The sequence below is a fragment of the Bufo gargarizans genome, chromosome 1 (assembly GCF_014858855.1).
Source record: "Bufo gargarizans isolate SCDJY-AF-19 chromosome 1, ASM1485885v1, whole genome shotgun sequence".
Lineage (NCBI taxonomy): Eukaryota > Metazoa > Chordata > Amphibia > Anura > Bufonidae > Bufo > Bufo gargarizans.
This window is the reverse complement of record NC_058080.1, coordinates 646,317,667-646,389,755: the sequence shown is the minus strand read 5'-3', so window position 1 is coordinate 646,389,755 and position 72,089 is coordinate 646,317,667.

Below are 72,089 nucleotides of genomic sequence, written 5' to 3'. Positions count from 1 at the left end.
TGATTAGAAAGTGAAATCCTATACGGAGATCACTGTCTGGCCTTTGCAATCAGTCGTCAGACTCATGAGGGTCTGATTGCAGGGCTTGGCTTATTTGCATTGATGAGGATGAGGCAGCTGCTGAAGCATGCAGACCTGCACCTGACACAATCACCAATCTCTGGATTAGCACAGGGAATCCGGAGGACTCTGTGCTGTGTAGCAGGAAGTTCATCCATTTATTAGGCTCACTCATGCAAAATGACCCAAATTTCCTATCAACTCAATTATATATGCAAAGATGCGCGTTGATTAAAATAAGATTCACCGTTTTCCATATGAATGATGCATCAAGCTCTGTATATATTAGTCAATATGTGCTTACTGCTTATTGCTTACTTGCATTATTTGAGTGCCTAATATTTAATGTTTTATGGGTTGACATTACAATGGTGTTTTGCATTTGTGGTTCTACAGTGTTTTGAGAAACTATAAGTCTCAGCATGCCACGATAATCTACAGCTGAAGAGTAAGCTTGTGGACCACTGATGTAAATGTACTGCATATGCATTCCCATTTATGGTATTTTGCATTGGTACCCATGTGAGGATACTTTCACACAGTTAATGTTTGGTTAGTGATTTCCATCAGTGATTGTGAGCCAAAACCAAGTGCAGAATAGTAAAAAAAAGGAAAAAACAGAACAGGTGCAGATCTTTCCATTATACATTTTTTCTGTGTAGCCCCACTCCTGGTTTTGGCTCACAATCACTGATGGAAATCACTGATCAAACACTGACCAAATACATGGTTTAGCAGGTAGGATAGCAAATGTAAATGAATACCATAGATATACAATTTTCTACAATATATAAATATACTAAACTTAATAGAATAGACAAGACATAACCCCACCCTTTCCATTACCCTGCCCATCATGACTAATAAGCTGCTCCAATGGTATACTGGTGTCCATTATGAGATGATCACCAAAGGCAACCTATCTATAAGGACCATGAAAGAAGGATCACATGTACCTCTGGTATATATGGAGATCAAATGTACAGGAGGCGAGCCAGACAGAACGAAAACTGTAAGTTTTCTTTAGTTGTTACTGGTTAACACTGTGATTGTATTGAAAATAAATCATAGGGAAATGGAAATTCATCATTACGAGTATATCATATCAAAAAGAAAAGTCTTTGTACCCTATTGAATGACCATGTGAATGAGTGCTAAATGGGAATGTTTAGTACATGTTTCTACTGTAGGTTGGCCAAAAGGGACTACTTTACTTCAAAGGTCCAGTAAAGTAACAATTTGTATTTTCTACCTGTTAATAGCCTTAAGATTTGTTAGTTGGTGGCCTGTTAGTGCCCCTTAGATTTCTATACGCAGACTAAAGACTGCCATAAACACACAGTTGATTTGCTGAAGATGCTGAATGTATTTCATGTTTCCTAAGTTGCACTGATAAAAGGAAATAAAAAGTGGAAATCCCCTTTAATTTACTGTGATTTATTGTGACCAATTATGGAATGACCAGTTTTCCCATCTTACCAAGATAAGACATATCATCATGATATGCCATCCTTGCATTCCCTTCACTGTTTTTCTCAGCAAAATGGTGCCCAGGCCACCCGCTGTGCAACCAACATTTAAGTGATTGGGGTATCCTGCCGTCTCTGCACAGCCAGTGGCCAGGAGTTCCACAGTTCATGGGAAAACTATGTGGGCCCTTGATTCTTTGGGGATCCCAGATGTCAGACACACACCAGTCATAAAGTGATGACATCATAGCAATATGCCATCACGTTATAAGATAGGAATACCCTGAGAACTCACTGCAAAGGACTTATGCAATATCTCATGAATTTAAATGCTTGTGGGACTAGAATATTACAGCTATATCTATCGATCCTCATACAAGCCTAGGAAGGATCTTAGCTTTCAAATGATACCAGGCTCAACATCCAATATTTGGGACATGGCATGATTGGTTTTTCCAGGAAGAAAGATCATAGCCTGTTACTGTCATCCCTCATCTTGTATAGCCTTCCAGTGTCCACAGGGCAGCAGCACATTTTCTTCATGTTATCACCCCATTTACCAGCCAGGCAGTATATGAGCTTGGTCTCTGGACTGTGGAGATTTTTGGTCTCTTCAGTTCTGGCGGCTATGTGAAAAACGATATGTGCATATAGAGACATGCATGGACACGTATAAAATATTACCATTTGATACCAAATTACATGATGGTGCCATTATTTGTAAAGTGCTGGGTGGCCTTTTCACAATATGCCAGGTGCCTACTTATAGAAAGTATATGGGTATGGAAGTATAATATGATTTTCTTTTGGGGCCATTATATATAATAATTATACAGGGGGGGGGGCATAATATATTATACATAGGGGCCATTATATATTATAATTATACTGGGGGACCATTATTATTGGGCCCTCTGTATAATTATGATATATAATGGCCCCTCTGTATAATATATAGTGGCCACCCTGTATAGTTATTATATATAATGGTCCCCCTGTATATTTATAATATATAATGGCTCCTCTTTATAATATATAATGGTCCCTCTGTATAATATATATTGGCCCCTCTGTATAATATATATTGTCCCCTCTGTATAATATATTATGGTCCCTATTCATAATATATATTGGCCCCTCTGTATAATATGTAATGGCCCCCATTCTTTCCCCCAACTCCATAGTGCCCCCAGTATGGCCCCTAGTACTTACATAATTTTTTTTTTTAAATACTCACCTCTAGTCATCGCCTCTTGTAGCCTTTGTTCGGCATCCCGGCGCAGGCCGTCAGGAGCACATCACCGTGCCCCCCTGCACCACATCATAACGTTATCTCGTGACAGCTGGCGCAGGAGGTCATGGTTATGTCATCGCGATCTCCTGCACTATTCTACAGCTTCATAGGCTTCAGGTCTGGCCTGAAGCTTATGAGGCAGAACGGAGGGGATGGGAGCCATAGGCTTTCATCACCCTCATTATACTGCCTGCAGCCTGACAGCTCCTACAATTTGGCGCCCGGGGCAACGGTCCCCCTGGCCACCCCCCACACTATGCCAGTGGCTGGGGCTGTACTTACTGTCCATTTTTTGGGGCAGATACAAGAGCGTGATAGAATCTGCTTTTGTGATTTCTAAAAAAAAGTGGACAGTGACATTATTTTTTTAACCTTGAAGTGTATCCAAACAGATGTTCCTCCATTGGTATCCATTTGTTTGTTTTTAGCAAATCTGCAAAACAAATCTGCCAAGCAGATGACAGAACATGATGTGAACATACCCTTAGCTGCAGTCTCACATCACTTGCGTTGAGCTCTATGCTGGAATGTCACTCGTGATTTGTGGCTCAAAAGTAGTGGATGAACAGCACTCCTTAGATGTAACAGAGTTGGGTGCACGTCTCACTTGGGATTGGTAAGCTCCCCTCAATAATATAACAAAGCAAAGAAAATAAAAGAGTGGAGATAGCATGTCCAAGCTGGAAGTTTAATCCAGATGCAACGTTTCTGCTTGACAAAGGCTTCACTAGCCGAAACGTTGCATCTGGATTAAACTTCCACCTTGGACATGCTGTCTCCACTTTTTTATTTTCTTTGCTTTGATTTGTGATCTGTGTCCAGAAATACAGCAGGTTTGGATTTGTCATGACTGTCGCGTTGATGTCACGTCACATCATTACTTGCAATCATGACATCAATGCAACCATGCAACCTTGGTGTTGTGCATCCAAATACTCTATGAAGCCCTATTTTCTGTTTCATTTTTTCAACAGCGTTGCTCAAGTTTGGGCGATAATGATGGGACCCAAATTGTAGTCTAAACAATGCTCTGGTGTGGTCCTTGTTAATTAACAACTGGTAATGGTGAGTCATGATGGGTTATTGTTATGACCGTTAGTTTCTATATGTATATTTTATATACCAAGAGCAATATGAAGATGAGTTCTGTATGTGGGATGAAGACACTCTTGCCATTGTGCCTTTAAGTTGACACAAGAGGTTTCTCAGGGAGCTTCTGAAGGTACATAAGCCTCTCACTGATTAATAGTGACCATGAATATTCATAGCCTCTCAGGAGATGAATAACTGCAGGTACATATGTAAAGGGAAGAACATGGAAGAAGAAATATGTTTATGCATTATTCAGATATGTGCCTAATGTGCAGTTTTGTTCAGATTACACATTTAAAAATGACAAATTTCATTTACTTCTTTCTTTCCACACTATGTCACCCAAGAATGTAACAACTATGGAAGATCAGATCACACCATTGCAGTCCAGTTGAGCAATTTTTACAATGTTCTGTTATTCTACGTCCAATAACTGTCTACCTGACAGGTGCTGCTAAAATATTATACTTCGCATTGTATTGCACTAATACTAATGAGACAAAGGGCTCTTCCACTCTTGTCCCTATCATTAAAAAAAAAACTTCACCTAATACTTGTGATTGCTTTTGCCCCTTCGATTTCAGGATTTTGGCCATTAGAACATCTAAATTTATGGAAATTCAATATAGTGACTATATTTTGGATTATAGTGATGTGGACTACAGATGTTTTGTTGTAATAATGCTTTTATTGTGGAAATACCTTCAAGCCGTGCACTAACACCAATGTAATGTTTTAGCCATGTAATATAATTTAATAGGCATCTGTTTATCTGATCATTAAACGGCTTGAATCTCTGTTAATCTTCATCTAAAAAAAATAAGAATTCTCACAACAGATTATTACCAGGAATTAATCTGATAGCTGGCATGCTGATAGACACAGACCGAACACAGAGGTGGAATTCTTTAGAATAAGTACTGTATGCAGGACCTGGACCATACTTAAATTATGACTAGAAGAAGTAGTTGATTTCTGGTAGTCCACCAAATTTGAAAATTTTCTTCCAGACGTTGTGTGCTTAGAACTTCAAAAAGACATCTACATCTTGTCCGACAATCAGAGAAGCTTAGGGGATGGGTGTTAAATCTTGTGAGTTCTTGATAGCTCTTAAGGCATCAAAGCTCTTGTAGGCATCTTAATTTCCCCAGGTGAACACAGATCCTATAACTTCTAATTTCTAAGATATATGTAGAAAATGGCCTCCAACTAGCATATAACTTCTGACCTCCTAAGGTGCTTCTTAGGTAGAGACCATAGTGTCCCTAAACTTTGCTGAAGTAACTTTTATTTGTAAATGATTCATATTGTTGAAAGTTTTTCAAAATAAACATAGCACCTCCCATTTTTCTTAGGTTTTCCCGCACTATTTCTATCAGTTTATATTTACGCAGTGCTTTCCTTTTATGCCCAAACTGTACACAATGCTACCAAATAGTGAACCTGTGACGCAAAAATAAATAACAGCAAGCGCATGTGTCTGCTTATAAGGCATGAAACCGAGTTTAACCCTAGCTGCAATCTCATCCTTCCAATCTCCTTTTAATTGTTATTCCGCTGGCATTAAAGACAAATAAATTGCAGAGCGTATGATTATTTGTGGACGTGTAAGCTTCTAGTTATAGGAAGGGAAAATACATATTTTTGCGAAGGTGCAGAGATAATTTGTACTAAAAGAATGCATATCCAGCCAGAACCCTCCCATTGGAGAAGGGAAAATTTAATGAGCTTTTAATGGAATGCAATGCTTGGAGTGGTAAATTATTTGTTAGTTCACGATGCAATCAGCATGCTGATTAAGGCTGCTTGGTGTTTTTTTTAACTAAACATTAACTGAATGAAGGCAGTTAGTCCTTGTACTTCTGCTTGGGGGGCTTTGGGGAAACAAATGGACTTCAGAATCCAGATTGTCAATAAAGGTGAGTGCACTTCAAATGTCATTAAAATACTTCTGATAAATATTTAAAATCATATTTATATTTGCTTAGTGCTGTTCTTAAACCACGTTCAAAGGAACAGCCCTCCCTGAAAGGCCTTCGGATAATACATGTCATTTTATCTCTCTCCTCTCAGCCCTCTTATTGTGAGTTACAGCAGTTGCTTACCTATAGAATACAATTTTACTTCATTACACCGATATTTGTTTGAGCCTCTGAATCTTACGTTTTACTCCCATTAAGACAATCATGGGCAACCTGCTGAAAAGTAGTCGGCTATTAAATTTTTTTTTTTTTCCTTTTTTACGGTTGGAAAAATAAATGGCGAATGAGTACGATTAAATAAGGAAAATGCTTCGTTTTGCATTGCCAGATTGTATATTAAATCCTTTTAAAAACACTCGGCAGAAAAAGTTGCATTAACATTAGAAAGGGAATGAGAATCTGCAGGCAGCTTTATTGTTCACTCCTGTCTGTTGACTGTAAATAGCAAATCTTTACACGTTGCTTATTGTTACTGTGAAGTACAAAAGCTTGTAGCCTAATAAAGGGGTATTGTTGCTTTAAGATCTGTCATTGTTTGGTGTATTCCTCCCTGTGTTTAAACCAACATACACATATTTTTTCAAGATGTGGGAATGCTGGTGATCACTGGTGATTACTGTGCAGTAGTTAGTAAGGACAGTAAATAGGCACCCTTTAAAACCCAATGAATAACTTGCTTTCTTTAGACTACGTGTTCCTGTTTATGACCCAGGAGGTTAAAAGCCGCTGACTGGCATTTGACTTCTGACCTCCTATAAATGTTATGTTATCAGTTCCTGCTTGTTAACTTGTATTCACCGCATCTCCCCGATGGCTGTCAGATAAAGAATTTTATTATATTTCCTAATGGAGCTCCTTAGTCTTTTGCCTTTGTTTTAGGGTGTGCTGTGTCATCTCGCACGTTAAACTCAAATCTTTTTTTTTTCCCCTCTTTTGGAATAGATAATGAATTTAAATATTACCATAGCTTCTTTAAATATAGTATACATTTTTTCTTTTTTTTTCTTTATATATATATATATATATACATTAGACCAAAATCTGACATTCAAAGTAAGGGAATAGCTATGTCCTTAGCTCTGTAAAGTGAGGCGTTGCATTATTGTATTACTATACTAAGCTACATGATGACATGTAAATATAAAATTAAAAGCTATTAGGTCCCTTATAAATTGTGGTAAACAATTTTATTATATATTTTTTCTGATTAAATAAAAGTCGATCCTAATTTTAGCGACGGTGTACATAGGGCACTTCTTCATGTGCAGATTTGTAATATTGTACTACAGGGATAAGTTCACTTGTTTGAATTATATAAAGCATAAAGACTGGACCTGTAATTTAGATAGTGCCATGGCGATGCAAGTTTTGTATGGGCGAGAATTTCTGTTAATAATAACTATTATCTGTTATAAAAAACTAACTTTATGGTATTATTTATGTAAAAAACATTTGGCTTCCTCCTGTAACAAAGAATAAACTGAACAACGGAATTAAAAATATTTTGTTCTGCTTTGTGTCCTGCTTAAAAAAATTAGAAATGTTTTATTGTTTTCATCTCCTGTAACGGATTATGATTTATCTCACCAACAATTTCCAGCAAATTAGCCAAAAACATTAATAGGGAAATTGTGTAGGCAACGATTAACAAAATGATTAGAAATTGCATTGTGCCTATTGTTTTATTCCTGCACAGAACGGTATAATTTATGTTACTTCTGTTGATGCACATTTATAACATTAAATACATTTCTACATAGATGTGGGATCCATCTTTCTTGTAGGCTTGTGGTCTTTGTTTCAATTAAATGGTTCATTCTTATGCTGAATTCTGAAAGTAATTAAACAGTGTCAAACAAGCAGTAATTCAGTAAGAATGAAGGATTTCAATGTCTTAATGTTCATTCCTTGTGCTTTTGGATCCTGTTACATTCGTTCATTTACTCTTGTGTTTTAAAGTGTGTTTTGCTGTAATGGGAATACTAATGTTAGAAACTTGCTGTTTCAAAGTATTCAGTGTATTAAAATCTATAAATACATTTATTAATATGGCACTTTATGTTGTGTAAAAATATAAATTATATATATATATATATATATATTATTATTATTATTATGGTTATTATTATAGTAGTCTTCCTCTTCTTCACTGCTGAAATAGCATGCACATTATTGTTATTTCTCTCTGATGTCAGTGTCGGGGATTAATTAGTATGCTTCATCCTTTCATCTTTTCTTTTACTTACCCAGAACAGCACTTTCTAATAGAGCAATTTATTTCTAGAAGTGTCTTTATCTCATTCCTATCTGTTCTCTCTCTTTCTATGCATTCATTGCCTCCTAAGATTTCATCTCATTTCTGCTCATCACAGCCCTAAAGAAAATACACGCGTTGACTAATATTCTCGTAGGATTGCACAGTTACATTTATTATGTTGTGATTTATATTAATACTTTTTTAGGTATACATTTTGAGGATAATTCTGTTTGGCTTTCAAAAGTTTTGGCCATCTTTTCTTCAATATGCAAATGTTGTAAACCAAAGGCATGGGAAAAAATAGAGTCTAGACCTAGACGGGGGTGCCGTCTAGAATGCGACTGACATTTTATGACCTCTCTTCCTCACAGGAGGGGCACAATGTCTCATCTAAAACAAGAGATTCTCCCCTTCTCTAAATTATACCTCATTCCTTTATTTATTTATTTCTATATATTTTTTATAAAAAACCTGACTTTGTGGGAGTTTGGCTGGTAAGCATTTTTCTTGAAATTGCTTTTGGAAGCTGTGATTTAATCAGTAGACTCCCAATGATGATAAAACAGGGTGTGCAATAAATGATCAGACTGTCCTGGTATTTGGAGAGGAAAAGTGACAACTTATTGGAAGTTCTCAAGGAATCATTTATATTTTACACTCCACTTGGCAGCTGATTTGAGATTGTCTGTTAGCATAACAAAGGCTCCGAGCATGTGAACTTCAGAAACCTTTTGACCTCTTTGCTGCTAGCATGAATAGCTCCCAGTCTTGCCTATACAGATTTCCCAAAGCTCCCTGTTCGTGGCTAAATTGTTAATCAGGGTAATTTAATATAGTTTTCAATATGCCTCATCTCTTATTGGGAACGGTATTCAGAGCTTCTCTCCCTCCCCCCCAAAAAACAGTCCCACTCTCCCTATTCAAATTGTAAGAGGGGCAGCTGCAGACAAACCCCCATGAACTGTATATGAAGACAGGGCAGGAGAGGAAATTCTCACAACTAACACTTTTTGTCCTTGTACTTCAATGTAAACTGTGGATCCCAGACTATTTACTATAGCACAAAACCACGAAAACTGCATCTCAGTGTCAACTAACACATACAATGGGCCAGGCTTCCACAGACACTACATGCACTACAACAGTATCTCCTCCCATGCTTTACACAACACACACACACTCTCCTTCCAGACATACGGACATCTTATTGTAATTTATCACACACAAAAACAACTTTGTATCAATTCAAATGCACATTAGTTGGTTGAAAAGAAACCTTTTGCAAATATATTCATTTTAATCCAGTTAATACCTAAAAGCCCTCATAGGGAGACATTCAGCACGTTGAAAACATCTATAAGGTCCCAATTTGAAGAAAAAACTGATTGATGACAAAGACAAATACGTATCTTCATTTCTTTTTTGAATTGTGATATAAAGACGAGTGCAGGCAGCTGTTCTCCGAGATGTAGATCTTTAAGAAATGGATTTTTGGGATAAATCAAGTTTACTCTTAATACGATCAATTTAGAGAGACCATTTTAGAAAACAAAATTTCGAAATGGCTGTTTGCATTGTATAAAACGTGGTAATCCAGGCTCCCGCCTGTGTTGATGATCTGGAAATGAAAGAGTATTCATAATGTTTGTTCACTTAGATGTTTTGGATGTAAGAGAGTTTACGTGCCTATTTTTATACCTTTCTTCTTTTTAGCTGTGCAGCTTCCCATTTTGTCCCTTTGGATTCATTTAAAAGCAGCTTCTAGTTCCACTGGGTTGCATTAAAAATTGTACATTTTAAGTTTGTTTTCTTTGATATCTTACCATGTATAATAATTCTTGAGATTTGCCTAAGAAGGGAGAGATCTTAAAAGCTTAGGCAGCATATTGACATATTATTTTTTATGTTTGGCCTAACTTGAAATAGTTTTAATTCCTTCAGGACTAACAAAATGACTACAAAATTTCCCTCTGGAGAAATATGTTGCTAGAATTTTATTTCTGTATGGTTATAATCAACAGCTTTGATGCATGACCAGCCAGAAACACAAATAGTTTCTCGGAAAGTTACTACATATATTAAAATTACTATTAGCATATTTATTTGGATCCAACATTTTGAATATCCTTGTACATAGCTAAGGAAATATTTATGGGTTTTGATATGAAGATTTGGCCTACTTACTAGTTTTAACTAGTTTTAAGGAATGGCCATTACTCAAAGTGTCTGCTATTCTGTTGATCATTACGCCATTAGGATTATACAGAACCCTACATAAAACACTGCAGTACCGAACCGTTAATAATCTTACACCGCCTATAAAAGTTCCATGAGAATTCGACTATAATAATTGGGAACTGTACACAAAGAATATATATATATATATATATATATGCAGCGCTGGGATCCTGGGTTTGAATCTGACCAAGGACAACATCTGCATGAGGTTTGTATGTTCTTCCCATGTTTGCATGGGTTTCCTCTGGGTTACTCCGGTTTCCTCCAATACTCTAAATCCATACTGAGAGGGAACTAAGATGATTAGCCCCGTTGGAGCACAGCGTGATGATGATGTCTGTAAAGCGCTGCGGAACAGGGTAGCACTATATAAGTGCATAAAATAAATACATATATATGGAAAATAGAAGATATCTATGGAAATTATTCTTAAACATTTTAAAAAAGGATTTAAAATATTGGTTGCATATGGTAGATCTATTTTATAGATGTATTTCCTCCTCAATACTGTATGAACTAATGAAAAGATCATTACCATTAAAGCAGTGTTGTGCAATAAGTTAAATAAGGAGACAGGGCCCTGCTTACATGTTTTTTTTTTTGTTTTGTTTTTTAAAGAAAAGGGGGTGATACATTAGTGACAAGTGTATTTGCTGCCCTTCTAATGCAACCATCATCAGCAAACAAAAACTAATTTAATATCATTCCAAACATAACACTTAGTTTAGTGGACCAACCACCCAGTGTAGTTCATTGTGATCAGGAATGATTTGGTTGGAGATACCATAAAGGTATTATGATAGTATTCCTTCAAGAAGTGGGTTTTTAGTGCCCTCTTTGAGTTCTTTAGGCTGGTGATCAGTCTTATGGAATGACAGGGAGCATTACAAAGAAGTTGAGCAACATGGTAAAAGTCTTGGACACAGGCGTTTCAGGTGGTTACCACAGATGAAGATAGTAGTTGGTCTTTAGCAGAGTAGAGTGTCCAACTAGGCACATAAAATAAGAGAAGACAACACAAAATAATTACCAGACCACATATAACATTATTTTTATATAATTTGCATACAAGCGTGTGCTTGTATTTCACCTATAGGTGGTTTACATAATTGTATGAACATATGTTGTATAAGTGGACAATAGTAAAATAATAGTAATAAAAGTTTTTGTGCTTGGTTTGCTTGTATAAGCCCTTTCTAAAGCATCTAAAACAAGTTGCCTGAGACCCACAAGAAGTGAGAGGGTCTGTTTTCAGAATTCCTTAAAAAGTACTCTCATAGTTTAACAGTTTTAGCTCACTGGATTTTGTCCCCACTGCTTCCGGTCAACACTGGACCAGATGTGAAGATGTTCCATATACACTGCCTTTTGCAATGTTCTGTACATACTGCCATTCATGTATATGTCACCACTGAGGTCATGGGATTGTATACGGAACATCACCACTTCGGCCCCAATGGTAACAGAAAGCCAGGGGTGGCAGGAGCAATTGCGCTGGGACTGCGGGGCTGTCAGAAGGTGGTTGCTAATATTTTATTGGCCTTAGACAAACCTTTTAATCTTTTACCGCTGGTGTTTTTTAATAATATTTGCATGGTTGTCTATGTACTGCACACATGAACAGATTCTATTGCAGTTTATGATTTAACATATTAGCACATTGTTTTTTGTATGCATTGTTGTCATTTTGTATATATATATATATATATATATATATATATATATATATGTATAAAACTTGCTTTGCTTTGCATAGCTTTACTTACTGTATGTCATAATCTCTCCAAGATCTTTAAGAACACCAAGTACACATTTTGGGTTGGGCCAAGCATATTCAAATAAAGGGATGTATATTTAAAATACCATTTGTTAAGGAGAATGAGCACAGACACCAGAACAATTATATCATCATTCCTTTGGGACTGCCAGCACCAAATTTAACCAGACTGAGCGAGCACTGTCTAGACACTCTCTTTTGTGTATCAGCTGTGTCTTTCTTTTTTTATTGTCCCGTCTGAATGTTATAGTTCAAACTGCATATGGATCCCAAGCATCCCTATCCTCGAAACCATATTTTATTACAAACCTGAAAAACAAAAGTTGTCAAGGTGATAATTAAAAGCTGTCACTTTCAGTGTAATTTATTATACTATTATTATAGGAAGATCCCAGTAAGAAAAGCCATTGGGTCCTTTTTGTTGATAATTACTGGACAGAGGGGCTACTTCTGAGGTTGTTTTGCATAATGTATGAACTAAAAAATTAACCTGTATTGTATCAAACATAAAGTGAAGATGTATTTTATAACATTAAAAAATTCTGTGATAATTACTTCCATATTATTTTTTTTCATTTGCTATTGTTAGTTTTTTTTGTTAATTTACGTTCATAACATCAATGTTAATGTAAAATTGCATATATCTGAAAGTGCAGCCTCTTTCATATTTTTGTCATCATAAATCTTCACCTTGTATGACAGATTTTACATACTACAGAATATACCATGTATTGCTTTGTCAGTACAGTAAAACTTCTTTAAGGTGACCAACAGAAATTATAGTGAAAACTCTTCTAGAAGGGTGGTCTTCTCAAAGTAGAGGGCCAGTATACACAGGATATTAAGGTGTGATCACATGCTGCAGATTGTTGACTGTTCTGGAATGGGGTTTTCACATATACATGCACAACTCCATTCTGATGAATAGAACAGGTTTGTAGAAATGTCTACATTAAATCTGCCATGTGTGTACCTAACCTAGGGGCATTGAGAAGTCTGGACAATATTAGGGTGGTCTCTTGGAGTGATTTCCCTGTATTAATGTGCCAAATAGAAAAAAGGGAACTCATAAAGATTAAAATATGTGGGCCTTGACCACCTCTATGTAAAGGCAGCAACTGTGACAGTCCAGTCTGAAGAAGTCAGGGTTGTGGTCCTTCTTTCTACAAAGCCTTTGGAATTTAGCAATTCTCCCATTAGTTGGTGTCTCAGCAAATCCATACTTCAGATGGCCTGGCTCTAAGAGAAGTCAGGAAGAATCTATATGCTTTATCCAGTCATGGTATAGAGCAGGAGGAGCTGAGCCAATTGATATATACTAAGTAAAACTTGTAAAAAGTAACCCTCTGTTCTTTCCATGCTTAGGACCCTAAGTTAGGCCTCATTCACATTTCCGTTTTTCACTGACGTGTGCTGTCTGCATTCTCTGCGGACAGCACACGTACCCATTGATTTAAATGTGTCTGTTTACATTTCAGTATTTTTTTTACTGACCGTGGGTCAGTAAAAAAAATCACGGGGACATGCACTACTTTGATCTGTGATGCGGATCAAGCGCGTTTATTGAGGTCTATGGGTCTGTGAAAATCACTGACACAACGCGGATGGCATCTGTGTTGTGTCCATGTCGGGTCTGTTTTTCACTGAAGACTAATAAGAGATTCTTTAGAAATGTATTTTCAGCTGTGCAACTTCCCTGAAGTACGGATGACACACGGATGGTAAAAATGGACACAAGGACCGACCATGGATATCTTTACAGATGAAACACGTATGCTTTTTTTTTACGGACACGGAAATGTGAACGAGGCCTTAGAAGTCATGTAGGCAGTCCAATCAGTGACTACCAGCTGTGTCTACGTGCTTATTCATACAGAGTTGGCAGGAAAGAGCAAATCTATAATTCTCAAGTTTTACTGAATTCCATAAAACGATATATTAATCTTCTCCACTTCTCCTGCTCTATAACATGCTGCCTGCATTTTCATGGTGATAGGTTCCCTTTAATGGTAAAAGGTTTATGTAACTTCACCACTATTTCAGGAAGCTATGGCCTAAACATTGTTAATCTTAAACACAATTCCATAAATTTGTCTTAGTAAAATAACTTCAGGGCACGGCCTCCCATGGAGAACACATTGTGGATTTTCCACAGTAGAATTTCATGCCTTAAATCTGCAGCATTTATAGTACCAGGAAAGCGGGTGACATTTTTAGCAAATTCTCAAGTGTAAATTGACCCGTGGTATAGATTTTACATCAATTTATGCTAAAGATTGACACTGTGGATTCCACACATTACGATGCACGTGGTGAAATCCGTTACAAATTCACAGCAAAATATGCATGTAATTTAAGAGGATTTTTCCAAAGGGCATAAATTGTGGTAGACACATTAGTGACAAACCTGTGTGGATGTATCTTTGTTCACTTGGTGGATTTTGACACTATCAATATCAGCTGCGTAGTCCAGTTTTGTACCTCGGCTGGTTTAGCCCTCTTGAATGGAGTTAAACCATGAATGGACACCCACAGAAGCTTCCAGCGAAGTCCACATCTGGACTTCGTGCCAAGAAAGTATAAAAGTTCCTGGTAACCATACTGGTAGTTGGTGCTCAGTGGTAGGAGTGTGTCCTCAATAACAGTAGAAATAGACCACGGCACACGTAAAGTAGGATGCAACGTATCTGTCTTTTATTAAGTGCACCAGCTATAAAGGTTTTTTGGCCAACAATACTGTTTTGGTCTGTCCCAGACCGTCGTCATGGCTGTAGCTGAAGACATAGAGCAAATGGGCAGCTTGTGTAGTGTGGCAGAACACCCACACTGCACAAGCTGCTCATTTGCTATATTAGTTCTCCTGGGGCTGTGACCAAGGTCTGGGACAGACCAAAATACTAGTGTAGGCCTAAAAACCATTATAGACAGATACTTTGCATCCTACGTCACGTGTGTCCTTTCTTGGCGTGGTGTTAGCTCTAAACATCCACCTTTTTGGAGTGGAACATGCATCAAGATTCCAGCCTCACAAGACGCCGTGTGAACGGGCCCTTATGCTAGGAAAAGCAAATTTAGCCCGTATGTTAATAAATAAGAATTACAGTATTTATCCATGATCATCTTCTGCTTTTTTTTGTTTTCTGTTTGTAAACTGTTTGTGTTCTGTTTTATGGGACTAGCATTTCTACACAAAGAACATAAAGAAAGAGAACGCTGCCTATTATAGCTTAATATGATGGATGGGTGTCAGGCTGTAATGGGTAGAAGTGTTTGTTTTGTACAGTGGACAAATCAAATCACCAAGACTCTCTGTGAATATTAATTAGGGACTTCTCCTTTGTCCAGGCTTCTTAGACCACATCATTTACCAGTCTTCCCTACATGCTACCGGGTAACAAACTGACCTGATATATAAGCTTTGACGGATCAAAGCCCTGGCTAAAAATGTATTTTTAATAAATTATCCCAGGAATAATCAGCCTCCATATTACAACCTAATTAATATTTCTTGAAAGACCGGACACTAAAAATAAGCAACATCATTTAATTGAATACTCCGCTAGAATATAATACTGGAATATAACACTAATTATAATTTTAAAATTGGTAGCAGCTGCTCTTTGAGCCAATTATTTACATTGCATTACAATACTATAAATGACTATACTATAAATAACTACTAATCAACCAGTTTGTATGGCTTGTGTTTACAAATTACTTCTGCACCGTATAAAAGACGTTCCAAAGACAGAAATAAAAAGGCAAAATACTTAAAATGTTATCTTATAACAGGATCAACCCTTTTAAACCAGGCATAATGCCTGATAGAGTTGATCCTGCTGAGTAAAAGGATACCTTCATTTATGTTCTGTCCATGTGCTGTTCCCGAGAAAAATAACTTTTGAATAACCCCTTCCCAACTAGTGACGTACATGTATGGCAAAGCGGGATGTGACTTGCTGCCCAGAGCCCGCTCAATCAGATGCAAGGTCCCAGCTGTTCCTGACAGCCGAGCCACTGCTGTATAAGCCAGCATCAGTGAATACACCAATGTCGGTGCATTCATCCCTTCTATGCAGCGGTCAATGTTGACCACGGTATATGTATGTGGTTTACAGAGGGAGGGGGCACGCTCTCTGACCCAATTGAGTCCCCACACTGTGGTGACGGGAACCTGATGGCTGGAATGGCAAGCTGATGCTTTACACAAACATTAGAGCATGCCAGCTATTAAAGCCTATGAGATCCAGCCCCCAGGCTGGGTTTCCTAAGCACATTGTCAGTGTATTACACTGACAGTCAATGCATTACAATACATGATGTTTTGTAATGCATTATAGAGGGGAGCAGATCCCCAAAGTGGGACAAAAATAAAAAGCTTGAAAAATAAATGTTTTACATTAAAAATAAGTTTCAATTTAAAAAAGCACCACTTTCCCATAATTATTATTTAGTTATTATTTATATGATAATTTTTATAATTAAACTTATTAAAAAAAAGAAAAATTGACATATTGGGTATCACTGCATCAGTAACAACCAGCTCTATAAAAATAGCACATGATTTACCTCATCAGGTTAACAATGTAAAAAAAAAAAATAATGAAAATGGTGCTAAAGTAGACATTTTTTGGTCACCCTGCCTCACAAAAAATATTATACTAAGCAATCAAAAAGTCGTATGTACTCCAAAATGGTACCAATCAAACTGTCATTTCATCCCACAAAAAATGAGCCCCTACATAAAACAATTGCCCCAAAAATGTAAAACTTAACAAAAAAATATAAACAATTGACATATTAGGTATCGCTGCATCCATAACGACTGCTCTGCAAAAATATCACGTGATTTGCCCCATCAGGTGAATGATGTAAAAAAATAAAAGCTGTGCCAAACCAGCCATTTATGGTTACCTTGCTTCACAAAAAGTATAATAACAAGCGATCAAAAAGTAATTTGTGCCTTAAAATAGTACCAATGAAACATTGCCTCATCCCACAAAAAACAAGCCCCATATAAGAAAATCACACAAAATAATATGGCTCTCAGAAAATGGCAACATGGCTTTTAGAAAATGGTATCGCCACATCCGTAACAACCTGCTCTATAAGAATATCGCATAATCTAGCCCCTCAAGTGAAAGTTGTACATAAAAACAGTGCAGAACAGCCACTTTTTGTCACCTCACCTTACAATATGCATAATACTGAGCGATCAAAAAGTCGCAGGTAACCGAAAATGGTACCAATGAAAACATCACCTCATCCTGCAAAAATTTGCCTCACATAAAATAATCGGCCCAAAAATAAAAAAAATTATGGCTTTAAAAAAAATGGAGTTTCAAAAATGCTTTGTGTAAAAGTGGCAAGACGAGAAAAAAAAAAATTGGTATGTCTGTAATCATACTGACCAGCAGTATAAAGATAACGTTATTTTTCCCACGCAGTGTACGCCACAATAACAAAACCCAAAAAGCAATGGCAGATTTGTTGCATTTTATTCATCCTGCTTCCCAAAAAGCAAGATCAAAAGTAATCAAAAAGTTGTATGTGCCCCAATATCAACTCATTCCACAAAAAAATAAGTCCTCACACGAAGAAAAACGTATGGTTGTCAGAAAATAGCTATACTGGTATCCCAGAGACTGTTCAATACCAACATGGTGACCGTAAACCAATCCTGTTGTGTGCCGCTACAGCAGTTTACGACCAATGAGGGGGATTTCCATATTTAGGAGAAAATGGGTAACAAATTATGGGGTGCTTTTTCTCCTGTTACCCCTAGTGAAAATGAAAAAAATTTGGGGCTAAAGCAACATTTTATTGGAAGAAGTGACATTTTTTATATTTACTTAGCCAAGTTTTCTAAATTCTATAAACCGCCTGTAGAGTTAACGTGCTCAATACACCCCTTACTAAATTCTTTGAGGGGTGTAGTTTCCAAAATAGGGTCACTTTTTTGGGGTTTCCACTGAAGAGGTACCTCAGGGTATCTTATAATAAAACATGGCGCCCAAAAACAATTTCAACAAAATATGCCCTCCAAAAACCATATGGCGCTCTTTCCCTTCTGACAACTGCCATGTGCCAATAGAGCAGTTTACGACCACATATGGGGTGTTTCTGTAAACTGCAGAATTAGGGTAATAAATATTGTGGTTTACATTGCTGTTAACCCTTGCGGTGTTGCAGGAAAAATGGATTAACATAAAAAATCTGCAAAAAAAAAAAGAAATTCTGAAATGTCACCTCTATTTTCCCTTAACGCTTGTGGAACACCTCAAGGGTTAACAAAGTTTATAACATCAGCTTTGAATAATTTGAGGTGTGTAGTTTCTAAACTGGGGTCATTTAGGAGTGGTTTCTATTATGTAAGTCCCTAAAATTTTCTTGAATATTTGAAAAATAGCTTCTAAAATTCTAAGCCTAGCAAGGGAGATCTGATAATCTGAGGGTCTCAGGCCCACCCTTTGGTGCACTGAATACCTAAATTGCATATTAATGAAAAGCTATTTTTCTCAGAAATTGCGGAGGAATATGAATGAGCTATCATTTTACTTAGAAGAATCAACTCTACCAGACATTACACCTGATTCACCAAAGTTGATCCTGCCAACAGATGGCCTTTAACTCCTTCAGGACCCTGCCATTTTTCATCTTAAGGATCAGGCCGCTTTTTTATTTATTTGACATATAATGCTTTATGTGGTAATAACTTTGGAATGCTTTTACTTATCCAAGCCATTCTGAGAATGTTTTCTCGTGACACATTGTACTTCATGGTAGTGGTAAATTTCAATCAATATTTTACATTTTTATTTAAAAAAAATACCAAATTTACAAAAAAAATTGAAAAATGTGCAACTTTCCAAATTTCGATTTCTCTGCCTTTTAAACAAATAGTGATACCTTTTACAATAGTTATTACTTTACATTTCCCATATGTCTACTTTATGTTTGGATTTTTTTGGGACGTTAGACTGCTTAGAAGTTTAGAAGCAAATCAGAAATTTTCCAAAACCTACTTTTTAAGGACCAGTTCAGGTCTGAAGCACTTTGTGAGGCTTACATAATAGAAACCACTAAAAAATTCCCCTATTTTAGAAACTACACCCATCAAGGTATTCAAAACTTATTTTATAAACTTTGTTAACTTTTTAGGTGTTCCACAAGAATGAAAGGAAAATGTAGATGAAATTTCAGAATTTCACTTTTTGGCAGATTTTCCATTTAAATCCATTTTTTTCCAGTGACAAAGCAAGGGTTAACAGACAAACAAAACTTTATACTTATTGCCCTGATTCTGTAGTTTACAGAAACACCCCATATGTGGTCATAAACTGCTATACGGGGACACGGCAGGGCACAGAATGAAAAGGAACGCCATATGGTTTTTGGAAGGCAGATTTCACTGGGATAATTTTAAGTTGCCATGTCACATTTGAAGATCCCCTGCTGCACCCCTAGAGCAGAAACTCCAAAAAAAGACCCCACTTTGGAAACTACGGAATAAGGTGGCAGTTTTGTTGGTACTATTTTGGGTACATATGATTTTTGGTTGCTCTATATTACTATATTACACTTTATGTGAGGCAAGGTAACAAAAAATAGCTGTTTTGGCACTGTTTTTATTTTTTTGTTTTTTACAATGTTTATCTGACAGGTTAGATCATGTGTTATTTTAATAGAGCATGACTACTTTTTTTGGTTGTTTGTTTCAGTTTTACATAATAAAGCATTTTTGAAAAAGATGATTTTTTAGTGTCTCTATATTCTGAAAGCCATAGTTTATTTTATTTATTTGGGCGACTGTCTTATGTAGGGGCTCATTTTTTTGGTATGAGATGACAGTTTTATCAGTACTATTTTAGGGTGTCATATCATGCATGCTTGGTATTACACTTTTTGTGATGTAAGGAGACCAAAAATTGTTTTTTTAACACTTTTTTTACGGTATTCACCTGACGGGTTAGGTCATGTGATATTTTTTTACAACAGGTTCTTATGGACGCAGTGATGCCTAATATGTCTAATCATGTTATAGTGTCTCTAAATTCTTAAAGCCATAGTTTCTTTATTTTTTTGGGCGATTGTCTTAGTGTCTCATTTTTTGCGGGATGAGATGACGGTTTGATTGGTATGATTTTAAAGTGCGTATGATTTTTTGATCGTTTGGTAATATACTTTTTGTGATGTAAGGTGACAAAAAATTGCTTTTTTGCCCCTTTCTTTTTTTTTTACAGTGTTCACCTGAGGGTTTAGGTCATGTGGTATTTTTATAGAGCAGGTTGTTATTGATGTGGCGATACCAAATATGTCTACTTTTTTTTTTACATTTTACACAATAAAAGCATTTTTGAAACAAAAAAAAAATCATGTTTTAGAGTCTCCGTATTTTTTATTTTTTGGGGGGCGATTGTCTTAGGTAGGGGCTCATTTTTTGCGCGATGAGGTGACGGTTAGATTGGTACTATTTTGGGGGGCATAAGCCTTTTTGATAGCTTGATGTTACACTTTTAGTGATGTAAGGTGACCCAAGACCCAATTTTTTTTTTTTAGCACAGTTTTTATATTATTTCTTTGACGGTGTTCACCTGAGGGGTTAGGTTATGTGATTTTTTTTTAGAGCCGGTCGTTACAGACGCGTCAATACCAAATATGTTTGTTTTTCTATTTTATTTTATTTTTTGCAATTTTATGTGTTTAATTTTAGGAAAGGAACATTTTTTTTTTTTTTACTTGAAACTTTATTTTTATTTTTTATTATGCAAAACAATGTTTTTTTTTAACTTTTCATTTTTGTCCCACTCTGGGACTTCAACTTCTGGGGGTCTGATCCCTTTTACAATGCATTACAATGCTTCTGGTAACACTGGCATATATGTAGTCAGTGGTCAGCGATTGGCTGCTGAGGTCATGTCAATCGTGTATCAGTCATAAACACAGAATGACTGCTGGGGATCTGGGGACCACAATAGCAATGTTGCTGGAGTGGTGGGAGATTTAAAGGGTGAGTAATAATTAGTTGTCACTATATGCTGTTCTCTTAAATTCCTGGGCAGCCTCTTTAAATGTATACTTTTTATTTATACTTCTATAAATACAAATATAAATATCTACATTTTGGTTAATAAAAAATTTGCTAAATATATAAAGCCATTGTAGAATCCATATTTTATATAATGGTAAAATGACTAGCTTGCTCCAAAAAGGTTCTTATTATTCTCTAAATAAAGCAGGTATGACGGCTTTGAACAATACATTCAACTCAAAAGTTGGGCATCCACATCCAATAGCTATCAGAGGAACAATTGTTCAGCCGACAGCTACATCTGCCGACTCGCCTATACACATACAAGTTCAGATCGGCCAAACATATATACAGACGTGGACAAAATTGTTGGTACCCTTTGGTCAATGAAAGAAAAAGTCACAATGGTCACAGAAATAACTTTAATCTGACAAAAGTAATAATAAATTAAAATTCTATAAATGTTAACCAATGAAAGTCAGACATTGTTTTTCAACCATGCTTCAACAGAATTATGTAAAAAAATAAACTCATGAAACAGGCATGGACAAAAATGATGGTACCCCTAGAAAACACAGAACATAATGTGACCAAAGGGACATGTTAATTCAAGGTGTGTCCACTAATTAGCATCACAGGTGTCTACAACCTTGTAATCAGCCATTGGGCCTATATATATGGCTCCAGGTAATCACTGTGTTGTTTGGTGATATGGTGTGTACCACACTCGACATGGACCAGAGGAAGCAAAGGAAAGAGCTGTCTCAAGAGATCAGAAAGAAAATTATAGACAAGCATGTTAAAGGTAAAGGCTATAAGACCATCTCCAAGCAACTAGATGTTCCTGTGAGTACAGTTGCACATATTATTCATAAGTTTAAGATCCATGGGACTGTAGCCAACCTCCCTGGACGTGGCCGCAGGAGGAAAATTGATGACAAATCTAAGAGACGGATAATCCGAATGGTAACAAAAGAGCCTAGAAAGACTTCTAAAGAGATTCAAGGTGAACTTCATGCTCAAGGAACATCAGTGTCAGATCGCACCATCCGTCGTTGTTTGAGCCAAAGTGGACTACATGGGAGACGACCAAGGAGGACACCATTGTTGAAAACGAATCATAAAAAAGCAAGACTGGAATATGCCAAACTACATGTTGACAAGCCACAAAGCTTCTGGGAGAATGTCCTGTGGACAGATGAGACAAAAATCGAAGTTTTTGCCAAGGCACATCAGCTGTATGTTCACAGACGAAAAAATGAAGCATATCAAGAAAAGAACACTGTCCCTACTGTGAAACATGGAGGAGGCTCTGTTATGTTCTGGGGCTGCTTTGCTGCGTCTGGCACAGGGTGTCTTGAATCTGTGCAGGGTACAATGAAATCTCAAGACTATCAAGGAATTCTAGAGAGAAATGTACTAGCCAGTGTCAGAAAGCTTGGTCTCAGTCGCAGGTCATGGGTCTTGCAACAGGACAATGACCCAAAACACACCGCTAAAAACACCCAAGAATGGCTAAGAGGAAAAAATTGGACTATTCTAAAGTGGCCTTCTATGAGCCCTGACCTCAATCCTATTGAGCATCTTTGGAAGGAGCTGAAACATGCAGTCTGGAAAAGGCACCCTTCAAACCGGACACAACTGGAGCAGTTTGCTCATGAGGAGTGGGCCAAAATACCTGCTGAGAGGTGCAGATGTCTCATTGACAGTTACAGGAAGCGTTTGATTGCAGTGATTGCCTCAAAAGGTTGCGCAACAAAATATTAAGTTAGGGGTACCATCATTTTTGTCCATGCCTGTTTCATGAGTTTATTTTTTTACATAATTCTGTTGAAGCATGGTTGAAAAACAATGTCTGACTTTCATTGGTTAACATTTATAGAATTTTAATTTATTATTACTTTTGTCAGATTAAAGTTATTTCTGTGACCATTGTGACTTTTTCTTTCATTGACCAAAGGGTACCAACAATTTTGTCCACGTCTGTATCTGTTCTAGGGGGAGAACGGAGATAGCTTATTTACTGGGAAAATAAAGGACCAGGTGAATATATTCATTTCGCCTAATCCTTCTCTCCCTCACCACATTAGGCTGTTGGCCGAATGCGTCTTTCTTGTCACTTTCACCAACAGTACACTAATGTGTATGGGAGCCTAAAACAAAAGCAGCTTATACTGATAAAGATATTTAAGTAAGGGTCTATTGATACATCCGCAAGTGTTTTGTGGTCCGCAAATTGCAGATCTGTAAAGCACGGATACCGGCCATGTGCGCTCCGCATTTTGAAGACCGCACATGTCCAGCACTATAATAGAAATACCTATTCTTGTCTGCGGACAAAAATAGGACATGCTCTATCTTTTTTGTGGGGCTGCGGAATGGAAGTGCGAATGTAGACAGCACATGGTGTGCTTTCCGCATCTTTTGCGGTCCCATTGAAATGAATGGGTCTGCACCCGTTCCGCAAAATTGTGGAACGAATGTGGACCCATTAATGCAGATGTGTGAATGGACCGTAATGGATTAGTAGTGACTGGAGGTGGTCCCTGAGCATTGTTCAACATTAAATTCAGTAGAAGGTTTTCCACTATTTATGTATATTTTTGCCCAAGATCCGGTAGGTCTAAAAAAATTGTATTTAGTGCAGTGGAATTAGGCAGCAAAAAATAACTATTGCATATCCGACTGGCCACATGCCCATTATATGTATGATACCAGACAGTACTAAAAAGCACTCTACATGGTAGTACTGGTATTTATATAAACTGAAGCTCCCTTAATATCAATTCGACCTATTGTTTAAATCACATTTTTATTATAATTGCATTTTAGAAAGAAAAATTGTGGTTATTTTAAATTTTTTTATGTCAATAGCTACGGTATATAAAAAAAAAAAAAAAAACAACGTAGAGTCCTGAAGTTTTGACACTGGCCACTAAGCTTAATAATAGACACCACTTCTTGGTCTGTAGAGATCACTTTACTGCAGTTATCTGCTTTGTAAATCTGGTTTACATTAGAATGAGAGATAGCACCAATGTGGATAGATAAGACCGGATCCTCCATTCACAATACGATTGTCAAAACTTTTCTACTCTTTGCTTGGTAAACTGACCACCTCACAGGACACAGAGCATGCCTAGAAAACTCTCCCATAGAGGTCACAAGGGTCCCCTCCTGACCACTGTGTCTGTGGCTCTGCTATGAAGTAATTCTTTAAAGGGAATATGCAGGGGCATATAGCCATAGTGGAAGCAGAGGAAGCGGCTGCTACAGGGTGCAAAATTGCAAGGGGCCCACCCAGGAGGAGGGCTGAAATATTTTATTGTCAAGGCCACCACAACAGCATTATACAATAACATTGTATACGGTGACAGTATATACAGTAACATGACATACAGTATATATGTGTAAGAAACAGATGGAGTAGCTGACAGACCTGGTCTGAGAGAGCGATCTTGACTAGCCACAGGGTGGGGATTGCTGGAGGAAGGGGGGTTCTTTTAAAAAATTAGCTGTGGGGCCCAGTCGTTTCAAGTTATGCCACTGGAAATATATCACGAAAAATGTAATCTGCAAGTTAAAACCAGATAGTAACACATCTTTAATTTCTAATAGGTTTTTATTTTCTGATTACAGATTATTTTTTCCTGAACACGATTATGTGGGTGGCCATCTTGCCTGAGCTGTTCTTAACAGCATTTAGAAATCATAAAAAAAAACTGCTTTACAGCAGCCACATGGGCCATAGACACAATGGTCAGGAGAGGACCTCATTGACTTCTATGGGAGTTTTCTAGGACTGCTCTGTGACCTGTGCAGAGGTCAATGTACAAGGAAAGAATGGATAAGCTTCGACAATCACCTATTGTGAATGATGGATCCTGTGTTATATATACCCAAAGGTGATATCTTTATAGGCAGGTTTAGAATGACAGATAAGCAGGTAACTGCAGTAAAGTGATCTGTACAGACCAAAAAGTGGCGCCAATTATTATTCTTAGTGGCCAGTATGAAAACTGAAGGATTTTATTGTTTTTGTTTAAATATAGATATTGACATGAAAAATTAAAAATGACAATCAAAAATTCGGTAAAACGTGATGTAAACAATAGGCAATTTTCTGATGACACATTGTTTTTAAATTCTTTATAAATGCTGGTAAGAACAGCTCGGGCAAGATGGGCGCCCCCATAATCATGTTCAGGAAATAGAATAAAAAAAAAATCTGCAATTAGAAAATAAAAACAGATTATAAGTATGTGCTGATATCGGATTTTAAATGGCAGATTCCATTTTTTGGTGACACATTCCCTTTAACTTTCTTGTAAGTGCCATAAAGGACAAGTCCCAAATACACTTGTTGTTTTCTGATAAGGGTGAGTCCAGTATCATACATTTATTAGAATAATTCCGTAGATTTATGAAACTATATTATTCTTACATAGAATATTCATACATAGGAAAAACAATGATATGCACAGACAGGACAAATGTAACAGACAACAATAGGGTTGCATTGTACTGTATATGCATTTTGTGAGTTTGAATGTTCATCATTAATGTGAATGAGAAAGCAATATAAAAATACAATAAAAACACCACACTTATCAGAAACACAAGAAAACTGTAAATAAAACACTTACAAGAATTATATGAGCGGAGTAATGTAATGTAACATTTGGGCAGTATCATTTTAGATACCTAGAAAGCTTAAAAGTAACAAAAACAGTCTCTATTTACACCGCTTTATTGTAGGAGATGAGTCTGCATAGCTTTTAAGAGGAGCCCCCCATTGGTTTCATTATCAGCTAGGAAAATTGTAGGCAGATTTTTGGTCTGTTTAACCATTTACTTTTTGCAAATGACCACATAATGGGCTTGTACATTGGAGTCCCTGTATCTCTAAGCTACAGAACCAGAGACATGATTTGTGCTGGTGAATGGCACCATATTATGGTATTAATGTATGAAATCAGAGACATAGGGTTGTACAGAAGAGTACCATAGACTTCTGTACTGCTTTATGCTTGTATGGAGCTGTGATGATAAGCCAGCTTGATATCTCACAGAAGGCCAATTTCACTGCAGTTTTTCTACCGTATTTTTATGCTACAATTTTGTCTAGCCTTTTTGTCTCCGTCCTGCAGTACTGCCAGGCTTTATTCAATAGAAACATTTCTGGAGATTTCACTGGTGTAAGTGCAGAACAGAACAAAGAACAACGCCTAAATCATGCATACAATGATAGCATACTAGGTCTATAATATTGGAGTTATAGCAGTTGATCAATCAATCGCCTGATCTTTTGGGGCGCCAATATGTAGCACCTGACTGAAGAACCTTTTTCACTTGGTGGTATTGGAAGAAGTAATAGCTTTTAAAATAAATGGTCCTAAAATGATCCCTTTTTGGGCAGCAGATGACTGCCCATGGTAATATGTGAAGAAAGGAATATCAACATGGATACATCTTCAATATCTTTGCTTACATGTTTTGATATTAAGAATAAGATCTTAGTCATACCATGTGCTACACTATTAAATGCCATCTTTAAATAATTTTCAGTTGGAGACTCCCAGCACGCACCACTCGCTAATTGGTGCCTGACATAAAAAAAAAAAAAGTATTTGTATTCATCTATATAGCCCAAGATTAGCTATAGTGGGATGTTAAATCATGTCTGGAATTCAGTCCTTCTGGATATCTAGTTTTCAAAATAAAAATCCAGTACGCCTCTCGTTGTAGAAATCTTCTTTTTCTGTCACCACCCCTATAATTTAAACTTAATTTTTCAATTATCATACATCTAAAACCATATGTATTGTTTTTGTGAAGTTGTATAAAATTGTTCAAAATATTTGGTGGTGAAAGTAAATTGCTTATCATTCGGTGCTTTATGTTTCCAATCACTGCTGAATTTTTCAACTTTGAGCAATGCTCGATTGACAGTCCACCCGGGATAGCCTCTTTCAGTTAATTTGGTACATGTAGTCCTATATTCATTTTCCCATAGACTCTCAATTGAGCAGTTTCTCTTTGCCCTATAAAGTTCACCCATAGGGACGGCTTTTTTAACGTGTATTGGATGACATGAGCTGGTAGGTAACAGAGTGTTTCCTTAGATGGGTTTATGGTACTTGGATGTAAGTATTTTATCTGGGACAAGATCCCTGTAAATATTTTGATCCAAAAAACAGATTAACCACTTCAACCCCGCTAGCTAAAACCCCCTTCATGACCAGGCCACTTTTTACACTTCTGCACTACACTACTTTCACCGTTTATCGCTCGGTCATGCAACTTACCACCCAAATGAATTTTACCTCCTTTTCTTCTCACTAATAGAGCTTTCATTTGGTGGTATTTTATTGCTGCTGACATTTTTACTTTTTTTGTTATTAATCGAAATGTAACGATTTTTTTGCAAAAAAATGACATTTTTCACTTTCAGCTGTAAAATTTTGCATAAAAAACCACATCCATATATACATTTTTTGCCAAATTTATTGTTCTACATGTCTTTGATAAAAAAAAAATGTTTGGGCAAAAAAAAAAAATGGTTTGGGTAAAAGTTATAGCGTTTACACACTATGGTACAAAAATGTGAATTTCCGCTTTTTGAAGCAGCTCTGACGTTCTGAGCACCTGTCATGATTCCTGAGGTTCTACAATGCCCAAACAGTAGAAAAACCCCACAAATGACCCCATTTCGGAAAGTAGACACCCTAAGGTATTCGCTGATGGGCATAGTGAGTTCATAGAATTTTTAATTTTTTGTCACAAGTTAGCGGAAAATGATGATTTTTTATTTTTTTTTATTTTCCTTACAAAGTCTCATATTCCACTAACTTGCGACAAAAAATAAAAAATTCTAGGAACTCGCCATGCCCCTCACGGAATACCTTGGGGTGTCTTCTTTCCAAAATGGGGTCACTTGTGGCGTAGTTATACTGCCCTGGAAATTTAGGGGCCCATATGTGTGAGAAGAACTTTGCAATCAAAATGTGTAAAAAATGGCCTGCGAAATCCGAAAGGTGCACTTTGGAATGTGGGTCCCTTTGCCCACCTAGGCTGCAAAAAAGTGTCACACATCTGGTATTGCCGTACTCAGGAGAAGTTGGGGAATGTGTTTTGGGGTGTCATTTTACATATAACCATGCTGGGTGAGAGAAATATCTCGGCAAATGACAACTTTTCCCATTTTTTTATACAAAGTTGGCATTTGACCAAGATATTTATCTCACCCAGCATGGGTATATGTAAAATGACACCCCAAAACACATTCCCCAACTTCTCCTGAGTACGGCGATACCAGATGTGTGACACTTTTTTGCAGCCTAGATGCGCAAAGCGGCCCAAATTCCTTTTAGGAGGGCATTTTTAGACATTTGGATCCCAGACTTCTTCTCACGCTTTAGGGCCCCTAAAAAGCCAGGGCAGTATAAATACCCCACATGTGACCCCATTTTGGAAAGAAGACACCCCAAGGTATTCAATGAGGGGCATGGCGAGTTCATAGAATTTTTTTTTTTGTTGCATAAGTTAGCGGAAATTGATTTTTTTTTTTCTCACAAAGTCTCACTTTCCGCTAACTTGGGACAAAAATTTAAATCTTTCATGGACTCAATATGCCCCTCACGGAATACCTTGGGGTGTCTTCTTTCCGAAATGGGGTCACATGTGGGGTATTTATACTGCCCTGGCTTTTTAGGGGCCCTAAAGCGTGAGAAGAAGTCTGGAATATAAATGTCTAAAAAATGTTACGCATTTGGATTCCGTGAGGGGTATGGTGAGTTCATGTGAGATTTTATTTTTTGGACACAAGTTAGTGGAATATGAGACTTTGTAAGAAAAAACAAACAAAGAAAAATATTTGCGCTAACTTGGGACAAAAAAATGTCTGAATGGAGCATTACAGGGGGTGATCAATGACAGGGGGGGTGATCAGGGAGTGTATATGGGGTGATCACCTCATATACACTCCCTGATCACCCCTCTGTCATTGATCACCCCTCTGTCATTGATCACCCCTCTGAAAGGCTCCATTCAGACGTCCATATGATTTTTACGGATCCACGGATCGGATCCGCAAAACACATACGGACGTCTGAATGGAGCCTTACAGGTGGGTGATCAATGACAGGGAAGTGATAAGGAAGTCTATATGCGTGATCACCCCCTTGTCATTGATCACCCCCCTGTTATGACAAGGGGGTGATCAATGTCAGGGGGTGATCAGGGAGTGTATATGAGGTGATCACCCCCTTGGCATTGATCACCCCCCTGTAAGGCTCCATTCAGACGTCCTTATGTGTTTTGCGGATCCGATCCATGTATCCGTGGATCCGTAAAAATCATACGGACGTCTGAATGGAGCCTTACAGGGGGGTGATCAATGACAGGGAAGTGATAAGGAAGTCTATATGCGTGATCACCCCCTTGTCATTGATCACCCCCCTGTAAGGCTCCATTCAGACGTCCGTATGTGTTTTGCGGATCCGATCCATGTATCAGTGGATCCGTAAAAATCATACGGACGTCTGAACGGAGCCTTACAGGGGGGTGATCAATGACAGGGGGGTGATCGGGAAGTCTATATGGGTGATCACCCCCTTGTCATTGATCACCCCCCTGTAAGGCTCCATTCAGACGCCCGTATGCGTTTTGCGGATCCGATCCATGTATCAGTGGATCCGTAAAAATCATACGGACGTCTGAACGGAGCCTTACAGGGGGGTGATCAATGACAGGGGGGTGATCAATGAAAGGGGGGTGATCGGGAAGTCTATATGGGTGATCACCCCCTTGTCATTGATCACCCCCCTGTAAGGCTCCATTCAGACGTCCGTATGCGTTTTGCGGATCCGATCCATGTATCAGTCGATCCGTAAAAATCATACGGACGTCTGAACGGAGCCTTACAGGGGGGTGATCAATGACAGGGGGGTGATCAATGACAGGGGGGTGATCGGGAAGTCTATATGGGTGATCACCCCCTTGTCATTGATCACCCCCCTGTAAGGCTCCATTCAGACGTCCGTATGCGTTTTGCGGATCTGATCCATGTATCAGTGGATCCGTAAAAATCATACGGACGTCTGAACGGAGCCTGACAGGGGGGTGATCAATGACAGGGGGGTGATCAATGACAGGGGGGTGATCAGGGAGTCTGTATGGGGTGATCAGTGGTTCATAAAGGGTTAATAAGTTAAACGGGGGGGGGGGGGTGTAGTGTAGTGTAGTGTTTTGTGTTACTTTACTGAGCTGCCTGTGTCCTCTGGTGGTCGATCCGAACAAAAGGGACCACCAGAGGACCAGGTAGCAGGTATATTAGACGCTGTTATCAAAACAGCGTCTAATATACCTGTTAGGGGTTAAAAAAAAATCGATCGCCGCTAGCAGGCTGGAGATCCACTCTCTTACCTTCCGTTCCTGTGAGCGCGCGCGCCTGCGTGCACGCGTTCACAGGAAATCTCGGCTCTCGCGGGAGGATGCGTATATGCGTCCACCCAGAAGAGCAGGACCGCCGGCAGGACGCAATCCTGCGTACGGCGGTCCGGAGAAGGTTAAGAAAGAATGAAAATGCAAAAAAAATTTAAATGTAAAGCATTAGAATTGAAATGCTTTATCAAGCCCAGTATGGACGCCATTAGAGATGAGCGAACATTCTAAAAATGTAATTCTCTAGTTCGCCAATTTTTTTATTTTATTCGATTTGATCCGAATATATTTGCAGCAAATTTTGTAAAAAAATGGCTATTTCCTGGTTGCAGAGAGCCTATTTAGTGGTGCAGAACACTGTGCCTTGAAGTAAAACGCATAGGGAGTCTGCTTTGGTAGTGAAATAATGCTGTTAATCCGTATGACATGCAGATGACAGGCGTCGCTCTTAGGCCCCTTTTACATGGTCTAGAATTCCGTGCGGGTGCAATGCGGGAGGTGAACGCATTGTACCCGCACTGAATTCACTCCAATGGGGTTGTGCACATGAGCGGTGATTTTCACGCATCACTTGGGCATTGCGTGAAAATCGCAGAATGCTCTGTATTGTATGTTTTTCACGCAACGCAGGCCCCATAGAAGTGAATGCGGCTGCGTGAAAATCGCAAGTATCCGCAAGCAAGTGCGGATGTGCTGCGATTTTCACGCATGGTTGCTAGGAGACGATCGGGATGGGGACCCGATCATTATTATTTTCCCTTATAACATGGTTATAAGGAAAAATAATAGCATTCTTAATACAGAATGCTAAGTAAATTAGGGATGGAGGGGTTAAAAAATAATTATTAAACTCACCTCATCCACTTGTTCGCGAAACCCGGCTCGTCTTCTTTCTTCTTCTTTGAGGACCTGGGAGGAAAAGGACCTTTGGTGACGTCCCTGCACTCATCACATGGTCCATCACATGGTCCATCACATGGTCCATCCCTAATTTACTTAGCATTCTGTATTAAGAATGCTATTATTTTCCCTTATAACCATGTTATAAGGGAAAATAATAAAATCTACACAACACCGATCCCAAACCCGAACTTCTGTGAAGAAGTCCAGGTTCGGGTCTGGATACTAAACATGCCGATTTTTCTCACGCGCGTGCAAAATGCATTAAAACGCTTTGCACTCGCGTGGTAAAAATTGTGCATTTTCCCGCAACACACCCGCATCTTGTCCGGCCCTCACAAGCGACGCCCGTGTGAAAGAGGCCTTAGAATCACTGCACACTTCACGTATTTGGGCAATCACGGGGCCAAAACTGACCAAATAACTCAAGTATGAACTCAGGTCGATGTTAGCACCAAGAAGAAGCGCACTCCTTTTACACCCTCGTCAGCTGATTCCACATAGATGTCTACAGAACCTGTTCAATTAAACGCTTATACAAGTAGAGCCCCCCGACAGAGTGGAGAGGGTGTCAGCAGTGAGTTTGTGTTGACGTCACTGATAATTTTGCCCTTCCTCTGATCCGTCAGAACAATAACTCCCCAATGAAAGGATAATGGAATTTGGTTCATACAGAAGAAAGTCTACAATCACCTATCAATTTTCCCAATAAAAGCCTGTTTCACGTAAAAAATTTCACCACTACGTAATTTGGTCCATACAGCAAAAAGCGCTTTACCACATACAACGATTATTTACAAATGGTCCGGAGGACCAGTGATTGTCTCTTAGTTACATATACTACTAATATCTCATCCTAAACGTTAACCTTTATTTCTTATTATAAAACCATTCCTTATTATAAAACCATAACTAGTATGAAATACTGAGAAAAAAAGAGACTCACCTATGAACCCTTGAGGTGATGCCGCATCCCTGTGGAGATGGACCGTTTTTGGTGTCGCCAGTCCCGTTGCTAGTGTCTCTCCTCTAATCTAGCGGTACCTAGTATAATAAATAGAATATGCAGATTAGATCATTATGGTTTATACAGCAGATATATGTCAATTGTGCAATACAAGTCGAGAAGTGACTCCACCTGCAATAAATACAGGAAATAATTCCTAATCCAGTTATATGGGTAAGAATCGCTAGAACAATTGGCATGATGTTCATAATATCCGAGCTCTCTGCTGTATTTAATAACAACCAATAGGCATTTTAGAGTGCAATAAATAAATAACTGCATATATATATATATACAGACGTGGACAAAATTGTTGGTACCCTTTGGTCAATGAAAGAAAAAGTCACAATGGTCACAGAAATAACTTTAATCTGACAAAAGTAATAATAAATTAAAATTCTATAAATGTTAACCAATGAAAGTCAGACATTGTTTTTCAACCATGCTTCAACAGAATTATGTAAAAAAATAAACTCATGAAACAGGCATGGACAAAAATGATGGTACCCCTAACTTAATATTTTGTTGCGCAACCTTTTGAGGCAATCACTGCAATCAAACGCTTCCTGTAACTGTCAATGAGACATCTGCACCTCTCAGCAGGTATTTTGGCCCACTCCTCATGAGCAAACTGCTCCAGTTGTGTCCGGTTTGAAGGGTGCCTTTTCCAGACTGCATGTTTCAGCTCCTTCCAAAGATGCTCAATAGGATTGAGGTCAGGGCTCATAGAAGGCCACTTTAGAATAGTCCAATTTTTTCCTCTTAGCCATTCTTGGGTGTTTTTAGCGGTGTGTTTTGGGTCATTGTCCTGTTGCAAGACCCATGACCTGCGACTGAGACCAAGCTTTCTGACACTGGCTAGTACATTTCTCTCTAGAATTCCTTGATAGTCTTGAGATTTCATTGTACCCTGCACAGATTCAAGACACCCTGTGCCAGACGCAGCAAAGCAGCCCCAGAACATAACAGAGCCTCCTCCATGTTTCACAGTAGGGACAGTGTTCTTTTCTTGATATGCTTCATTTTTTCGTCTGTGAACATACAGCTGATGTGCCTTGGCAAAAACTTCGATTTTTGTCTCATCTGTCCACAGGACATTCTCCCAGAAGCTTTGTGGCTTGTCAACATGTAGTTTGGCATATTCCAGTCTTGCTTTTTTATGATTCGTTTTCAACAATGGTGTCCTCCTTGGTCGTCTCCCATGTAGTCCACTTTGGCTCAAACAACGACGGATGGTGCGATCTGACACTGATGTTCCTTGAGCATGAAGTTCACCTTGAATCTCTTTAGAAGTCTTTCTAGGCTCTTTTGTTACCATTCGGATTATCCGTCTCTTAGATTTGTCATCAATTTTCCTCCTGCGGCCACGTCCAGGGAGGTTGGCTACAGTCCCATGGATCTTAAACTTATGAATAATATGTGCAACTGTACTCACAGGAACATCTAGTTGCTTGGAGATGGTCTTATAGCCTTTACCTTTAACATGCTTGTCTATAATTTTCTTTCTGATCTCTTGAGACAGCTCTTTCCTTTGCTTCCTCTGGTCCATGTCGAGTGTGGTACACACCATATCACCAAACAACACAGTGATTACCTGGAGCCATATATATAGGCCCAATGGCTGATTACAAGGTTGTAGACACCTGTGATGCTAATTAGTGGACACACCTTGAATTAACATGTCCCTTTGGTCACATTATGTTCTGTGTTTTCTAGGGGTACCATCATTTTTGTCCATGCCTGTTTCATGAGTTTATTTTTTTACATAATTCTGTTGAAGCATGGTTGAAAAACAATGTCTGACTTTCATTGGTTAACATTTATAGAATTTTAATTTATTATTACTTTTGTCAGATTAAAGTTATTTCTGTGACCATTGTGACTTTTTCTTTCATTGACCAAAGGGTACCAACAATTTTGTCCACGTCTGTATATATATATATATATGGGTACGTGCAGAAGTGCCCAGTACAAACAGCAGTGTCCCATAATATTCTGACTTTGAATGTAAGTAAAATAGGCAATTTATCCCTGTACGAATAAATTCTCTATGATATGCGCTGTATAGATGGAACAGACGACCTATGTTGAAGTTCGAGCATATAGGTAGAAGATACCAAGTACAGATCTGAGTGGAAGGGTAAGTATGAGTATACAGGCATGTGTATAACATACGAGAAACTCACCAGCTCCAGACTAAGTCCGAGAATATGCGCAGTCATAACATCTTGATAGTGAAATAGCACAAGTCCGGACGCATGTGCAATAAGAGGTATGAATCTAATGCAAGATAAGTCCAATGACCTGCGCAATGATAGACAATGATGTCCTCACTCTCAAAGTGTTGGAGCAAGCGCAACAGCTAATTCTTTCTCAGCGCCAACATAAGTTCCATCACATGCACAGAAAAGATTTTTTCCGTGCATGATTAGAAGTGCAATGACATGCGCAGTATAGATGGTAAAGATCGTTTGTTACTAAGTTCGGGCGCATGGGTAGAATACAGGGTGGGCCATTTATATGGAATACACCTTAATAAAATGGGAATGGTTGGTGATATTAACTTCCTGTTTGTGGCACATTAGTATATGTGAGGGGGGAAACTTTTCAAGATGGGTGGTGACCACGGCGGCCATTTTGAAGTCGGCCATTTTGAATCCAACTTTTGTTTTTTCAATAGGAAGAGGGTCATGTGACACATCAAACTTAAAGTGTCTTAACATGTGGGTCAGTTTTGGCAATTCACATTACCACATATAACTGCACCGCTGAACGGCAAATAGGCCCTTATTTTTTTCCACTTTTCCACTACACAAGGCTTTTCAACATATAAGTGCAACTGCTAAACGGTGAATATATTTTTCTTTTGCCACTAATACACGGCAGACAGGTCTTTAGAATATATAACTGCACCGCTGAATGGCAATTAGGCTCTAATTTTCTTCCACTTTTACACTACACAAGGCTTTTCAACATATAAGTACAACGCTGAACAGCGAATATATTTTTCTTTTGCTACTAATACAGGGTAAAAAGGGCTTTAGAATATATAACTGCACTGCTGAGTGGCAAATATATTTTTTCTTTTTCCGCTAATACAAGTCACAAAAGCCTTTGGAACAGATAACTGCACCGCTGAGCGACAAATATCATTTTTCTTTTTACCCTAACACACGCCACAAAAGGCTTTACACAGATAAGTGCACTGCTGAGCGGCAAATCTATTTTTTCTTTTTTCACAAATACATGTCAAAAAAGCTTTACACAGATAAATGCACCGCTGAGCGGCAAATATATTTTTTCTTTTCCACTAATACAAGTCACAAAAGGCTTTAGAACAGATAACTGCACCACAAAGCGGCAAACATATTTAACTTTTGCCACTAATACACAAAAAAAGGTCTGTAATGTTAGCACTTCACCACACATAAGCCCTTTTTTCTCACTAATTCAAGCCACAAAATGCTTTAGAACATATAACTGCAACACAGTCCTGTGATGTCATAGCCCTGTGATGTCATAGCCCTATAAATAAGTTGGCCATCTTACAGTCAGACATTTTGCAGCATTCAGAGTGCAGGGACAGACATGTGAAGGTGCTAGGGACAACTAACGGGGAAACGATTGTGGAAACAAAAAGACAGAAAAAAAGATTTATAAGTGCAAGGAAAGTATAGGGAGGAATCATTTCACAGCATCTTAGTGCAGGGAGAGACGTAAGAAGGCACTAGGGACATTGATAAGAAAGGGATTTACAAGTGCAGGGAACTATTGTACAGCGCTGTCTTACAAGATTTTTCTTATTGGGCTGCAAGTCTTATGCTGAAATGCCTTTAGAGGCTTATGTCTTAGTATCTATGCATTTCACTTCTACAGTTATTTCCATTGAAAGTGTATAGGGGCTTATTTCAGTAACAAAGAATAATATATACGCACTGCACTGTTGCAGTTATTTCTGGTGAAAGCGTATAGGGGTGTATTTCAGTACAACAAGAAAAATATATATACACTGCACTATTGCAGTTATTTCTGGTGAAAGCGTATGGGGGCGTATTTCATTAAAAAAGAAAAATATATACGCACTGCACTGTTGCAGTTATTTCTGGTGAAAGCATATAGGGGCGTATTTAAGTACTACAATAAAAATATATACGCACTTTACTATTTAATTGTTTTTTGGTTAAAGTGTATAGTGGCCTATATCATTCCAACAAGAAATATATTTTCTCAGGTCACTTCTGCAGTTATTTCTAGTGAAAGCGTATAGGGGCATATTTCATTAAAAAAAGATAAATATATACGCACTGCACTGTTACAGTTATTTCTGTTAAAGCGAATAGGGGCGTATTACAGTAAAAAAAGAAAAATATTTACGCACTGCACTGTTGCAGTTATTTCTGGTGAAAGCGTATAGGGGTGTATTTCAGTACTACCAGAAAAATATAAATGCACTTCACCATCTAATTGTTTTCTGGTTAAAGCGTAGAGTGGCCTATTTCATTCCAACAAGAAATATATATTCTCAGGTCACTTCTGCAGTTATTTCTGGCGAAAGCGTTTAGGGGGCGTATTTCAGTACTACCAGAAAAATATATATGCACTTCACTATCTAATTGTTTTCTGGTTAAAGCGTATAGTGGCCTATTTCATTCCAACAAGAAATATATATTCTCAGGTCAATTCTGCAGTTATTTCTGTTAAAAGCATAACAGACTCCATTAACCACATGGTAGCAAAAGACAGCAAAATACATGAACTTATATAACTATGCCGCTATTGCATAAAACCGGTGCATACAACATGGGACCGTAATCACATGGTAAGAGGCTGGCAAGTAGTCCTCTCCAAGCACTCGTGGCAACCTCAAAAGAGGGAAGTTTGTCACAAGGCCACTGAATGTTTTAGCCACAAATAACTGCAGAAGTGAACGGAGCATATATTTTTCTTGTTGGACTGAAATAATCCACTATACGCTTTCACCAGAATTACTGCAGAAATACACTGAGAATATATTTTTCTTTTTTTACTGTAATACGCCTCTATACACTTTCACCCGAAATAACTGCAACAGTGCAGTGTGTATATATTTTTATTATTTTACTGAAATACGACCCTATACACTTTCACCAGTAATAACAGCAACAGTGCAGTGCATATATATTTTTCTTTTTATACTGTAATATGCCCCTATATGCTTTTAACAGAAATAACTGCAGAAGTGACCTGAGAATATATTACAGTATAAAAAGAAAAATATATATGCACTGCACTGTTGCTGTTATTACTGGTGAAAGTGTATAGGGTCGTATTTCAGTAAAATAATAAAAATATATACACACTGCACTGTTGCAGTTATTTCGGGTGAAAGTGTATAGAGGCGTATTACAGTAAAAAAAGAAAAATATATTCTCAGTGTATTTCTGCAGTAATTCTGGTGAAAGCGTATAGTGGATTATTTCAGTCCAACAAGAAAAATATATGCTCCGTTCACTTCTGCAGTTATTTGTGGCAAAAACATTCAGTGGCCTTGTGACAAACTTCCCTCTTTTGAGGTTGCCACGAGTGCTTGGAGAGGACTACTTGCCAGCCTCTTACCATGTGATTACGGTCCCATGTTGTATGCACCGGTTTTATGCAATAGCGGCATAGTTATATAAGTTCATGTATTTTGCTGTCTTTTGCTACCATGTGGTTAATGGAGTCTGTCCTCTGTCCTTGGGAGATAAGTGGATCACTTCTCAATTGTCTCCAGGACAAAAGACTGTGTAGAACCGATTTTGCACAGAAAAGCCATGAGTACAGCCAGGCCAAAGAGACTTGTACTAACTTTTGAATTCCTGGTCTAATTCGTGCCATTTTGGGATGTGTTAGATGTGGATGGGACATTGTATATTTGAGTAAGTAATGTCTGTCCTATTGTCTCCCTGCGTGTATTGGCGATTTCCCTTTGTCCTGAGAGATAATGGAATTACACCTCGGTTGTCTCCAGGACAGAGGACATTGTGTATTGTCCTGCCTGGGATAATTATGTTAACCATTGTACCATAATTATATTACAGGCAGACGGGAGGATGTAATGTGGGTTGTAACCTTTGTGTTATTGGTTAATGTATGTTTGTTGTGGGTGTCTCCCTTGCATGGGAGCAGGGGATAAAAGAAATTGTATTTTTGAATGTAGTGTGCCTCCCAGTAAAGTATTTCTAGCATTCAGCTTTGGCTCATGTATAGACTTATTTTGGTGATACCGGCGATACCAGCGATACCAGCGATACTAGCAATTTATTGCTCTGTGGATTACTTGGCGGTGCTATTTCAATGGAAGAAGGGAATACTAGACGGTGACACAGATGATACCGTCACAACTGGTGGCAAGCAGCAGGATTTTCCCTTCTTTTTCCCTGCACAGAGGAGTCAAGGAAGGCACTAGTGTATGGTGCATGGAGGGCAACTCTGGCACTCGTGCAGCGACCCTGGCTTTGAAGGAGCTCAAGGGAAAGAGCTAGCTACCGGGCAGAGTTCTATCCACAGCAACATGGAAGAGGAGTTTCGCTGGAGGTTGCAGCAGTACTTGGCCCAAGAGGATGTGCCTGTATCAGAGGAGGGCATACTGGACTACAGAGGTGCCACTCGAAAGGGGCTGTGGTGTGATGCCTTAGAGGAGGTACAGCGGCGGTGGAGAGAGAGCCTTCCAGATGAGGAACAGAGGTTCCAGGTACTCGTGGCCCTGCAGTCACCCTTCCTAGGAAAGCAACCCTTGGCTGAGTGGGTGACAGAACTGTGGACCCTGATTTGGAGGGAGTTGTGGCTGGACAAAGCGTACCGGCACTAAAGTGGTATGCCACCCAGCGCCACCCATGGATGACTAACCACTATCTGCCGGAGGGAGAGGATTATAATGGTTTGGGCTTACTGTGGGAAGCCTTTGATGAGGACGATGACTTTGGATGCCCCACAGAAAGTCAGTTCTGGGACATCCACGACATCAGGGAAACCGAGCTGGACCTTCCCCGAGGGGACGACTTTGGGCCAGACCTGATTCATCTAGTCACCATGGAGTGGGAGCTGGAGCAGAGCTACCGTCAACTGTTCAACCTAGCTCAACCACCATCCCTCAGCCCAGAGGATTGCCTGGAAATTATGCCCTCTTTTGCCCAACCGACCTCAGAGGTGAGCAACCTTATAGACTTGTCCTGGGAGGACCCACAGATGGCAGGTGGAGATGGGACCGAGGTCTCTCTACCGGCCCTACAGGGATGCTGGGCCGCCTGCCCAGATCTCCAGCGGCAGTGCATATCACAGGGAGAGGAGACAACCGGTCTCTCTCCCCAGCGGCAACCTGAGTTCCGGCGGAGGAGATGCTGGGTCCCTCTGCACTACAGCAACCAGAGTCCTGGGGAGGAGAGGCAACCGGCCTCACCTTCCAACAGCAGCCAGAGATACCGGGAAAAGGGGAACACAAACCCCTCTACACGGGTGCAGATGAGACCGCGGGCTCTGTGCCAGTCCTACAGGGATGCTGGACGGTCGGTCCAGATCCCCAGCCATCTCCGCAGGGATACCAGGAGGAGGAGGTAAGTGAGCTCTCCCCTTCCCAGCTACTTCCCAACCTAGTTCTGGGGGCAGGGGATGAGCCTGCGATACCCACTGATCCCTTCCCAGCGGAAGAGCTGGGCAGAGCGCCGCTAGCCTCTGCTCCACCGACCCCTTGTTACAGGGCTGGCTTGCACCCCCCTCACCCCAACAGAAGAGCTGGCATCAGGGCAGAGTGCCGCTAGCCTCTGCTCCACCGACCCCCTTGTTACAGGACTGGCTTGTACCCCCCTCGCTCCAGCAGAAGTGCTGGCATCAGTGCAGAACACCGCTGGCCTCTGTTCCCTAAGTAGCCCCAGCAGTTTGCCTAGCTGCACCAGGGAGACTGAGGATGCGGAACTGTTTCACCACAACCTGGGACCTACAGACCAGCACTGTCCCTGGTGGGTGAGCTACCCTGTTAACTATTTACCGTAGGCGGGCAACTCTGCTAATGTTTCTTTGTGGGTGGGCTTCCCGACTAATCTAGGTACTGACCGACAGGAGGTCAGATACCTGTTTAGTCTTAACCCCAAAGGGAAGATATGTGACAAACTCCCCTCTTTTGAGGTTGCTTGGAGAGGACTACTTGCCAGCCTCTTACCATGTGATTACGGTCCCATGTTGTATGCAACGGTTTTATGCAATAGCGGCATAGTTATATAAGTTCATGTATTTTGCTGTCTTTTGCTACCATGTGGCTAATGGAGTCTAGCCTCTGTCCTTGGGAGATAAGTGGATCACTTCTTAATTGTCTCCAGGGCAAAAGACTGTGTAGAACCTGTTTTGGACAGAAAAGTCATGAGTACAGCCAGGCCAAAGAGACTTGTACTAACTTTTGAATTCTTGGTCTAATTCGTGCCATTTTGGGATGTGTTAAATGTCTATGTGTATTGTAAAGGGTGGGACATTGTATATTTGAGTAAGTGATGTCTGTCCTATTGTCTCCCCGTGTGTATTGGCGATTTCCCTTTGTCCTGAGAGATAATGGAATTACACCTCGGTTGTCCCCAGGACAGAGGACATTGTGTATTGTCCTGCCTGGGATAATTATGTTAACCATTGTACCATAATTATATCACAGGCAGACGGGACGATGTTATGTGGGTTGTAACCTTTGTGTTATTGGTTAATGTATGTTTGTTGTGGGTGTCTCCCTTGCATGGGAGCAGGGGATAAAAGAAATTGTATTTTTGAATGTAGTGTGCCTCCTAGTAAAGTTTTTCTAGCATTCAGCTTTGGCTCATGTATAGACTTATTTGGCGATACCAGCGATACTAGCGATAATAGCGATTTATTGCTCTGTGGATTACTTGGCGGTGCTATTTCAATGGAAGAAGGGAATACTAGACGGTGACACGGATGATAACATCACAGGCCTATTTCAGTAAAGAAAGAAAAATATATACGCACTTCACTGGTGCATTTATTTCTAGCAAAAGCATTTAATGGCCTATTTCAGTACAAAAAGAAAAATATATTCTCAATTCACGTTGACGGTTATATGTGTTGAAAGCATGGCTGGGAGTCAGCAGGGTGGCAGCAGTGGGAGGTCGAGAGACAAACGTGCCTGGGGTAGAGCACATGCTTTGCAGCAGCCTACCTCCCTGGGAAGTAGTGGTGCAGGGGGGAAAAATTATATTCAGCGTTAAGTGCTGCACTTATATGTGGTAAAATCTTTTGTGACTTATTTAGGTGGAAAAACTAATTTCATTCAGCATTCAGCGCTGCAGTTTTGGTGGAATTTTTTTTTTTTGTTTAGCGTTAAGCGCTGCAGTAATATGTGGTTAAATCTTTTGTGACTTATTTAGGTGGAAAAACAAATTTCATTCAGCATTCAGCGCTGCAAACAAATTTCCACCTCCTCCATTAACTTCCTCCTCTCTTTATTCTCATGCGCAACACACACACTGACTTGACACCCCCCCAACCATATATACAGTCATGTCCATAAATATTGGGACATCAACACAATTATAAAATTTTTGGCTCTATACACCACCACAATGGATTTGAAATGAAACAAACAAGATGTGCTTTAACTACAGACTGTCAGCTTTAATTTGAGGGTATTTACATCCAAATCAGGTGAACGGTGTAGGAATTACAACAGTTTGCATATGTGCCTCCCACTTGCCAAAAGTAATGGTACAATTGGCTTCTCAGCTGTTCCATGGCCAGGTGTGTGTTATTCCCTCATTATCCCAATTACAATGAGCAGATAAAAGGTCCAGAGTTCATTTCAAGTGTGCTATTTGCATTTAGAATCTCTTGCTGTCAACTCTCAAGATGAGATCTAAAGAGCTGTCACTATCAGTGAAGCAAGCCATCATTAATCTGAAAAAAACAAAACAAACCCATCAGAGAAATAGCAAAAACATTAGGCGTGGCCAAAACAACTGTTTGGAACATCCCAAAAAGAAGGACTGCACCAGTGAGCTCAGCGACACCAAAATACCTGGAAGACTACGGTAAACAACTGTGGTGGATGACTGAAGAATTCTTTCCCTGGTGAAGAAAACATCCTTTACAACAGTTGGCCAGATCAAGAACACTTTCCAGGAGGTAGGTGTATGTGTGTCAAAGTCAACAATCAAGAGAAGACTTCACCAGAGTGAATACAGAGGGTTCACCACAAGATGTAAATCATTGCTGAGCCTCAAAAACTGGAAGGCCAGATTAGAGTTTGCCAAACGACATCTAAAAAAGCCTTTACAGTTCTGGAACAACATCCTATGGACAGATGAGACCAAGATCAACTTGTACCAGAGTGATGGGAAGAGAAGAGTATGGAGAAGGACAGGAACTGCTCATGATCCTAAGCATACCACTTCATCAGCGAAGCATTGTGGTGGTAGTGTCATGGTGTGGGCATGTATGGCTGCCAATGGAACTGGTTCTCTTGTATTTATTGATGATGTGACTGCTGCCAAAAGCAGCAGGATGAATTCTGAAGTGTTTTGGGCAATATTATCTGCTCATATTCAGCCAAATGCTTCAGAACCCATTGGACGGCGCTTCAAAGTGCAGATGGACAATGACCCAAAGCATACTGCAAAAGCAACCAAAGAGTTTTTTTAAGGGAAAGAAGTGGAATGTTATGCAATGGCCAAGTCAATCACCGGACCTGAATCTGATTGAGCATGCATTTCACTTGCTGAAGACAAAACTGAAGAGAAAATGCCCCAAGAACAAGCAGGAACTGAAGACAGTTGCAGTAGAGGCCTGGCAGAGCATCACCAGGGATGAAACTAAACATCTGGTGATGTCTGTGCATTCCAGACTTAAGGCTGTAATTGACTGCAAAGGATTTGAAACCATGTATTAAAAAGTGAAAGTTTGATTTATGATTATTATTCTGTCCCATTACTTTTGGTCCCTTAACAAGTGGGAGGCACATATGCAAACTGTTGTAATTCCTAGACCGTTCACCTGATTTGGATGTAAATACCCTCAAATTAAAGCTGACAGTCTGCAGTTAAAGCACATCTTGTTTGTTTCATTTCAAATCCATTGTGGTGGTGTATAGAGCCAAAAATGTTAGAATTGTGTCGATGTCCCAATATTTATGGACCTGTCTGTATAAGTGGTGCAAGCAACACCAAGGGGCGAATAAAGGTAAATGAAACTGCCAGCCTGTTAAAGGGAATTACAGCATGATACCACAATACATTTGATATGACAGTTTAAAGTGCCTACATATAGCACATAGTGGGACACTGCATCAAGATGAATCAGTCATGGATCAGCCAGGATTTCCACACACCAATGCCTGATGCATCAGACTAAGGGTGGCCACTGGCTTCACCCAAGAAAGCCGGACCTCACCAACCACGCCCCCAAACCACGCCGGCAGCGTGAAGCCCCCAAACCATGCCCCCCATCGCCAGTCGGGGAAACGAACTGGGGGAGGAGAATCTCCTTATATGATTATATATGTACAGCTAGTTAGCTATACATCTTAATAAGATGTATAACTTATACCAGGCCAGCTCATATATATATATATATATATATATATAAATAATAATAAGTTACCAACTAGATTGGCTGCCTCAGCTCGTGTGGGCGGCACGCTCTGCCTCTGGGTCTGGCTGGGTGGAGGTGGCACTAGTGAAGGGAGGCTCAGGTCAGTTAGCAGTAGACGCGTCGCTGATTGGCTGGTAGTGAGAGACTAGCGACTGAGAGCGCCCAGCACAAGGTGAGGCAGGTTTATGGGGTGAGTTGGAGCTGGGCAGTGGCAGTCAGACTCATAAGAGCAGTGCTTGTGGCCTGCAGTCCGCAGCACACAGGTCCTGTCCTGTCTGTTTCCATCTGGTTGTCCCCGCCTGCACAAACCAAAACTAATTGGCCAATGTAGCTGCAGCATGCGCTGACATAAGCGCGCAGTCACAGTGATCCAAACGTGGCCCTGCCTCCTTAAAGTGACCAGTGTCCCATCCCATCTCCCATAACAACAAAAAAGGAGGACTTCTGGCCATGCGTCCTGGCATTGGGCCAGACGGAGGACCAGGAGTGTAAAAACCGTACTGTCTGGCCTAAAACCGCAAGTCTGGCCACCCTAATCAGACTAGATCATCCATGGTGCCACACCAACAATTTGACAAAAGAGACTGGTTTCTTCTGGCTACCTGCCTCACCTACTATTCTGATGCTGTTACCCACCTAATGCCACACATCTGATGTCAAGTGCTCCTTTTTTCACCCACCATCTTCAGCGGGTACTGTTATTGCCACCAACCTCCACAGTATGTCACCTCACCACTCTGTGGCCTCCTGATGCTGCCGCCACCTCCAGATTCTGTCCTTGTGACGATCTGTGGTCTCCTCATGCTGCTGCCACCTCCATACTCTGTCATTGTGCCACTCTGTGGCCTACTCATGCTGCCGCCACCTGCAGAATCTGTCATTGTGCTGTTCTGTGTTCTCCTCATGCTGCTGCCACCTCCAGACTCTGTCATTGTGCCACTCTGTGGCCTCCCCTTGATGCTGCTGCTCTGCCAGACTCTGTCATTGTGCCACTCTGTGGCCTACTCATGCTGCTGCCACCTCCAGACTCTGTCATTGTGCCACTCTGTGGCCTCCTCCTGATGCTGCTGCTGCCCCCACCTCCAGACTCTGTAATTGTGCCACTCTGTGGCCTACTCATGCTGATGCCACCTCTAGACTCTGTCATTGTGCCGCACTGTGGTCTCCTCATAATGATGCCACCTCCAGACTCTGCCATTCAATTGGACCACTGTAATTGCAATACATATAGCTATGAAGCAACACCCAGGAAAATGACAGCACTCTGTCTGATTGTGAACTATGTAATGAAGACTGTGGTGTTGGGGTGATTCACAATAGGGCTCATTGAGATGACCGTAAGGACCCCATGCTCTTATTGCAGACCACAAACATCTGTGAGCAATGTATTGGCATCAGACGTGTGAATCCCATATTTCAGTGCAGACCCATTGACTTGAATGGTTCTGCGATCTGGAAATACAGCAAAAGATAGGTTTTGTCCTATCATTTGCAGTGTGGAGGCACAGATATGAAAGCCCATGGAAGTGCTTCAGAGAATTTCCATGGACTTCGGATCCATGCCTCTGCTCTGCAAAAGATAGGCCTATCATGAGGATTACTGACCCATTGTCACGCTCATGTGTGGGAGAAAAACACCACACCGAGTATAGGAGGGAAATGAGGTACCGGAATAAGGCCTGGAAACTAGGGAAGGAAGATGGACACCTCCTAAAGAAAACCCTAACTCCAGTCCTGACAGACTACCAGCATGAACAGGCCCCCAAAGATAGGCAAGTTCATACACCGGAAACCTAGAATCCTATTTCACCCTACAGGACCCTGGAACTAATGTCAGATCTGAGTCTACCTGTTCCTTCAAAGGGAAGGAAGAACAGGAGTCTCCCTCAGGCCAAATGACAAACAACAGGGAAAGGCAACACACATATAATAAACCAAATACAAAAGGGAAAGGAAACACTTATCTTCAATTAAGCTTTGGTAGCACCAGGAACTCAGCCAAGAACCAAACACAAGCTAACCACAAGTCCAACAGAAGCTATAAACCGCATAGCATAGTGGGAGAAACAGCAATAAATAGGGAAGATTAAATGACCACAATAGCCACACCTGGGGAAAGATGGTATGGATATCATTTGCCCCAAAAAGAAAACATGTCAGATCAAACCATTTGTTGCCAGTCTCACAGATCTCCTGCCACCTGTCGCGCGAATGTCCGTATGTCTCAGTACGTCCGTGACACCCATTCAAGTCAATGGATCAGCATCTGCAGCACGGAGTGCACATTGCCAGTGCCTAAATAAATATGGGCACGGAGCCTATACGGTTGTCTGAATGAGCCCTTATTAAGGAATTGAGTACTGTAAATTGAACTGCTGCTACTCCCAGAAAAATGGCTGCTAGCCTGCCTGAGGCATCCTAAGTTACACAATGACACAATGACTCCTGATCTGTCTCTAAAACTTCTGTCAATTAATTATAAAGTCTAATAAGCTATTGTCTTCTTTTCACTGTGACGTAATCTCTCTGATCCTAAACTAGCTGATAGTATGTGTTTTAACATCTCCTCTATCTAACAGACATGCTATCTCTCCAATAAAACATGGCAGATCTTGGTTGGGATCGTTGTGCCTATGAAATGTCTACTGACATCACAAGTAAAATGCCTCATTATTGGCTGATGCTGGCTGCATAGCATTATGGGAAAGTCTACTAGAAACGGGACATGTGAGCTTTCATCTTCTCTGCATTCTGATATGTAAAATGTTGAATGCGTTTTGATCGATTCATGTTGGACGAATCACAAAATCTTCAGATTTGCTGAAAACTGAATTTTATGGGAAATCCATAACAAATTCAATTAGTTTAGAATTGATTCGTTCATGTTTATTTTTCACATATCTCACAGTTGACATATAAAAAATAATCCAGACTCTCTATAATACCTAAACAATGTTGCGTCTAACCAACAACTCACCATTGATGGTCATGAGCTTTATTAAAGAGCAATGAAAAGAAAACAAGGTTATATCAAAGTGATTTACTTGACATTTTTATTTATTTATTTTAAAAAATTTCTGTAAATGAACCCCTTAATGACCACTAATATGCTTTTTTTTTTTTAACAGCCTGGACCAGCAGAAATGCAGATCTATGTAATTTAACCCCTTAGATGCTGCAGTTAGAGATGGCTTCGCTGTTCGCCCGGCAGTCGTTTCAGGGCAAAATTTGCACGTTTGCGATTCACCATATGCGAACATATGGCGATGTTCGCAAGCGACATACTCTTTTGCAATGTGCTAAACATTGACCCATGACGCATCTATCAGGTGGGACAGGACAGCCAATTGAGAAGTTTCAGCACATGGACATACCCCTACTCTACCACAGAACCCGATCTGGCAGCCATTTTACATTCTGTGTTTTGCCAGTGTAGGGAGAGGTTGCTTTGTGGAGCAGGGACAGACTGTAAGGGAAACCAAACGCTAGCTAATAGGGCCACAAAAGGTGTGCTATTGATAGGTGGGATATACTGAGGGGTGTGATATGCTTACAATATACTTTCTAACATAGAAAGTATATTATAATGCATTTATATTGTGCAGCAGTTGTCTGCGGTTCTGCTGCGATACCTCAGCTATATAGAGGGACAAACTCTATTGGAATAACGAATTGCAATTGGTGCGATTGAGGGGTGTGATTTACCTATAATATACTTTCTAACATAGAAAGTATATAGTGCATTTGTATTGTGTAGCAGTTGTGCGCAGTTCTGCTGCGATACCGCAGGTATATAGGGGGACAAGCGCTATTGAAACAACTATTTTCAACGAGTGTGATATACCTGTTGCCCAAAAAAAACTGATTAAGGGGTGCAATATACCTGCTTCCACAAATTACTGATTAAGGGGTTTGATATACCTGCTTATGCAAAATACAGATTGAGGGGTGCGATATACCTGCTTTCACAAAATACTGATTAAGGGGTTTGATATACCTGCTTCCACAAAATACAGATTAAGGGGTGTGATATACAGTACCTGCTTCCACCAAATATTAATTAAGGAGTTCTATATACCTGCTTCCACAAAATACTGATAGAGGGGTGCGATATACCTGCTTCCACAAAATTCTGTTAAGGCTACTTTCACACTAGCGTTCGGGTTTCCGTTCGTGAGCTCCGTTTGAAGGAGCTCACGAGCGGACCCGAACGCAGCCGTCCAGCCCTGATGCAGTCTGAATGGAGGCGGATCCGCTCAGACTGCATCAGTCTGGCGGCGTTCAGCCTCCGCTCCGCTCGCCTCCGCACGGACAGGCGGACAGCTGAACGCTGCTTGCAGGATCCGTGCGGATCCGTCCAGACTTTCAATGTAAGTCAATGGGGACGGATCCGTTTGAAGATGCCACAATGTGGCTCAATCTTCAAGTGGATCCGTCCCCCATTGACTTTACATTGAAAGTCTGGACGGATCCGTACTAGGCTATTTTCACACTTAGCTGTTCTATGCTAAAAATAATGCAGACGGATCCGTTCTGAACGGAGCCTCCGTCTGCATTATTATGAGCGGATCCGTTCAGAACGGATCCGCCCGAACGCTAGTGTGAAAGTAGCCTTAAGGGGTTTAATATACCTGCTTCCACAAAATACAGATTGAGGGTTGTGCTATACCTGCTTCCACCAAATATTGATTGAGGCCTGCGATATACCTGCTTCCGCAATATACTGATTAACGGGTTTGATATACCTGCTTCCACAAAATTCAGATTGAGGGGTACAATATACCTGATTCCACCAAAATTTTATTAAGTGGTTCTATATACCTGCTTCCACAAAATACTGATTAAGGAGATTGATATGCCTGCTTCCACAAAATAATTATTAAGGGGATTGATATACCTGCTTCCACCAAATATTGATTGAGGCCTGCAATATACCTGCTTCCACAAAATACTGATTAAGAGGTTTGATATACCTGTATCCACCAAATATTGATTGAAGCCTGCGATACACTTGCTTCCACAAAATACTAATTAAGGGGATTGATATACCTGCTTCCACCAAATATTGATTGAGGCCTGCAACATAACTGCTTCCACAAAATACCGATTAAGGGGTTAGATATGCCTGCTTCCACAAAATACAGATTGATGGGTGCGATATGCCTGCTTCCACAAAATACTGATTAAGGGGATTGATATACCTGCTTCAACCAAATATTGATTGAGGCCTGCAATTTAACTGCTTTCACAAAATACTGATTAAGGGGCGATAGATACCTGCTTCTCCTTCTCCTATCATTTGTCCTCCACTCCACCTTCCACTGTGCCATCGTCGCGTTCATCTGGCAGAAGGCAGGCTTCCATGGCCCAAATGTTTGAGTGTAAAAAGCTGTTGACGCTGGATAACCCTCCTGCCCAACAGCTGTCCGCTGGCTTGTCGGAACTGATAACCCGCCAACTACTGCTATATAAACTGGCCTTGGCACACCGCAATGGAAAGTCCCCGGAAGGAAATATTTCTCCCAGAAGGACATCCCAGAGCTATATGGCCATGATCTGACCACAGACACATGCTCTAGCAAACACGGGCAGGGAAGGTGCATAACTTTTACTGCCCACTGGGTGAACCTTCTGACGGCTGTCAAGCATGTAACCTGTGGCACCAGTGTGGATTTGGTGTTACCGCCATGGATTACGTGCAGGCCTGCTTCTTCTTCTCCTCCTACTCCATCTCCTCCTCCTTTTCCACTGCTACCGCCTCTTCCGCTGCACCCCCCAAGCTCCCCAGAACCAATTTGACGTGCCAGGTGAGACGTTGCCATGCTGTGCTGCGGCTGTTGTGCCTGGAAGCCAAAAGTCACACCGGTCCTTCACTGCTTTTAGCTCTGCAGTAACAGGCCGATCACTGGCTAACCTCGATCATTTTGACAGTTGGTACACAAGTGGTGTGCCACAATGGTGCCAATCTGCTGAGAGTGCTGAAACAGGGCAAAATGACACACGTGCCGTGCTTCGCACACGTCCTGAACTTAGTCGTGCAGCGATTAGTTGCTAAATACTCCAGGGTCCAGGATATCTTGTGGCAGGCCAGGAAAATCTCTGGCCATTTTAGAAGATTTTACATGGCCATGGCTCGCGTTGCTGACATTCAGCGGCAACACTACCTACCCGTCAGATGTCTAATTTGTGACAGCCCGACGCACTGGAACTCAACCTTGTATATGCTTGATAGGCTGCTCCAGCAACAACATGCCTTTAACGACTACCTGTATGAACTCTGCAGCAGGACAGGTTCTGGGGAGCTTGGTTTCTTTTCACTGTGCCAGTGGCTGCTCATGTAGGACGCATGAAGACTTCTGTGGCCATTTGATGAGATCACCAAACTGGTCAGTTGCAGCCAGGGTACCATCAGTGACATCGTACCTAACACCTTCTTTCTGGAGCGTGAATTGCGTTGTGTCATTGATCAAGCTGTCGAGGAACAGGAGCTGGAAGATGAGCTAGTTGGAATGCTGAATGAATTCCCAGGGGGGCTACTCCATCTGAGACAAGTCAGCAGGAGTCTGAAGAGGAGTCAGAGGAGGATGGTGGCTGGGGGGAGGAGGAGGAGCAAGAAAAGCAGGCTTTGAGGGGGACTTTAAACTTTTTGGGGATCCCTGGTGTCCGAGGCTGAGGGGAGGAGACCGAGGACGACATTCTCCTGGGGCGATGATTAGTAGCCAGGGCGCTCCACTGCTTCCAATTTAGTGCAAATGGGGGCCTTCATGCTCCAGTGTTTGAAGAGGGACCCCCGTATAAAAAGCATAAAGGGCAAGGACCAGTACTGGGTGGCAACGTGCTTATACCCCCAGTACAAACACAAAATGGCGGACATGTTACCAGCATCACAGTGGGCTGTTAGAATGCAGCATTTCCAGACGTTGCTATGAGAGATGCTGCATTCTGCTGTTGCGGATGCTGGCAGAGGAATTTTCATCCACAGCTAAACAGGTGCGGGTACCAATGCTACCGCGCCTGCAATAAGAGGGCAGTTTGAAGATATGTTAGTCACTTCGAATATGAGATCATTCTTGCAGCCAACCCATTGACAGCCGCCCTCCGGATCCAGCCTCAGGGATCGCCTAGACCGACAGGTGTCCGACTACATCGGGTTAGAGGCCGATGTGGACGCTCTGAGAAGTTAGGAACCCCTGGACTACTGGGTGTGCAAGCTTGACCTGTGGCCAGAGCTGGCACAATGGAATTCTTGGCTTGCCCCTCGTCGAGTGTCCTGTCCGAAAGGATATTCAGCACAGCAGGGGGGATTGTGACCGATAAGCGTACTCGGCTAGCTCAGGACAGTGTGGACTACCTCACATTTCAAAAAATTAATGAGGCATGGATCTCGGAGGAATTCAACACCTATGACGTGTAATTGAATTTCCTCCACTGGCCTACAGTAAAATTTTTATTCATTGACCGCCTAACGTACCTCCAGCCACATTGTGAACGTGTATCGTTCCGGCCGATATTCGTCTGTCACTAGCTGCAGTGAATAGCGGCATCTAAGGGGTTTAGAGAGAGGGAATATTTGTAATTGTTTTCCCTTTTTTATAATTACCTGTAGTATAAATATTAATATCCACCATGTGATAAAGTAGTTCTTTCCACTGGAACAAATGTCTCTTTGCAAAATATGTTCACCTACTACAGGATGATGGGTTCAAATAAAACAGAATCTTCTCATACAAACATAAAATTCAACAATAGACCAGCTGCTGTTAGGCTCTCTCAGACTGCCTCATACAATCCTGATCAAAAGTTTAAGACCACTTGAAAAATGGCAAAAAATCATATTTTACATGGTTGGATCTTAACAAAGTTCCAAGTAGAGCTTCAACATGCAACAAGAAGAAATGAGAGTGAGACAAAGCATTTTTGTCATTCAATTAATTAAAAATAATAATTAAACTGAAACAGGCTGTTTTTCAGCTGATCCAAATTTTAGGACCACATGCCTTTAAAAGGCCAAATCTGTGCAAAGATGTGGATTTGTTGTCATTTTGTGTCAGGTAGTCACACATTGCGATGGCAAAAAAAACTCTCCCTTTTTGAGTGTGGTCGGGTTGTTGAACTGCATAAGCAGGTTCTCTCACAGCGCGCCATCGCTGCTGAGGTGGGACGCAGTAATACAGTTAAATGATCCTGAGGGTTATGGAACAAATAAGTCAAGTGGAAGACCCAAAAGAATTTCATCAGCACTGAGCCGGAGGATCCAATTGATGGTCCTGATGGTTTCCAACGTTACTGGCATGACAAGCAGATCCCACCTGAGATGTTTTCTACGCGTCACAGTGGAGGGGGCGCCATAATGGTCTGGGGTGCTTTTTCTTTCAGTGGAACAATGGAGCTTCAGGAAATGCAGGGGCGTCAAACGTCCACTGGCTATGTCCAGATGTTGAGGGCCCTCGTCTGTGTGGTAACGACTGGGTTTTTCAACAGGACAACGCTACAGTACACAATGCCCACAGGAAAAGGGACTTCTTCCAGGAGAATAACATCACTCTTTTGGCCCATCCTGCGTGTTCCCCTGACAGATTTTCTGACCAATCATTGGTCAGATGGGCATTTATACACACAGATCTTTTGTGATACACACCAACTATTGGTCTGATTGGACAGATATTGGTCAGATAATCTGTTGGTGTAATATAGCACTTAGACAGATGATTTATAGTTAAGCCTTTTTCTCCATTCACTCTCAATGAAAACAAAAATTCATACATTGCAACATACACCATACATGTCACCATATGCTCCTAATAATCATTGACCATGCATTCTCAGTATTAAAGAAAATTCATGCATATTAAAATATCATTAAAGAAACCTTATTTGATTATATTACTTTTAGTTTTGTGATGTTAGTTAAACATTATTAGTATATTATTAACAGTACATTACTACACATTTACATGCAATCATTTATTAAGGAAACAAATTAATTAAAAGTGCTGTGATCAAACATTGCTTCTCGAAGGAAATACCTGCTAAAGAAATAAAATAAATATTATTAGATTTAAAAAAATTCAAAAAACAATATTTGAACAGGAATAAATGAGAAATTTGTTGATTCTACTTTTTTATGTTACCAATCATAAACAAGCTCTCTAACCTTATTAGGATTTGGGACAGGCATGCTCAACCTGTGGCCCTCCAGCTGTTGCAAAACTACAACTCCCATAATTCGCAGACAGCCTACAGCTATCAGCCTACAAAAGAGTAAGGTAGGAGTTGTAGTTTTACAACTGCTGGAGGGCCGCAGGTTGAGCATCCCTGATTTAGGATATCAATATCATCAAATATGTGCAAACTAGTTGCCCTTCTTCAGAAGAGAGGAAGGCTTTGGGGAAGGGTAAATTCAGTAGTTCAAATATTATTGCCTAAAAAATATACACGGTTTTAATTTACCTATAAAGTTATCTGATAAACATAATTCTGGACAATATAATAATCTGCAATATATTGCCTCATAATTAATCAGAAAGTTATTTGTTAACTTTAATAAAAAAATTAATACAAATTATCATTATGCAGGCCATAACCATTAACCACCTCATCCTATAACGTCTCTGTTAATGAGAGCCCTAAATAACCTGCTCAGCGCACCTTTTTTTTGGGAATTTCAAAATCACTGAATTCATTTAAGAAATAAATTGACTGCATTTTAATAATTTTCTCATCAATAATGACAGGAAAATCATATTTAGAACTCACCCGTTTCTTTGATCTCTAAACTCCTATCTACCTTGTAAATTTGATCTGGTAACAATTGTACATCCTGTACTGGAATTAGACTATCCATAGACTTACAGTTAATAACTGTGGATTTGTGTGTGAAGCTGGTTTCATCATAAATAGTCTATATACTATATGTAATAATTTCCTATGATCTTGGCAGACGTTATCATTATTTCTTCTACATGAATATGTTAATTGTCTCTGTTTGGCTGAGTTTCTGTGTACTTTTACATCTGCCTGTGTTCTCTCTATACTTCTTATGTATGACGGTGACATATTCCGTTTCATGTGTTTCCTCGCAATGTCCAGAAATTTTGTGACCTAAAGCATTCAGTCTTTTTCTGATGACAATGTTAAAATTAATGGATCTAATATTTTTCTGAATTTACTAACAAAATATTTAATTTTGGAAATATTATGATTATTTCCAAGAATAATTTGCATGCTCTTTCAACTGTGGACATAAATGCAAATTTACATTGCTTGTGACTTATTTTTAAGTCATGAAGAATTTCCAAAGTTGGCATGCTTGTACACAAAAATAACTTCTCTAATCTATTTACATCAGATAACCACTTATTTAACTCGAAACACCTTGCCAATGCTAATCCTCTACAAAAATTTACAGGAAGCCAAATCCTGATTAGTTAATTTGTCTGTTGATCTTTCATATTAGATTTAACTACATCATTTTCCAAAATCTCAAAATTCCTGCATATCAGAATTTTTGCATTATATCTGGAAATTTGCTTATCTTTGTTAACTGCTTCTGCAATTTTAAATTAAGACTAGACTCTTTCATGTGCAGCATCTGTTTTCAAGTTGACCTCTCTTCATCTGTTAACATAGAGTCTCTTTTAGAAGAAATCACAGAAATCTGTCTCCAGTCATCTGTTGAGGTTCATCAGTATCCCTGTTTTCTTTACTATCATTCGTAATTAATTACATCTTTATCTTTATACTTTCTATATCTGACTCGACACTGGTATTCATATTTGTTACCTTAGAAGACTTCGGCTCCTCGGCATGTCTCCGCATAACTAGCACTTGTAGTCCTCCAGATTCTAGATTCTCTGAAGCTTGAACCTTCTTTTTGGGTCCCTCATCCCCCTCTTTAATCTGAAGGATTTTTCTATATACGGTAGATGGCTTTCCACTGTAAAATACCTTGAATTTCCTTAATTTCTCTTCATATCAAATGTAGCAGGAGGACTCAGTGTTCTTATAAAAAGTGTGCATAGTTATTGAAGAAAATATCAGTATAGTTCATAATTGTGTTCACATAGCTTATGTCGCATAGCTTGGTCCAAGATTGATTATCACTACCATATGTATCTCATGGTCTTTCTGTTTGTAATACATACAATATACATATCAGAATAATGTGCAGTGTGTAGTTAACCCTTTACAATGTATACCATTTACATCACATAAAATACATTATCACATCATATTCAACAAGACTGAAGCATGCTCTAATATTTCCTGTTAGACTTCTGTTCTGACATTTTACTTGATATAATACAGTGGACCAACACCAGCAGATGACATGGCTTCCCAAACCATCACACACTGTGGAAACTTCACACTGGATCTCAAGCAACTTGGCTTCTGTGATTCTCCCATCTTACTCCAGACTGTGAGACCTTGATTTTCAAATGAAATGCAAATTTTACTTTCATCTGAAAGTAGGACTTTGGACTTCTGAGCAACAGTCCAGTGCTTTTTCTCATTAGCCCAGGTAAGACGTTTACAGTGCTTTTTCTCCTTAGCCCAGGTAAGACACTTCTGATGTTTTCCCTGGATTATGAGTGGCTTGACACAAGAAATACGACAGTTGCAGAACATTTCCTGGATACGTCTGTGTGTGGTGGCTCTTGAAGCACTGACTCCAGCCGTAGTCCACTCCTTGTAAATCTCCCCCAAATTCTTAAATGGTCTTTTCTTGACAATCCTTTTAAGGCTGCGGTTATCCCTGTTGCTTGTGCCCCTTTTTCTACCACAATTTTTCCTTCCACTCAACTTTCCATTAATATGCTTGGATACAGCACTCTGTGAACAGCCAGCTTCTTTAGAAATTACCTTTTGTGGCTTACCATCCTTGTAGAGGGTATCAATGATTGTCTTCTGGACAACTGTCAAGTCAGCAGTCTTCCCCATGATTGTGCAGCCTACTGAACCAGACTGATTGAACATTTAAAAGCGTAGAAAGCCTTTGCAGGTGTTTTGTGTTGATTAGCTGATTAGAGTGTGACACCATATTCAAATTTTCTCACAAACTGACTTTTGGGTTTTCATTAGCTGTAAGTCATAATCATCAACATTAAAATAAATAAATGTTTGAAATAGATCACTTTGTGAGTAATGAGTCTACATAATAAATGAGTTTCACTTTTTGAAATTAATTACTGAAATAAATTAACTTTTCAATGATATTCTAATTTATTGAGATGCACCTGTATTATGATAATTAGATCTTTTAGCAGAAAAATAAAATTGCTTTTCAAAATAAATATTCCCCAGCAAGGAGGAGTGCATGGGTGAAAAAGTACTTGATTGTTGCATACAGACTAGTGTACAAAGCATTCCTAATATCCAGTGAAATTTTGTGTAGAAGATAAGTAGAGAACTAAGCGGTCTGTGACACAGGGTTAGGTTTTTGGGCCTTTTATGTCTATCTATTCCTCCATTATTGTACTAGCAGTCATTATTGTTACACTATATATATATATATATATACATATGTTGCAAGCTACATCAAAATAGTAATAATAGTAATGATAATAAGAATGTGTTTACATATATATATATATATATATATATATATACATATATACACACAGAACAAATATATAAATGCTACACTTCTGGTTTTGCTTCCGTTTTGCATGAGCTGAACTCAAAGATCTGAAACATTTTCTACATACACAAAAGACCCATTACTCACAAATATTCTTCACAAATCTGTGTTAGTGAGCACTTCTCCTTTGCCGAGATAATCCATCCCACCTCACAGGTGTGGCATATCAAGGTGCTGATTAGACAGCATAAATATTGCACAGGTGTGCCTTAGACTGAAATGTGCAGTTTGATCACACAGCACAATGCCACAGATGTTGCAACGTTTGAGGGAGCGTGCAATTGGCATGCTGACTGCAGGAATGTCTACTAGAGCTGTTGCCTATGCAATGAATGTTCATTTCTCTACCATAAGCCATCTCCATGTACGTATACTTTGGAAATGAAGAATATATTGACATAAGCACTTATTATGCCTGATATATAAAAATTTTCAATAAAAACAAAATGTTACACATAAGCCGTCTCCAAATATGTTTCAGAGAATTTGGCAGTACATCTAAACCACCTCACAACCGCAGACCACGTGTAACCACACCAGCCCAGGACCTCCACATCCAGCATGTTCACCTCCATGATCGTCTGAGACCATCCACCTGTACAGCTGCAGCAACAATCAGTTTGCATAACCAAAGAATCTCTGCACAAACTGTCAGAAACCGTCTCAGGGAAGCTCAGCTGCATGCTCATCGTCCTCATTGGGGTCTGGACCTGACTGCAGTTCGTCGCCGTAACCGACTTGAGTTGGAAAATACTCACATTCATTGGCGTCTGACACATTGGAGAGGTGTTATGTTCACTGATGAGTCCCGGTTTTCACTGTTCAGGGCATATGGCAGACAGCATGTGTGGCGTCGTGTGGGTGAGCGGTTTGCTGACATCAACGTTGTGCATCGAGTCGACCATGGTGGTGGTGGGGTTATGGTATGGGCAGGCATATGTTCTGGACAAAGAACACAGGTGCATTTTATTGATGGCATTTTGAATGCACAGCTATACCGTGACGAGATCCTGAGGCCCATTGTTGTGCCATTCATCCACGGCCATCACCTCATGTTGCAGCATGATAATGCACGGCCCCATATTACAAGGGTCTGTACACAATTCCTGGAAACTGAAAACATCCCAGTTCTTGCATGGCCAGCATACTCACTGGAAATGTCACCCATTGAGCATGTTTGGGATGCTCTGGATCGGCGTATACGACAGTGTGTTTCAGTTTCTGCTAATATTCTGCAACTTCGCACAGCTATTGAAGAAGAGTGGACCAACATTCCACAGGCCACAATCAACAACCTAATCAACTCTATGCGATGGAGATGTGTTGCACTGCAGGAGGCAAATGGTGGCCACACCAGATACTGACTGGTTTTCTGCCCCCCAGTAAGGCAAACTGTGCACATTTCAGAGTGTCCTTTTATTGTGGGCAGTCTAAGGCACACCTGTGCAATATTCATGCTGTCTAATCAGAACCTTGATATGCCACACCTGTGAGGTGGGATGGGTTATCTCGGCAAAGGAGAAGTGCTCACTAACACAGATTTAGACAGATGTGAACAATATTTGAAAGTAATGGGTCTTTTGTGTATGTAGAAAATGTTTCAGATCTTTGAGTTCAGCTCATACAAAATGGGAGCAAAACTGAAAGTGTTTATATTTTTGTTCAGTGTATTACTAATGTGCGCTTTCATTATGTAATTGCTCATTAGAACAGTAGGACCAGGGAACAATGAATGTAGGGCTGGATCTGTACTTACCACACCCTGTTCTTTGTCTGCCAGCTGCTGCATGCTGTGCTGTGACCTCCATGAGGACGTAGGTGCACTCTTAGACCTCATACTGTACGACGGCGGGTCGCAGCACAGAGCTTCAGGAAGAGCTCTGGATCTCAGGAGATGCCAGGGGAAGTCTGGAACAAGAGAGGTGAGTTCATTTTTGTGTGTGTCTGATCTGAGGTTTGATTAACATTGGGGCTCTGATCTAAGATCTGATTGGGGGTCTGATTAGCAATGCAGGTCTCTGAACTTCAGTCTAATTAACATTGGAGGTACAATCTGGGGGTTAGATTAACTTTTGGGGTCTGATTGGGGGTCTGATCTGAGGTCTGATTGAAAATATTTTTCTTATTTTCCTCCCTTAAAACCTACGTGCATCTTTTGGGCATTTTAAAAGTAAAAGTCCCTTAGGTATCTCTGTTGTACTCCTCCTCTGTTATTCCTTCCAAAAAATGATGTGTAAATTGACAACTGGCTTCTACTTACTTATTTTGTCACAATGATGTATCTCTACAAACAGTGCCACATTTAGCACTGATTGGACAATGTGACAAACTCTACAGTGATAACTAGCGTTGAGCGAAGCTAATCATTCCAATCGGAATTCGTCCGAAGTTTACAAAAACTTCAATTCACAATGAATCTGAATTTCCTCATGCTTCATGGTAACGTAATCAGGTTTTCCTGAAATGGCAGCTGCATGTGTTACAAAGCGAAACTAAGTGTAGAGGAGACAAACCCATGAACACAAGATCACTCAAAATGCCAACCAGCGAATCTGCTGAGAGCAATCCCCTGTGATGTAGCAGCCATATAAAACACTCATCCCCTGCTGTCTCCACCATTGTCCTGTGAGCTGAGCATAGGGAGAAACATGGCAAGTGCTCATGCGCTAGGGACAGTGATAAACGATTAATAGAAGAATTCAATAACAATAAGATGGAAGCCTTTATTATTCCAGTGCCAGCGTGCCACCCAATACCATCCAGTCTGCACCCCTTAGGGAAACCAGGTCTTATGATGACCATCCTCATCTTTTGCTGGCTTTACTTCCTAGAAAAGTTAGCAAGATGTAGAGAGAGGAGGAGCTGGATGTTCTTGATAACATATTCTCATCAATATTAGATGATGTGGAAAAGGAGGAAAGGCAAATGGCATAAGAAGGGCTCTCCCCTGTAGAGCAGGAGAATGCTGGTGTTGTATAAGTGGGTGTGCCAGCATATTGAACCAGTCAAACCCCATACCAGCAACAGCCCCTGTTTAAAGGTGTCATGCGACCATTAACAATGAAGATCAACTATACAGTGCAGTATTCATTATTAAATGAAAGGCAGCTGTGGGCTAATTGGCCATGTGGTTCTTCACCGCAGCACAGCCGCTCCATGTGGCTGTATTCTAAGGCAGAGTGGCCTGGGCATACCTGATTTATAGCGATTTGTGACAAATTAATTCATAACAGATCTAATTTCTTGGGGAACTTTGGCAAAGCTGCCAAATCTAATTTTTGAAAACCTAGCTCATCTCTAGTATACATCCAGTTTTCAATTTCTTCAATAGTTTCTAAAAGGAATAAGAAAGAAATTGAACACTGCAGAGTTCTAAAAAAAGATGCTCCATAATTTTTAATTTTTGGTTAATATGACTATGTACTAAACAGGCATGACAAGAGAGCTGACAAGGATTTAAATATAGATAACGTCTGTAAAATAATGTCACAAAAATAAGACATCCAATTTTTTAAAATATATATCTTCTTTTAAATGAAATAGTAAACAAACGTAAACATATTTCATATCCCAATAACAACAATCCTTACAAGTTGAAGACAACCCCTGATTATTTATCCTGTTAGATAGAGGGGCCTCTCTGTAATGCCGCTGTTGAGAAATGTATGGCCAGACATGGTTTCTCCAGATAATAACAGTTGATCACTGGAGTTGCAGAAAAAATCCCCTTCACGCACATTTGGGAAACAGGACTCTGATGAGGTAGAATCCTGGCAACACACACAGTGTGTTCAGCAGACAACCCCCTATATGATTTCCAGGTGATTTTCCAACTTTTCTGAGAGTCTCCCAGACCATTTGGGAGTTGACAGGTAAAAGGTTCAATTTAGCACTGAGTGTAGCTTAGAGGAGATACTGGCTCTTCCTGTAGAAATGAACTGTGTATGGAGACTTAGTGGCAATGCTCTATGAAAAAACAATACACAAAGAGATATCTCCTAGAGAAGGAGAACCCTCTTGTCAGTGCCATGTTTTGGATGTAGATTTCTATGATATAATGTCTGATCTTTTACCAAGCCTTAGACCCCAATAAAGGTAAATAACAAGCTGTTTAGGGTGTTTGAACCTCATCAGTATGAATTAGGGGAGGTAGGGTCTCTCTTTGTTTAGACCAGCTGTGTATGGAGACTTAGTGGCAATGTTCCTGTCAGGCAACCAGGGAGAAAGATGCAGTATCACCGGAAACATGTCACCACGTGAAGACGTGTCTCTCATTCTCCCAGGTGGTTTCTGGCCTTCTGGCGGGACATCCCTCACTCCTCGCTGGCCATGATGGGCGGGTGGAGCTAGTAAAGATTCACACTTTACCCGCGCGCGTCTCTCTGTGAGATCCACTCCGGATCTTGGCACTGCAGGGAGACAGGTTGCCTCATTCCCAGTGCTGACGCTGGTAAGGGGTCCCTGGATGCTGGAACCCCTAGCATCAGCTGTTGCTAGGGAACCTCTGTTGTCATGGCTCCTGACTTAGATATGTGGTGGAAGGTTCCTTCCTCTGCACACTCTCAGCCCTCACCTGTGCTTCCCTGGTCTGAGGGTGGAGATAGGGTGTGACCTCAGCAGTGTCAGGTGACCTGTGGAGGGATATTTAAACCTGGTCTTTTCCCTCACTCACTGCTGATTATTCAGTTGCTTCCCTGGTTCTGGATCTGAAGCTATCTGGTGAGTGGTTTCTCTGGATATTGACTCTGGCTTTGCTTTTGGTTGTCTTCTGGTGTCACCAGACATCTGAGAAGCTCTGTCAGACGTTCTTCAGAACCTCCTGCTTGAGGTTCCTTTTGTTTTGCTTTCGTTTTCTCATCTCGTTAGCCTCTCTCAGCTGTCATGTAGTTGCACTGATTGTATCCCTTTAAATCCCTTCCCATACTGCATCACTTTGCGGTTTATACAACTTCCTGGAGTGTGTGCATGCTGGATGCTACTACTGAGTCTTCTACAGATAAGTTTTGTTCATTCATTTGTGTTTACCTGTTTGCTGGATCCCAGGTGACCCTGACTCCCTCCGTATCAAGTGTAGGGAGCCGGTGATCGTGTCCCCTCACTATTATAGGGTGTTCAGGTGTTATACAGTCGAGGAATGAGGATATGCGATCATCTACTATTGAGATTTTTGCATAGGCTGAGCAGTTAGGGAGAGAGCCAGGTCTGTTGCAGGGCTTTCCCTTTGGTTCCTTAGTTTTGGATCCAGTCAGTCGGATCTTCATTTTGTGTCTTCTAGTTTTCTGTACACCTTCTGTGACATCTGGTTCTTGTGCCCTGGCTTACGTTTACTGACCATTCTCATGTTTCCCTATTGACAGTTGAATAGTGTAACTTTATTTAATTTGGGGTTTTGCCCAACTGCAGCCAGTGTGCCCAGCCACCAGTCTCCCTGCTACTGACACCTGGGAAGGGCTCTGACAAAGTCCCCATTCCTGCTGGAGGTGGGTGAAGAGTACCCTGGCCTTCAAGGGTGTTCAGAGTGTGACGGCTTACGCAAGGTATGTCTGGTTCACCGCGTTTGCCGGCCGTCAGTTTGGCTTTATCATTACATTAGCATTACAGTTCCCTGGGAAAGTAATATGCAAAGTGTCATCTACTAGAAAAAGAGAACTCACTATCTTTTTGAAGTTACTCACAGTGAGTCAACTTCCAACTTTTTAACCCTTTCCCTGACAAGGACTTATCTCATATATCTTGCAGGGTGGCACTTCAGTAAGCAAGAATGTGCCTAATACGTCATTGCTACTGATGGCTGGTTCTCATGCTGTATAGCAGCTAGAGTTATCAGCCAGTATTTGTTTTAAAGCATACAATCTAAATGTCAAAACAAGATCAGATTGGTTACAGCGCTTAGCAAGGGGTCCCAATCAGGCATATACATGTAGGCTTTGACTCCTGATACAATTTCTAAGAGCTATATCTGTCAATGTAGAGGAGCTAGATTTTTGTCTAGTTTTAAAGATTAGACTGACAGCTTTAAAATAAGACCTGGCTGACATCTGTAGCTGCTACACAGCCCGAGATATGCTCTGATAATGTAGCCCTTCAGCTAGCTGAGATGTCAGCTAGCTTGGAGGAGGAGAGAGGATGCTAGTGGATGAGTGGTGACAGTCTGTAGGAAGAGACATCAGAAACAGAGTGTTCTCTATACCTGTGTAATTGTACTTTTCCTGAGGTGGAGGATAACATACTTGTCATATATGGCTGCACCTAATTAGACCATTTATTGACGCCATGACCCAGACATTTACCCGTATCCAGGTCACGGTGCCAAGTAAATCACACCAAAAATACCACAAACATACAAACATGAAAAAAGTTTACATTTTACACTGTCTCTATCCTGTCCATTTATGATCTTTAGAGTAAAATATACAGAATGCTCCTCTAAGAATACCCATTACATGCTGTAGTAATAGCAATATCAATTATCACAATAGAGGATGATCTATTTCCGACACTTGACACTTTTAATCAGTCAGAAAAGACACTATTAACATAAATAATTGTTTACAAGTACTGTACTTTTTTTTGCTTAATTTATTTAAATAACATTCAGACGCTTTTCAGACAGTTTTTTTTTTTGTTTGCGGCCAGATTATGAATACAACATCAAGACTAGTGTTGAGTGAACCCAAACTGTAAAGTCTGTACCAAACGTTATGATTTTTGGTACCCGAACCCGAACTTTGCCGGAAAAGTTTGGGTTTGAGTTCAGCATTCGGGAATTTAATAAAGCTTGTTGAAAGGCTTCAGGGCAACAAGCTTTTAAGCTGTGTGCCCTTAGAAGCCATCACAGCCATGCCTACTAATGGCATGGCTGTGATTGGCCGGTGCATCATGTGACCCAGCCTTTATATAAGCTGGATCACTTGTAGCACCGCCCATCAGCTCTCAGTTGTGAAGGAACAGAAAGCAGGCAGCTGAAGTGAGGGACAGTGTTAGTGCGATTTTTTTGTGGGTGCAATACACCGTCTTTGCCCCCTTGACACAGAAAAATAATCATAAATCTGGCTGTTAATTCTGTGGGTGACCTACAGCGATTATTTTTGTGGGTGCAATGCAACATTGTACTTTGTACCCCTGACACACAAATATAATAGTTAATCCGTCTGTTAGTTAGGTGCATGTCATATATAGTGATGAGTGGCAGGGGCAATATTCGAATTTGCAATATTTTGCAAATATTTGGTAGAATATTCATCATATAGTCGCGAATTTGCTAATTCGAGATTATTTTCTTGATCGTGAAACATTGGCAATGTAATATTCGTGTAATGAGCGCAAAATACAGGCGTGGGTCACTATAGCTGCATTTTTCAAGCTGCTAGAAGTCTCCTGAGACTGGAGAAAATGGTTGGCATGGCAAAATATTACAATAGCTTTTTATGCAGTTAGAGTGCTCCAATATATTCGCAATTGCGAAATCTGCACTAATGATGCAAATATTTTGGCGCAATATGTGCAACTTCACATTTTAACAGGTCTAACTACTTATTAGTGATTGGTGCACTAAGTATTGTTGTGAACTTGTGACATCAAAGCACTATGTATGTATGTATGTATGTATGGACAGCAGAACCTATGAGCTACACTGTATCACTACAGGGAGTGCAGAATTATTAGGCAAGTTGTATTTTTGAGGATTAATTTTATTATTGAACAACAACCATGTTCTCAATGAACCCAAAAAACTCATTAATATCAAAGCTGAATATTTTTTGGAAGTAGTTTTTAGTTTGTTTTTAGTTTTAGCTATTTTAGGGGGATATCTGTGTGTGCAGGTGACTATTACTGTGCATAATTATTAGGCAACTTAACAAAAAACAAATATATACCCATTTCAATTATTTATTTTTACCAGTGAAACCAATATAACATCTCAACATTCACAAATATACATTTCTGACATTCAAAAACAAAACAAAAACAAATCAGTGACCAATATAGCCACCTTTCTTTGCAAGGACACTCAAAAGCCTGCCATCCATGGATTCTGTCAGTGTTTTGATCTGTTCACCATCAACATTGCGTGCAGCAGCAACCACAGCCTCCCAGACACTGTTCAGAGAGGTGTACTGTTTTCCCTCCTTGTAAATCTCACATTTGATGATGGACCACAGGTTCTCAATGGGGTTCAGATCAGGTGAACAAGGAGGCCATGTCATTAGATTTTCTTCTTTTATACCCTTTCTTGCCAGCCACGCTGTGGAGTACTTGGACGCGTGTGATGGAGCATTGTCCTGCATGAAAATCATGTTTTTCTTGAAGGATGCAGACTTCTTCCTGTACCACTGCTTGAAGAAGGTGTCGTCCAGAAACTGGCAGTAGGACTGGGAGTTGAGCTTGACTCCATCCTCAACCCGAAAAGGCCCCACAAGCTCATCTTTGATGATACCAGCCCAAACCAGTACTCCACCTCCACCTTGCTGGCGTCTGAGTCGGACTGGAGCGCTCTGCCCTTTACCAATCCAGCCACGGGCCCATCCATCTGGCCCATCAAGACTCACTCTCATTTCATCAGTCCATAAAACCTTAGAAAAATCAGTCTTGAGATATTTCTTGGCCCAGTCTTGATGTTTCAGCTTGTGTGTCTTGTTCAGTGGTGGTCATCTTTCAGCCTTTCTTACCTTGGCCATGTCTCTGAGTATTGCACACCTTGTGCTTTTGGGCACTCCAGTGATGTTGCAGCTCTGAAATATGGCCAAACTGGTGGCAAGTGGCATCTTGGCAGCTGCACGCTTGACTTTTCTCAGTTCATGGGCAGTTATTTTGCGCCTTGGTTTTTCCACATGCTTCTTGCGACCCTGTTGACTATTTTGAATGAAACGCTTGATTGTTCGATGATCACGCTTCAGAAGCTTTGCAATTTTAAGAGTGCTGCATCCCTCTGCAAGATATCTCACTATTTTTGACTTTTCTGAGCCTGTCAAGTCCTTCTTTTGACCCATTTTGCCAAAGGAAAGGAAGTTGCCTAATAATTATGCACACCTGATATAGGGTGTTGATGTCATTAGACCACACCCCTTCTCATTACAGAGATGCACATCACCTAATATGCTTAATTGGTAGTAGGCTTTCGAGCCTATACAGCTTGGAGTAAGACAACATGCATAAAGAGGATGATGTGGTCAAAATACTCATTTGCCTAATAATTCTGCACTCCCTGTATCTAACCTACACTGACTATCTCCCACTAACTATCTGTATTATACATATATCAGCTAACTAACTAATGTAATGACACAGAAAGCAGAGAGCACAGCAATAACACTGCTCTCTCCCGCTCAGAACTTTAAAAAAACTGTAGAAAATAGCTGCTGGGGAGGTTCTTATATAGTAAAGGGTAAGCAATTTTCCTATTGGTTGCTAGGGATGTTGCTAAGCTCAGACAAAGACATTGCAGCCTTCTCATTGGTCCACAAAAAAAAGGGAGGTTACTGATGAAAAAAAAATCTAGAATATTCAAAATTACGAATATATATCATTATATTCTAAATATTCGCAAATTATCGAAGTGCCGATATTTGCGATTAATATTCGCTATTCGAATATTCGCGCCCAACACTAGTCATATATCCATTTATTACGTGAAGTACACCTGCACTGCAAACACGACAGGAAAATTGATATAGTTAATCCATCTGTTAGTTAGGTGCATGTCATATACCCATTTATTATGTGAAGTACACCTGCACTGCATATGTGACAGGGAAATTTATATCGTTATTCCGTCTGTTAGTTACTGTATTTTTCACCCTATAAGACGCAATGGCCCATAAGACGCACCTAGGTTTTAGAGGAGAACAATAAGAAAAAAATATTTTCCACCTCAGGTTAGACCAGCAGTCAGACCCCCAAAGTTAATCAGACCTCAGCTTACAGCCCCAATCAGACCCCCAATGTTAATCAGACCTCAGATCAGAACCCCAATGCCTCAGATCAACCCCCCAACCTTCAGCCATCTATCATCCCCCATATGTCAGCCATCTATCAGCCCCCATATGTCAGCCATCTATCAGCCCCCATATGTCAGCCATTTATCATCCCCCATATGTCAGCCATCTATCAGCCCCCATATGTCAGCCATCTATCAGCTCCCATATGTCAGCCATCTATCAGCCCCCATATGTCAGCCATCTATCAGCCCCCATATGTCAGCCATCTATCAGCCCCAATATGTCAGCCATCAGCCCCCATATGTCAGCCATTAACCCCTATATGTCAGCCATCAACCCCAAGCGCAAATAAAAAAACAAAAACTCACTTACCTCTCCTGCTCCTGGACGCCACTGCTCCTCACCATCGCGATCCCCTTCATCCTGCTATCGGCTGTGTATCACGGCGCACAGTGTGCACGGTAGGTGCATGTCATATACCCATTTATTGCGTGAAGTACACCTGCACTGCATACGTGACAGGGAAATTTATATAGTTAATCCATCTGTTAGTTAGGTGCACGTCATTTATCCATTTATTGCGTGAAGTACACCTGCACGGCATATGTGACAAGGAAAATAATATAGTTAATCTGTCTGTTAGTTTAGTGGGTGACCTCAAAGAATGAGCGTGGCCCTGGTCGTGGTGCTGCTGGGGGTTGGTGGAGCTCCTGTTGCAGGTAGAGGACGTGGTTGATCTGTGCCAGCAGCTACATGCCCAAATGAAACACCTTCCTCAGGTGCACGTAGGGTACAGAACGTTCAGTGTTATTTTGTAGGCCAGAATACCGGTGTACGAATGGTGAAGCCAGAACAAGTAGAGGCGGTAGTAAATTGGGTGGCTGACAGCCCTCCAGTTTTTTCACATTGTCTCCCACCAGCTCGGAAAGTGCAGAATTGGCACCTGCAGCCCATGGGCATCTGTCTTTCACCTCACCCTTTGCAAATCAGCAAAGCAGTCTGAGCCCCAAGTCATGCAGCAGTCTCTTATGATTTTTGATGACTCTGCTGGCAGGGTTTCCGAGGGCTGTCCACATAGCCCTGCTCCAGAAGTGGAAGAGATTGAGTGCACTGATGCTTAACCACTTATGTTTCAGGATGTTGACATGGGAGGACCACCGCAGCACATCTCTGATGATGACGAAACACAGGTGCCAACTGCTGCAGCTTTCTGCAGTGTGCAGACCGGCAAGGAAGGCAGGGGTGAAGACTGGGTGGAAGATGTGGAGGATGATTACGTCCTAGACCCCATATGGAATCAAGGTCATGTGAGTGATGTGTGCAGTTCAGAGGAAGAGGTGGTGGTCACACAGCACCAGCCGCACAGCAAAAGAGACAAAAACGCGAGTGGTTTGCACACTGTGCGATCAGAGCCTGAAGCGAGGCATAAATGTTCTAAACTTGAGCACCACCTACATGACCAGGCATCTAAATGCAAAGCACAAGCTGCAGTGGAGTAAACAACTCAAAAACCACAAAATATCTCAGGCTCCTCCTGGTCCCTCTTCTGCTGCAGTCTCAGCCTCTTCTTCCCCCTCTGGAGTGAGAGTGGCACCTGCCACCCTGCAAACAGAGGATGCGGCAGCAACGCCACCACGTCCGTCCGTCACCAAGCATCTCCACAATGTCCCATGGAAGCGTTCAGCTGTCCATCTCCCAAACACTGGAAAGAAAGAGGAAGTACCCTCCTACCCACCCGCGATCCCTGGCCCTGAATGCTACCATTTCAAAATTCCTGCCTTTTAAATGCTGTCATTCCATCTGGTGGAGACAGAGACTTTTAAAACAGTTATGGCAGTGACTGTCCCACAGTATGTGGTTCCCAGCCGCCACTACTTTTCCAGGGGCGCCATCCCCGCCCTGCACAACCAAGTGGTGGACAAAATTAGGTGTGCACTGCACAACGCCATCTGTGGCAAGGTCCACATATTCACCGATACGCAGACCAGTAAGCACGGGCAGAGACGTTATATCACCCTAACTTCACACTGGGTAAATGCAGTGACGGCTGGGCCTGAGGCGGATAGCAGTTAGACGCATGTCCTTCTGCCACCGAGGATTGCAGGGCATTTCTCTTTGACTCCTGTTGCCTCCTCCACCTACTCCGCTTCCTCCTCTGCCGCCTCCTCATCTGATCAATGTAACACCTTCACCACCAACTTCAGCACAGCCAGGGGGGAAACGACAGCAGGCTGTTTTGAAACTCACACACCGCGCAGGAGCTGTTGACGGGCATGGAACAACAGACCGATGAGTGGTTGGTGCCACTGAGCCTCAAGCCCGGCCTGGTGGTGTGTGATAATGGACGAAATCTCATAGAACCTCTGGGCCTAGCCGTTTTAATGCACATACCTTGACTGGTGCATGTGCTGAATTTGCTGGTGCAGAGGTTCCTGAAAAATGACCCCAATATGTCAGAGCTGCTGCATAAAGTGCGGGCCGTCTGTGCACGCTTTCGGCGTTATCACCCTGCTGCTGCTCGCCTGTCTGTGTTGCAGCATAACTTCGGACTTCCCACTCACCGCCTCATATGCAAAGTGCCCACGAGGTGGAACTCCTACTTGAACATGCTTCAGACATTGTGCGAGCAGCAGGCGATAGTGGAGTTTCAGCTGCAGCACGCACGGGTGAGTCGCGCTGCGAAACAGCACCACTTCACCACCGAGTGGGCCTCCATGCGGGCCGTGTGTGCCGTGTTGCGCTGTTTCGAGTACTCCACCAACATGACCAGTGCCGATGACACAGTCCTTGGCGTTTCTATCGCACTTCTATGTCTCCTTGAAAAACGCTTTGGGCGATGATGGAAGAGGATGTGGCACAGGAAGAAGAGGAGGAGGAAGAGGGATCATTTCCACGGTTATCAGGCCAGTTATTCACAAGTGGCATGGAGGGTGGGTTCCTGCACCAACAGAGGCCAGGTACACAATTGTTCAGCCACGGCACAGTTCGGGAGGATGAGGAGGAGGAACTGTGTTCACAACAGGGTGGAACCCAAAGCAGCTCATGGGCATCACTGGAGCATGGCTGGGGGGATACATAGGACACAGACGATACACCTCCCACAGAGGACAACTTGTCGTTGCCTCTTGGCAGCCTGACACACATGAGCGACTACATGACTCAGTGCCTGCCAATAATCGCTGAGTAGCCCACATTCTAACCAGTGCTGATTACTGGGTGACCAACCTGCTGGATCTCTGCAACAAGGACAACGTGCCGTCCTTAATTCCGTCACTGGAACATGATCGGAAGATGCCAGCACACACTGGTAGACACGCTGCTGATGGCATTCCCACCTGACACCGGGTGCTCAGTGTAAGCACAATGCGAAGGCAGAGGAGGAGGAAGAAGTTGCCAACGCAGCTGTGGCACTGCCAGCACCTTAGAAGGGAGGGTTAGCATGACCAAAATGTGGAAAAGCTTTGTCAGCATGCCACAAGAACCAGCACCACCAGCTGATATGGAACGTCTTAGCAGGAGGCAGCATTTCAGCAACATGGTGGAACAGTATATGTGCACACGCCCACACGTACTGACTGATGGGTCTGCCCCATTCAACTTCTGGGTCTTCAAATTGGGCACATGGCCTGAGCTTGCACTTTGTCTGAACGTGTGTTCAGTACGGCAGCGGGGTGATCACAGACAAGCGCAGCCACCTGTCCACAGCCAATGTGTAAGTGCATGAGTGCTTGCCACATCTCTCCCTATGCTTATCTTACAACACAATGGCAAAGATGGTGAAGGATGGCTTTTACAGGGCTGTGACACAGGGGATGCCTATATGCGGATTGGCTGGCTGCATGGCATTATGGGTGATCTTGCATTCCCGAGCTTCTTATTTTCATTTTGTAACATGTGCAGCAGCCATTTTAGGAAAATCTGATTTGTTACTATGAAGCACAAGGAAATTCGGATTTGTTGCATATCGAATTTTTCCTAAATTTCGGACTGAACTCCACTTGCTTTGCTCAACACTAGGGTTGAGCGAACACGTGAAAGTTGGGGTTCGCCCGAACTTCGCAGCAAAGTTCGGGTTCGGGACCCAAATTTCACCCCGAACCCCATTGAAGTCAATAGGACCCGAACTTTGGGGCACTAAAATGGCTCTAAAATGTCATAGAAAGGGCTAGAGTCTAGCCCTTTCTATGACATTTTAGAGCCATTTTAGTGCCCCAAAGTTCGGGTCCTATTGACTTCAATGGGGTTCGGGGTGAAATTTGGGTCCCGAACCCGAACTTTGCTGCGAGGTTCGGGCGAACCCCAACTTTCACGTGTTCGCTCAACCCTAGTGTTGAGCAAAGCAAGTGGAGTTCAGTCCGAAATTTAGGAAAAATTCGATATGCAACAAATCCGAATTTCCTTGTGCTTCATAGTAACAAATCAGATTTTCCTAAAATGGCTGCTGCACATGTTACAAAATGAAAATAAGAAGCTCGGGAATGCAAGATCACCCATAATGCCATGCAGCCAGCCAATCCGCATATAGGCATCCCCTGTGTCACAGCCCTGTAAAAGCCATCCTTCACCATCTTTGCCATTGTGTTGTAAGATAAGCATAGGGAGAGATGTGGCAAGCACTCATGCACTAGGGACAGTGTTGCTGAGAATGAGTACTAGAAGAATATTGGAAATGGAGAGTGAAGGGAAACTGCAGGGAGAGTGCAGGGAAACGTATGCTGCATTAGTTTTTTATTTATTTATAACTAAATTTACTTATTTCTACACCAGCCATAAATTAAGATATGTAATTCAATACCAATAAGATGGAAGCCGTTATTATTCGAGTGCCAGCTTGTCAAACAGTACCCTCCAATCTGCACCACTTAGGAGGGCCAGGTCTTAATGATGACCATCCTCATCTGTTGCTGGATTAAATTTTTCCAAATCATCCTTCAAAGTCTCCATGTCCTAGAAAAGTCAGCAAGATGCAGAGAGAGGATGATCTGAATGTTCCTCATGACATGGTAAAGATGATGTGATAAAGGAGGAAAAGCAGAATGCAGAAAATGGGCTCTCATCTATAGGGCAGGAGAGTGCTGGGGTTGGAGAAGTGGGTATGCCAGAGCTGATTAATGTTCTGTGTTTACTGTCAAATAACAGAGGATTGCAGGCAAAAACTGCAATAATATGCATATTGCCCCCGCATCTAACTAGTGTTGATCGCAAATATTCTAATCACAATTTTTATTGCGCACTTCGAGAGTTTGCGAATATGTAGAATATAGTGCTATATATTCGTAATCGCAAATATTCTAGATTTGTTTTCCCATCAGTAACCTCCCTTCTTGCTTGTGGGCCAATGAGAAGGCTGCAATGTCTTTGTC